The 71573-nt window shown below is 44.8% G+C and overlaps 2 protein-coding genes across 3 annotated transcripts; both read left to right on the top strand.

Moving 5' to 3' along the window:
* The first annotated feature begins 213 nt into the window (after nucleotides 1-213).
* CTLA4 (cytotoxic T-lymphocyte associated protein 4) lies at nucleotides 214-7504 on the top strand. Its single transcript, XM_028707934.2, has 4 exons — nucleotides 214-361; nucleotides 2767-3117; nucleotides 4745-4854; nucleotides 7321-7504. Exons 1-4 carry the CDS (start codon nucleotides 280-282, stop codon nucleotides 7375-7377), a joined length of 600 nt encoding a protein of 199 aa, XP_028563767.2. The 5' UTR covers nucleotides 214-279; the 3' UTR covers nucleotides 7378-7504.
* A 30116-nt stretch (nucleotides 7505-37620) lies between these two features.
* ICOS (inducible T cell costimulator) lies at nucleotides 37621-48558 on the top strand. 2 transcript variants are annotated; one of them, XM_077931264.1, is made up of 6 exons: nucleotides 37621-37845; nucleotides 39745-39792; nucleotides 42166-42486; nucleotides 43894-44036; nucleotides 46614-46705; nucleotides 47928-48558. In XM_077931264.1, the coding sequence occupies exons 1-5, from the start codon at nucleotides 37788-37790 to the stop codon at nucleotides 46686-46688; spliced, it is 645 nt and encodes a 214-aa protein (XP_077787390.1). In that variant the 5' UTR covers nucleotides 37621-37787; the 3' UTR covers nucleotides 46689-46705; nucleotides 47928-48558. The 2 variants fall into 2 exon arrangements, with proteins under 2 accessions (XP_077787390.1, XP_077787355.1); XM_077931229.1 differs by having other exon boundaries at nucleotides 37628-37845; nucleotides 43891-44036.
* The last annotated feature ends 23015 nt before the right edge of the window (nucleotides 48559-71573 follow it).

Below are 71573 nucleotides of genomic sequence, written 5' to 3' on the forward strand. Positions count from 1 at the left end.
TTGACTAATTCTTCTGGGTGATGAACATTTGCTTTGCTCACTGCTCTTTGAGGTTAACTGCACACGTATTTCCACGGTTTCCTGTCTTGAAACAACCAAAACATTGATTACCTTTTCAGGTATATCCTCTCTCCCTCCCTCCCTCTCTCTTTCTCTCTCTCACACACTGCGTGGGTTCCGTTCACACCGAAATCCTCTATCGTGAACAAAGGATCATTCTAAATATCAATCCGGTTTGTTTCCAGCTTGCCCTCAACTAAGAAAGCATCGAACGTCTACATGAATCCAACATCTGGCTGTGTGATGATTTTGTTTTTTATCGCCATTGTCTTTCCCAGCTTAGCTGCTGGCTTCAGCAAAGGTGAGTTAATAATAATATAGGACGAGGCTGAGAAATCCCTCCTATATAAAATTATCCAGAAGAGACGTGGAAAATACATTAGAAAGTAGGGTTGTTGTTGTTGTTACTACAGTATTTGTTACTACTGCATTGGGAAATTTTTAACGTCTAATGTTTTACCATTTTTTATGGCTGTAAGCCGCCCAGAGTCCCTGGGGAAACCAGATGGGCAGGGTATTATTATTGATGATGATGATGATGACGATGATAATAATAATAATAATAATAATAATAATAATAATAATAATAATAATTTTATGAATACCACCATGACCACCATGTATATATGTATATATGTATATATGGGCTTCCTACAGGCAGAGCCATAGTTATGGGAGGGTTGGGGAGGCTAGCCAGGTGTTTTGCCCCAGGTGAAGCCTCCAGAGGTGTACCATTGAGGCTGCCCAGCAAATGCTCATGGATGGGTGTGTCAAACTGGGTCTTTGACTAGTTTTGCCCCTGCCTACAACCATCTGGTTGGTCACCATGAGAGTAAGATGCTAGAAGGAACATTGGTCTGATATAGCAAGGCTCTTTTTATGTTTTTATTGTACTTTTGCTATTATATTAGTCCTTACCTTGAGGCATTTGCAATCTAGAAAAGAGATACAGGATGGAATTCTTATTCTTATTCTTATTCATTATCTTCCTTAAGGTCACTTGGAGATTGACACCTGTTCGTCTGCTACATTTGAGGGGGGGGGGAGGAGAATGCAGGTCATTACCGGGATTTGATAATGTTATGATTTCTGTTTCGCTTTTAAAAACTTAGCCTTAGATTTGGAAAAAAACCTCTCATTTACGTGCACTTTTAGTGATGGGATTTTGATGTTGTTGTTTTCGTGCATTCTCGTTTTCACAAACATTTAACTGAGAGCTGTTTGAGGAGGAACGCTAGTTTTGAAAAGCTGCATGCAAAATTAATTAAGTAAATAAATAAGTGAGAGACCAGCGGGGACTGCATTTCTCTGTTGCTATAATTCTCAAGACGTTTCTGGGCGACTGCTAAAGAAGTAGATGTCTAAAATAAAATTAAAATAAACTTTTGTGCAAAGTTCATTTATTTATTTTCCCAATAATAACTCACCCTCAAACCCAAAGTTTCGTAGGGTAGGATGCAGCTAAACTCATTCTTTTTTCTTTTTCTTTAAAAATCCAAATATTGAAAAACCTCCAAATACTAAAACGTAACATATAGAATATCATGATTGTTTTTACTAATTTTAATATTGTGGGAACTGCAAATATTTTAAAAACCCTCTAACATTCCAGATATTTTTTAAAAAACCTCCAAACATTAAAATCTCACATGCAGAATTACATAATTGTCTTAACTGATTTTAATATTGTGGGACCTTATGGTGAACGGCAGGTAAGAAATGTTGTTGTTGTCTAATACTAACACTACTACTATTAATACCATAAAAACTACTAAGTATAATACAACAGCAAACCATACGCAGAAGAGACCAGCTCTCCTACCCAAGTTAAGTTAATAATGAAGCTAAATAGCAAGGGAGGAGAACTGTATTTCCAAAGGGAGGAAATTCTACACCTGTGGTGCCAAAACAGAGAAGGCCATGCTCTCAGATGCTGCATTACAAACTATAGTCATTGATGGAACTATGACTAGGTCTTCTCCTGCAGAACCTAAGGCACGTGTCAGCTGAATTCTGCTCACATGTTGAATATATGCCTGGTTTTATTTGAAGAACTTCAAGTAATATTTTTCAAGATATGGCTTGAGGGAACCCTACGGATGCTAAGAAAATCTGGGCCTAGTCAGTGCCTGGATTTGTGACTGCCTGGGAATGGCATGTATGCTGTCTTGAGTTCCCTCAAGATATAAATGTCATAAATTAAATTGTTGTTGTTGTTTAGTCGTTTAGTCGTTTAGTCGTGTTCGACTCTTTGTGACCCCATGGACCAGAGCACGCCAGACACTTCTGTCTTCCACTGCCTCTCACAGTTTGGTCAAACTCATGCTGGTAGCTTCGAGAACACTATCCAACCATCTCGTCCTCTGTCGTCCTCTTCTCCTTGTGCCCTCCATCTTTCCCAACATCAGGGTCTTTTCCAGGGAGTCTTCTCATGAGGTGGCCAAAGTCTTGGAGCCTCAGCTTCAGGATCTGTCCTTCCAGTGAGCACTCAGGGCTGATTTCCTTAAGAACGGATAGGTTTGATCTTCTTGCAGTCCATGGGACTCTCAAGAGTCTCCTCCAGCACCATAAATCAAAAGCCGTAAATTAAATATCTGATATTAAATAAGTATCTGAGATACCTGCCACTCCCTTTTCTATGGATACAGCATATTTCTCTTGAGTATGTTTATTTATCACAGCGCTCTGTTTGATATTTCATTACAGTCATAGAAGTAACTCAACCGTCGTTCCTGGTGGTAAAAAGGCCAGAGGCTGCCCACTTTGCGTGTGAATACAGGAATGCTGGAGATGCAGAGGGACTTGTGATAACTTTACTTAAACACCTTGGCAATGAGTCTCTCAGGATGTGTGCTTCATGGCTTACTGCTGGGTATGAGCCGTTCATCGTGAAGGATGGCATCAAGTGCCAAGTCCACCCTGGTCACAATGGTGTAAACATTACACTTTGGGGTCTGCAGCCGACTGATGCTGGCCTGTATATCTGCAAGATGGAACGGATTTTCCCGCCACCCTACATCCAAGTCATGGGAAGGGGAACCCAGCTCTATGTGGTTGGTGAGTTCAGAAAGCTCACGATTTGATGTCAGGGTGCCTTCAAGTGTTTTTCAGAATGAATGTGTGTCCTTGAGGTCTATCAGTTCAATCCTGTAACTCTCATATCAGCCTTCTCACAGTATGTACATGTTTGTGCAGAAGTCCGTCGCACTGAGATTTGCTTCCTAGTAAATGAGTTGGAGCTGTGGGTTAAACCACAGAGCCTAGGACTTGCTGATCAGAAGGTCGGCGGTTCGAATCCCTGCGACGGGGTGAGCAGGTCCCTGCTCCTGCCAACCTAGCAGTTCGAAAGCACGTCAAAGTGCAAGTAGATAAATAGGTACCGCTCTGGCGGGAAGGTAAACGGCGTTTCCGTGCGCTGCTCTGGTTCACCAGAAGTGGCTTAGTCATGCTGGCCACATGACCCGGAAGCTGTACGCCAGCTCCCTTGGCCAATAAAGCGAGATGAGCGCCACAACCCCAGAGTTGGCCACGACTGGACCTAATGGTCAGGGGTCCCTTTACCTTAAGTGAGTTATGAATTCTTCATAGCATATTGTCCTCCATATCTGTTGTCAGTAGGGATGGGGAGAAATCAGATTCAGTTTGCATTTAACCTACCTAATCCATATTTTCCAAAACAAGACGAGAACTGAAGCACAGCCATCCTTTGAAACTCAAACTTCTCTGAATTTTGCAGTGAGCTTTCTGGCCTGTGCCTTGGTTTCCGAATGTTTTGGAAGTCGAACGGACTTCTGGAAGGGATTCCGTTCGACTTCCAAGGTACAACTGTACTTGGAAAACAGTCAAAACAAAGAAAATTCCTTCCAGTAGCACCTTAAAGACCAACTAAGTTAGTTCTTGGTATGAGCTTTCGTGTGCATGCATACTTCTTCAGATACACTGAAACAGAAGTTGCCAGATCCTTCTATATAGTGAGAAGGTGGGGAGGGGTATTACTCAGAAGGGTGGTGGGAATGGGTGATTGGCAGATAGCTGTGATGAGCCTGTTGACGACTCTTAACGACTGCAATAGGTCTTACAGGAAAAAGCAAGGGGTGAGAAGGTGAAAAATGGCTTTGTCATGTATAATGAGATAAGAATCCAATGTCTTTGTTCAGACCAGGTCTCTCCATGGTTTTAAGTTTGGTAATGAGTTGCAATTCAGCAGCTTCTCTTTCCAGTCTATTTCTGAAATTCCTTTGTAGTAAAACAGCTACTTTGAGATCTTGTATAGAATGTCCTGGGAGATTGAAGTGTTCTCCTACTGGTTTCTCTGTCTTGTGATTCTTGATGTCAGATTTATGTCCGTTTATTCTTTGGCGTAAGGTTTGGCCTGTTTGTCCAACATAGAGAGCTGAAGGACACTGTTGGCATTTGATGGCATACACAATGTTAGACGATGAGCAATTAAATAGTCCCGAGATGCTATGTGTGATGTTGTTGGGGTCAGTAATGGTGTTGTCCGGGTGTATGTGGCAGCAAAGTTGGCATCTGGGTTTATTGCAGGCTCTGGAAAATTATTGCAGGAAAACAGTCTCTCTCTCTCTCTCTCTCTCTCTCTCTCTCTCTCTCTGTGTGTGTGTGTGTGTTAACATTTGCTCTATCTTCCTGAAGATGATAATTTGAAAAATTAAATGTATTTCAGACTCAGATCCATGCCCAGACTCGCATCTCTATCTTTGGATCGCAACAGCAGTAGCTTCTGGATTGTTTGTATACAGCATTTTAATCACAACCTGTGTTATGAGAAAGGCTGTAAGTACATGAGCTATAACACAGTACATGGGCTTTTAGGAATAAATCCAAGGGGATTTGTAATATCATGACCATCATACAGTGGTGCCTCGCAAGACGAAAAGAATCCGTTCCGCGATTCTTTTCTTCTAGCGGTTTTTTCGTCTTGCGAAGCAACCCCATTAGCGGCTAAGCGGATTAGCGCTATTAGCGATTTAGCGCTATTAGCGGCTTAGCGGGTTTAGCGGCTAAGATGTTAAAAGGCTATTAACAGCTTAGCCGCTTTGAAAAAGGGGGAAAATGCGGGGGGGGGGGGAAATGGCGAGACTCGCAAGACGTTTTCGTCTTGCAAAGCAAGCCCATAGGGAACTTTGTCTTGCGAAGCGCCTCCACGACGGAAAACCCTTTCGTCTAGCGGGCTTTCCGTCTTGCGAGGCATTCGTCTTGCGGGGCACCACTGTATTTTTGGCAGTTTGGTTCCCTTGCATTCTGGTCTCCAGACAGGCCTGAAAAGTCAACCTGGAAAATGTAGCCATGCATTCACATCAATTGGTGTGTGCATGTGCTAGAAATTGCATCCAGAGTCTTGAGATGCTATTCCAAGAAGGACTTGAATGCAATGCCTGGTCTGTATTGCTATGTAGCTGAGCAGAATCTAGAACAGGCATGGCCAAACTTGGCCCTCCAGATGTTTTGGGACTACAACTCCCATCATCCCTAGCTAACAGGACCAGTGGTCAGGGATGATGGGAATTGTAGTCCCAAAACAGCTGGAGGGCCAAGTTTGGCCATGCCTGATCTAGAATTATTAGACCAAGGGTGGGGTGTCCTCACCAACATGTTTTAATTTGGTCCACCAACATGCTTTTGTTGTTGTTGTAAGCAAGAGTACATGTGCAAGAGGACGCGGGTGGCACTGTGGGTTAAACCACAGAGCCTAGGACTTGCCGATCAGAAGGTTGGCGGTTCGAATCCCCATGACGGGGTGAGCTCCCGTTGCTCGGTCCCTGCTCCTGCCAACCTAGCAGTTCGAAAGCATGAAGTGCAAGTAGATAAATAGGTACCGCTCCGGCGGGAAGGTAAACAGCGTTTCCGTGCGCTGCGCTGGTCCGCCAGAAGTGGCTTAGTCATGCTGGCCCCATGACCCGGAAGCTGTATGCCGGCTCCCTCGGCCAATAAAGCGAGATGAGCACCGCAACACCAGAGTCGGCCACGACTGGACCTAATGGTCAGGGGTCCCTTTACCTTTACTTTTACATGTGCAAGAACTCTTGACACAAGAGGCATAACAGATCCATATTAAGTCACCCAAGCCCAGAATTATTATTATTTTTTGCAAGAATTACAGCACCCAGCATGCAATCCACCAGAAACGGGGCAGGGGCCTTATGTGTGGACCAGAAACTGTGTCCTACTCAGCTCTGTTAAATTATTACTCTTGCCGTGAAAGGTGAAGGAACACCAAGAGACTGAAAAGTCTGTAGTACTTCTGTAGAAGATGAAACGAAATTCCTTGCAGGGTTATTTAGTTCTTCAAGATCAACTGCTGTTCTGGGCTTGAGGTCAAAAATGATGTTCATCAATGTGAAATGAACGGCAGCAGTTTCTTTCTGATTCAGAACTAGCAACCACTGCCCTTGCCTTCCTCACCACAATACCAGAACACTGTAATAATCTCAATACGATGAGTAGAGTCAGCATGCGCTGAACAGGGTGGTTTAACTCTTCACGGAGGTGTGTTGCCTATCGGAATTAGAGTATATTCATGTTCCTTAGGGTCTTCCAAGCACTCCCCATCCTGTGTCCTACCTGAGTCGAATCTGCCTGGCACATTTTTGGTGGATATTGTGGATGTTGTTTTTTGATTGGACTTTAATCTGGAGATTATGTTTGTCTGGAATTATTTTTTTATTATAGAGTTCTTAGCCACTTTCAATCCTTCTCCAGCTCCAGCCTATTTGAAAGCCCCACCTATTCCCTTTAGAGAATATTCTGCAACCCCCCACTCTGCCCGAATTTCACCCCTGGAAAAGCATTTAGAGAATGTGGAGAGGCCATTTCCCCTCAGCCATAGTGCAGAAATACAGAGAAGAATGTTGTTGGTAGTGTAAAATTGTGAAACGCATAAAGGAATATGTTGGGTCCAGGCATCAGCATTGTGTATAGTAGACTGGGAACACTTTTTCTAAATTTCTCAGGCAGAGGTTACAAAAACAGCAAACAGGCCATCAGTTCAAATACCTTCACACTTGATCTTTGTTGTCTTCCTGGATTTGAGATTATGGAAGAATGAAAAAGCTTACAGATTGTGAAATATTCTGTCAAAAGCAATTATCAGAGACCTCATTTGTTAAGATCAACAGAAATTAGAGAGGTCGAGAATATACACCTGGAGGTAGGTTATATCAATCTCAAGATGTGGGAGCATATATGGTAGGATGGAACACAGTTTTCTTGCAGTGCCAGATTATTTTTCTTATTTTACAGATACGGAAAAGCAGCTATTTTACTCCTGGAGTCTACGAGAAAATTGTACCAATGTAACCGGGAAAAAGAAAGGAAAACTGACACGGAAAAGGACAAAACGGTGCTGATTTCTACCAAGTAACGACAGAGAAAATGAATGTCTAATAAACAGGAATGCAATTTGTTACTTCCAGATTGGATCACAACAACACATCAACAAAATAATACTAAATTGACACTGCAAAGGCTGTTTGGTCCTTGAGTTCCTTAGGATGTAGCCACATCACTCCACAGCATGAACTCCCAAGTACTCATCTTCTTTGCAAAAATCTCCCTACAAATTCTTCAATAACAAAAATAGCATTATGCTTAGGGTCGGGTTATATACAGTCCGCAGAATCAGCTGTTACAGCTTTTCCTAGACTGTACCACTTCAGGCTGAAAGTAGGGGTGTTGTTTACATGTTTGAATGCTTCCCCTCAGACAAACTGAACAATATAACACAACACGATGGCCAATAACAATGGCACTAAACACTATTTATAGACTAATACAAATGATCAGAAATTACAACCAAAGTCTCTAAATCTTCTCCACCAGTCGCGGTAGAATAATTCGAAAGTTCGATATATACCGTACATAATCAGTCACCAAATATCGCCGGAACAGAGTTTCCGGATAACCAATCTGTTTTGTTCAATGCTTCATCAGCCAATCTTGATCAATTCTTCATCAGCCAGACTTGTAAAAATTAATACGAGAAGTTGTGTTATATTGTTCAGCTTGTCTATATTGCAACACAGGGGTTTGTTTACGGATCCCCTCAAACAAAAGCATGTAGCCTTGCTTACCTTTTTCATGTGCTACCCGGTTGTGGCTGTGTTTTTTGTTGCTGTTGTTTCGTTTTTACTTTCTCTAACTTGCACTGTTTAACAAAACCAAACCCTGATTCCTTCTAGAAGCAATCCTGGCTGATGAGGCAGAGAGACAATGCCTATCTTCGCCCAGCCAATTATATATAGCTATACAATGATGTCCGAAAGTCACATCAGAATAAGTACAGGGGAAAAGTGCCCATACGCCAAAGAGGCTTCCTGTTTATACCATGTAGCCTATCAGATGTGAGCATGGGAGGACATCATGAATCCACGTTGGAGGAAAGGCAATGCACCCATCCTCCTTGCTCCAAAACGGGCAAGTCTTCTGCTTTGCTATAGAGTCTTCCCCAAATGGGAGGGCATTTAGGAGAAGCAAGTGTTTTAATTATTTGCTGTATGTCAAACCTAGTTCCGCACTCCAGTACTGGAGTCAGGAAGTATATACAGTGGTACCTTGGTTCTCAAACTTAATCCGTTCCGGAAGTCCGTTCCAAAACCAAAGCGTTCCAAAACCAAGGCATGCTTTCCCATAGAAAGTAATGCAAAACGGATTAATCCGTTCCAGACTGTTAAAAACAACCCCCTAAAACAGCAATTTAACGTGAATTTTACTCTCTAACGAGACCATTGATCCATAAAATGAAAGCAATAAACAATGTAGTGCAGTCACACAATCAATCAATCAGTAGCTGAACAGGGTTCACAAAAAAAGAGCCACAGATACAAAAATGCAAAATAAATAGCAAAAACAGACAGACCTCAGCGTAACACTCAAAATGGAAGTGTGGCACTCAAATCGGAGCACGTTCGGCTTCTGAAAAAGGTTCGCAAACTGGAACACTTACTTCCGGGTTTGCAGTGTTTGGGTTCCAAGCTGTGTTAGAACCAAGGCGTTTGAGAACCAAGGTACCACTGTATCTTTTATTTCATATCCCAAAGAACCCTCTCAATTCCATTCTGCTCACCAACAATCTCATTGTCTCCTTCCAACCAAGTATCTACCAACCACTCCAGTCTTTTTTTTATTCTTTTTTTTTTTAAATAGTTTTCTAAATTTTAACAATTTACAAACAATGATCAAACTACCAACAGAGAAAGAGAATTCCAAAGAATCTCCTGGAGTTCCCTCCTCCCCTTTGTGGGTCCTTATATTAACCTTTTCCTCCTGCAACTTGTCTATTAATCCAAATCTTTTAAATCTCCATTATACCCAAAAATCAGCATTAAACTACAAGTGTTATGCCAATCCTACTAATAATTTTACAATGGTTATTAAGGTAAATTATACATTTTCCCCATTCCTTATCAAAATTTTCGTCTTCTTGGTTTCTGATTCTTCCGGTCATTTTGGCAAATTAAGTCCATCAACTTAATCTGCCATTCTTCTTTGGGACTTCTTTCTATTTCTGGGCTAATAATATCCAAGAGGCAGCAGTCACATACATAAATAGTGTTTTCTGATCTGTTGGAATTTCGGCACCTAGAATTCCAAAGAGAAAAGCTTTGGGTTGTTGTTTTATTAAAAGAAAATGCTATTTTAAACAGTTCCTGTCTTTCATGCTTCACCCCTTGTCATGCCCTTAGCTCCCTTTGTTATTCTCTTTTTTAAATAATGCTTTGTAAATAAAAGAATAATTATCAAATGAATATCATCTGGTCTCTTCTGCGTATGTATTCTAACTAGTGATTTTTATTACTTAAATGGCATTGTGGAGGTGTAACTAATTAACACTTGAATAGGGATGGGGGAGAGGAAATTTGATTCTGTTCACATTTAAAGGCAGACTCACCTAATACACACATTCCGAAATAATGTCTGAACCCAAGAAACAAAGGGGCATCATAATAGGGAAAATTGCATACAGACATATATATTGAGAGAAATTAGCACTAAAATGCTGGCGAATTTTCATGAGGACTTGTTTTATTTATATTTTTTTAAAAGTGGAAGTTGATTGTCAGGGACTGGGCCTCCCCAGCCTGACCCTTCCAGAGTAGAAGACGACAGTTCAGAATTACAACAGGGGTTTGAGGGAGATCATAGCTCTGAGGAAGATGAGGGGGGAAGTTGGGAAATAATGGGAGTAGAGGAGGAGGAAGAGGAGGCAGAGCTGGAGCAGCTGGCTGACACGTTGTCACTAGAAAGCATTGCAGAACTACCACCTCCCAGAACCCGGCGATCCTTAAAAGTAGGAGAGCAAAGAGCTCAGAGACAAATGGCCATAAAGTGGTACCTCGGGTTACATATCCTTCAGGTTACATACGCTTCAGGTTACAGACTCCGCTAACCGAGATATATTACCTTGGGTTAAGAACTTTGCTTCAGGATGAGAACAGAAATTGTGCTCCAGTGGCGCAGCAGCAGAAGGAGGCCCCATTAGCTAAAGTGGTGCTTCAGGTTAAGAATAGTTTCAGGTTAAGAACGGACCTCCGGAACGAATTAAGTACTTAACCCGAGGTTCCACTGTAATCCCAACAGCACAACTGTAGAGGGCTTGTGCTGTTGATGAATGAGGAAGTGGGAGAGAAGGGTGTGTGTGTGGAGATTTACTCAGGACAATGACATTATTCCAAGAGACTGCATTCCCAAGCCTCTCTGTGTAAATATTGAATAAAAAGCAGATGGCAAGGATTTTCCTTGTCTTATCCATTCCTGGTAACCTGCTATGGGGGTTAGTTCCTCTGCCGCTTGACACTGATGTGGAAATAAAGAGAAATAGGAAACCGAGAAACTGAGAGATCATCACCATCACCATCATTATTGATGTGCTGGTCCCGTAGGTTACCCGAGAGGCGAGGTCCAAATCTGGTCCATGGTCAAAGATGCAACGTGGAGGCAGTCCATAGTAGCTGAAGCTGGGTGCAGGGCAGGGAGTCGGGTGAAGTCAGGAACAGGCTTGCAAGCAGGGAGTCAGGTGAGGTCAGGAGCTCAGGCAGGAAAGCAGGACAGGGTTCAGGCAAGAACTAGCAACCAACAATGTTGCTCTTGGGACTGGGGCTGGCCGGCTTTTATCTGCCCTGAGGCGTAGGGCAGCCCCGATCCTCTGGTGAGTCGCCTCTCTTGGCCTGGAGGCGAGCACTCCTCCTGCGGGAACTTAGTTCCCTCCGCCTCTCTGCCCTGAGCCTCTGCAGCTCAGGAGAGGCTGGAGGGTTACCGGACCCAGAGGCAACCTCCTCTCCCCCTGATGGGGCTGGGAGTGGAGCACCTGCAGGTGATGGGTCCTCCATCACCTCAGGAGCCATAGCAGACTCAGCTGATGCCTGCACCTGAGGATCCAGCACAGGTGAGGACCCTCCAGGCTCAAGCCCCAGCCCCGGCTCAGCTGGTTCTGGAGGCAGGGAATCCTGTGAAGGCTGGGATCCCTCAGGTTCAGCGTCCGAGTCCGAAACCCAGGCCATCACAATTGGACCGTTCTGTTTCCATGCCATGAATTTGAACCTGGGGATGACCCTGAACGTCCAGAGAAGCCACTGTCTTCTCCTGGTATTCAATCAGCAGTAGGACACCGTTCCTTGTTCCCTTGTTCCTCTCTCCCTTCCTTGGCATTGTGCCAGAGTTATGTCAGGCAGTAGTTAACGCTGATGGGTTTCTGAGCCAATGGCGACAGGAAAGAAAGGTCACACTGCAGGAGTCCTATTAGGCTGTTGCTGGGAGGATGCTCAAGCTCAGCAGGAAACTTCAGCTGTACAAATGATCGTATTAGAGTGCTACGCTTGTTCTAGCCACAGGCACTTGCCGGGGATTTTACAAATGTTAAACTGCAAAAAGCAGAAGGCAGCCCAGCTTGTTGTCTCCTACAGAATTTACCCAACAAAGCTAATTTCTCAACCAGCATGCATGCTTCTGTTTGCTAGCTGAGAGTAAAGAAGTTGGGCAGGGATGGGAGATACGAAGCTTCCAGGTTCTTCAGCAAAGGGATTGCCCCCAAATCAATCAACATAGGGACATAGGCTAGGCTTGCCATATTTCAAACAGAGACAGAGCTTAAAGAAAGCCAACAGCTCACCATTGTCCTCTAAAGGGACAATGATGAGCTGTTTGCATTTTTTAAGCAAACAGTGGTCTTACCTATGCTAGGGTTGCCATATTTCCAAAAGTGAAAACCCGCACAGAAAGGTTGTTGAGCTTTTTTGGCAAAGTTGTTGAGCCATTTTTAAGGGAAATCACCGAAAACGACTCTGCCAACACGGGTTGCCATGGGTTGTCCTGGACATATTAGTGTCCTGGATATGTCTGGGGAATTCTAGACTTATTCTAGAGCCAATGTGGTGTAGTGGTTAAGAGCAGTGGACTCGTAATCTGGTGAACTGGGTTCACGTTTCCGCTCCTCTACATGCAGCTGCTGGGTGACCTTGGGCTAGTCACACTTCTCTGAAGTCTCTCAGCCCCACTCACCTCACAGAGTGTTTGTTGTGGGGGAGGAAGGGAAAGGAGGTTGTTAGCCGCTTCGAGACTCCTTAGGGTAGTGATAAAGCGGGATATCAAATCCAAACTCTTCCTCTTCCTCTTCTTATGGCAACCCTAACACAAGAAGACTCCAAACGAACCCGCCCAAGCCCTGAGATCTTCAAGGGAGGTCCTTCTCTTAGTTTTGCCACCCTCACAAGGACCTTCTCAGTGACTGCTCCCAGACTTTGGAGCTCCATTCCTAGAGAGGCTAGACTGTCCTGGTAGTAGTGGCATAGGAAGGGTGTGTGTGGTGGGTGCGGTCCACCTCGGGTGTCATCACCGAGGGGGGTGACAAAATGGTAAAAATATGTGTTTTTGAAAAAATAACTCCCACACTCACTGCACACCCCTTCTTACTGTCACTTCAGGAGCGCTCTCACCTTGAGTGATTTCCAGAAACCAGAAGCATTGCTGCCTCCAACTTTGTAGCCTTTATGGCTAGCAGCCTTCGACAGCCCTCTCCTCCACAAATCTGCCTGATCCAGAGGTGTAGCTAGTTGAAGCGGGGGCCACTGGGTGTAACACTGCAGGGCCTGTAGCGTGCCTGAGCCACGCGTCTCTCCTGAGGGGGAGGCGGTGGGTGGACTGCCTGCAAGCTTCACACTGCTTTTTTTGAGAAGCGAAGGGCTTGTGTCTGCCCATCACCTCAGCCGCCCTATAGCTGAGGGGGAGGCTGCGGAGAAGCTCTACGCAGCACGCCCTGCCTTGGCTCACCCTGGCTTGCTCTGCCCCTGGCTGCAGGTCGCGCGCCACCCCGGGCACCCTAGCCGCTAGCTACGCCACTGCCTGGTAGCAGATGGGCAGCCAATGCAGATGTTTTGGTCACATGTTGTTGTCCACCTGCCTGCATCTGCAATCTGAGAGCCAGTGTGGTGTAGTGGTTAAGAGCGGTAGACTTGTAATCTGGGGAACCGGGTTCGCGTCTCCGCTCCTCCACATGCAGCTGCTGGGTGACCTTGGGCTAGTCACACTTCTCTCTAAAGTCTCTCAGCCTCACTCACCTCACAGAGTGTTTGTTGTGGGAGAGGAAGGGAAAGGAGAATGTTAGCCCCTTTGAGACTCCTTTGGGTAGTGATAAAGTGGGATATCAAATCCAAGCTCTTCTTCTTCTAGCCAAAGCATTCTGGTTTGGGTGGAACTTTTGTTTTACAGTTTCCAAGGCACAACCTGCTATTGTCCTCTACACTTACAGACTAGTTCTTTCAGGTTTTCTGTGGGTAAGCTCCCCAGTTAAATGGAGACCTACTAGATCAGCTGAAAGGCCCATGCCGTCCAGAATCTGGCTTCCCACACCGGTAGATGTCTCCAGGAAGTCCTCAAGACACACATGGGCGCAGTAGCTCTCTGAGGCAGCTTTTGACAGGCTTTCATCCCACAGATTTTGCCAATTCCCCCTTTAAGCTGTCTAAAGCAATCGGCCATCGCCACAATTTGTGCTCACAAATTTCATATATTCTTTACTGACTGTGTGGAAAAGTATCTTGCCTGCCCACATCCACCGGTCAATTTCATGGGATTATCCTGAATTATAGTTGCCACACTACACATAATTTTGTAAGTTCCTATCAATTGCTTATTAAGAGATTTCAAAGATACCCTTCATCAATTAGATATTAGGGCAATGTGTATAAAATGCCACCCTCAGTTGTCTTTTTCTGAACTTAAAGACCACTAGGGTGTATCATTTCGGTTTCCCTTTTCTGTGCTTTGTGTAGCTCTGCAATATCCTCATTGAGATAGGGAAACCAGAACACTACGCAGTTTTCCAAAGTGATCGCACCATAAGGCACATGTAGACACTGAGATCCAGCACCGAGGGCCTTCTGGAGGTTCCCTCATTGCGAGAAGTGAGGCTACAGGGAACCAGACAGAGGGCCTTCTCGGTAGTGGTGCCCGCCCTGTGGAACGCCCTCCCATCAGATGTCAAAGAGATAAACAACTACCTGACATTCAGAAGTCATCTTAAGGCAGCCCTGTTCAGGGAAGTTTTTAATATTTAACGCTGTACTGTTTTTAACACTTGATTGGGAGCCGCCCAGAGTGGTTGGGGAAACAGCCAGATGGGCGGGGTATAAATAATAAATTATTATTATTATTATTATTATTATTATTATTATTATTATTAGGAACCTTTGGAACGGCTGAAGTTGTTGAACTACCACCCTCATCATCCCTGGTCATTGACCATGCTTGCAGGGGCTGATGGGAGATGGAGTCCAGCAAGATTCCCCACAGACATTCCCTTTTATATTGTACTTTATTTGGGTGTTCCTGACGCCCCCTTCCATTCCCTTTACTCGACCTGAATGATGAGACATGACCAAGCCACTTCCGGCCTGCCCAGGAGGTGGGGTTGCGAGCTTCACGCCCACCCCCCACGTGAGTGGGGGCTGGTTTCAGCCCCCGTGAGAGCAGGGGAATCCCGGCCGTGTCTGCCCCCCCAGCCAGCCAATCGGCTGGCTGGTGGGGCGTGGCCTGCCCTATTTAGGGCCGGCGCAGAGGGGGCTCGCCCTCTTTTCACCAGGTAGCCCCCACGTTTTCCCACCCTCCCTCCCTTTAGGTAGGCTTTAGGTAGGTCTCTGACTTTGCTATGGACTTCGGTCTGTCGCCGCATGGGGCATGGTAGGAATTTTTCCCAATTGGCAATTTACAGCCATTTGGTTTTTCGCCTACCTCGTAGCAACTCATCACAACTCTTCGGCATTGGCAAGAAGGGGTTAAGAGGATGGGGGGGGGGGAGGAACGCCATCACCTCCCCCCAGTTAGCGAAGGGTGGTCCGTTAAAGGACTCCGGGGTGTGTGGCCCTGTCCGAAGCCTATGGAGGTGAGGGCCAAAGGCACGCCCCCGAGCGGTGACCCGGGGGAGCTCCTAGTCAACGTGCCTCGGCAGGAGACTCTCCCGATATGGTGTTAACCCTTCCCCGTGTCTCCAGCAAATGGGCTGGAGCCGGATAGTCGTTAGGACCAATGCCTAAGCCAATGCCTCTCATTCCTGAAATTCAATAAAGTTGTGGCCTAATTCGCCCATTTAACCTTAAACTATGGTGTCTCGTGTCTTTATTTATCCTGGTGGGGGGCGGGAACTCGCCACGCAAACAGACAAGAGTCTGAGCAGTCTGTATTTTCTTATCTCTCACGACTTCCTCCTAAGACTTGCTGTACTATCAAATGAATGTTTTGAAAGTATGCTGCTGAGGTCCCAGCGCAACATCTGAAGCGAAGACACTGTTGTTGCTGCAGGGATCTCATTCTGACCTCAGGAAAGCTCCCTTCCATTAACCTCGAGAGACGGCCCTTTTCAAATGACCTCGTTCCTCTCCCAGAGAGATAAAAAACAATATATCGCAAATGACAACTGGAGGTTTTTAAAAAAACAACACACACACAACTCTTAAAATCCATCTGGGTAGAAAAAGAAGAAGATATAACTGAAACATGCCAGCAATATTTGCACGTTATCTGGGGATTTCATTTCACAAAAGCCATAATTGAATTATTGCATTCAGAGCGTGATACTTAGCAGCACAGGAAAGGAAAGCAAAACTACAATATCAGAATCTTTCTGGTAAATTGCAATGGTGGAAACACTGAGTCGCTGACTTCTTGCTGACTCCTTGCTTACGAATGATGAGAAACGTGTTTGTATCACTTCCCAGCAGAACGGGCTGGTTTCATAAACGGGTTTTGGTGGCCTGTTATGCTCTGTGGATGCTGAATCATTGAAAAACATTTTCAATTAACTTCATCCAATGGCCTTAACTCTTAAAACGGGCATCTAGATGTATGTACGATTGCTTTTCTTTAAGGAGTTTCCTCTCCTCTATAGTTTGCTCTGCGAACCTTGGTTTATTCAGTTTCAAAGTGGTGCGTGCCGTTGTGTCCCGAGAGAGCCCATTTGAACACAACGTGACAGCAAACATTTGAGCACTCTCTTAAGTACAGCATCAACGAGACAGGTCATTACAGTGGTACCTTGGGTTACATACGCTTTAGGTTACATACGCTTCAGGTTACACACTCCGCTAACCCAGAAATAGTGCTTCAGGTTAAGAACTTTGCTTCAGGATAAGAACAGAAATCAGGCTCCGGTGGCGCGGCGGCAGCAGGAGGCCCCATTAGCTAAAGTGGTGCTTCAGGTTAAGAACAGTTTCAGGTTAAGTACGGACCTCCGGAATGAATTAAGTACTTAACCCAAGGTACCACTGTACTAAGAAATTAGATTGGAAAATTTCATCTCTGACCTCGATTGAACGCGCAAAACTTATGTCCATTTCCATTTCTGACATGATCTTTTTGATATCCTGGTTCTTCAGTACAGTGGTACCTCTGGTTACGTACTTAATTCATTCCGGAGGTCTGTTCTTAACCTGAAACTGTTCTTAACCTGAAGCACCACTTTAGCTAATGGGGCCTCCTGCTGCCGCCGCGCCGTCGGAGCACAATTTCTGTTCTCATCCTGAAGCAAGTTCTTAACCTGAAGCACTATTTCTGGATTAGCGGAGGCTGTAACCTGAAGCACATGTAACCCGAGGTACCACTGTATAGCCTCAAGGCTTCACTTTAAGAAGCATTTCCAGAGACTGATCTAGACCATAGCTGTCAACTTTTCCCTTTTCTTGCGAGGAATCCTATTCGGAATAAGGGAACTTCCCTTAAAAAAACGTTGACAGCTATGATCTAGATTCACCAAAGCCAGGGTCTCTGCACGTTTTTCCAGAAGCACTAAAAAACATAACTTTTTTTATTCATGTCATGTCCACACCATACATGCAAAGCACTGGCACAGTCACGGCTTTCCCCAAAGAATTCTGGGAACTGTAGTTTGAATTCCACAAAGATACAGTTTCCAGGAGTGCTCAGGTGACATGGAACCCTCAAGCAGTAGTGCTACCTCAAAATGCACGCATCGGCAGGCATTTCCGTGTCAAAGGCTGCTTACATGCCATGCATTTTAAGCACATTCAAAGCACATGGCTTTCCACAGATAACCCTAGGAGCTTATGGAATATGGAGAAATGGAGAAACTTACTGGAAAGATAAGGAACCAACTTTTTATAAAAGAATGGAAATGGTTTATTGAATATTTACAAATAAACTGTAAACAGATAAGAACATTGGCAGGATTGTTGTAACAACCTGAGGTTTTATAAGAGTATATATATGTAAAGCAGATGAATAAATGAGCAAATTAAGTTAATTTGGATATGCAGAAAATACTAAAAATAAATGTAACGAACCGCAGAAAGAGGGAGAAGGAAGTCGAGTTTCAAAATGTTAAAATGACTGTAAAATTATTGAAATGTATAAAGTTGAAAATCATAAATAAAATAACAAAAAGAAACAAGAAACCGGAAAACCAGATTCGAGTGAACGGCTGTGATGAACTTAGGGAATATTGTGCCATTTCTGCATTGCTATGGTGCAAGCAGAACTCTGAGCATCTGAAAACTGTGTTCAGCTTGATCCAACCTTGAGGATGAAACGTATGAGGCCAGAATAAGTCGACTTTTTTTTTTAGGGACAAAGGAGCCGCTGACATGAAGATGTGCTCCATTCTCTGCTCACTACCCCCCTCAGCTGTTGAATAAAATCTCAGCGTTGAATTAATAGGTTATGGCTGTTAGCCTGAGGCACAGTAAGGTCACATGTCAGGAAGGGAGGAAGAGAAGGAAGGAAAAGAGAATCATAGAATTGCAGCATTGGAAGGGATCCCGATGGCCACTGCCGGATTTACTTAAAAGCTAAGCAAGCTATAGCTTAGAGCCCCACTCTCTTGCCCCCCCCCCAAAAAAAAAATGAAAGGGAAAAAACACTGGATGTACATTTCCAAAATATAAGATAAAACACAAATAAAAGGAAACCTTCATACAGCAACAGTGTTTTGTGTTGTGTAGGCTCCTATGATGTAAGTAATGGGCCCCGCCTGCTAGCCTGCTCCCTAAAATATCACTGGTTTGCTCATTTCTATATATAGGGTGCCCTTCTTGGCATAGTTCATAGATTCTCTGAGTTATTCAAGCCCCTTCGCCACGGCAAGGCAGTGATCCACGAAGAGGTGAATTATGAATTTTGAATTATGGTGCTGGAGGAGACTCTTGAGAGTCCCATGGTCTGCAAGAAGATCAAACCTATCCATTCTGAAGGAAATCAGCCCTGAGTGCTCACTGGAAGGACAGATCCTGAAGCTGAGGCTCCAATACTTTGGCCACCTCATGAGAAGAGAAGACTCCCTGGAAAAGACCCTGGTGTTGGGAAAGATGGAGGGCACAAGGAGAAGGGGACGACAGAGGACGAGATGGTTGGACAGTGTTCTCGAAGCTACAAACATGAGTCTGACCAAACTGCGGGAGGCAGTGGAAGACAGGAGTGCCTGGCGTGCTCTGGTCCATGGGGTCACGAAGAGTCGGACACGACTAAACGACTAAACAACAACAAAGTTCAGAACAAAGTGGGCCCATGAGACAAATGCATAAAATCACACCCATGTTCCGACACCTCTCAGGTGCCATTCTAAGAGAACAAGAGAAGCATTCAAGGTGAGGTCTGGCACCTCTTTTTCTAGAAAAATAGCCCTGATTATACCTGGTGTGGTCAAAGTGGACAGAGATGAATTTCCCTCCTCTCAAAATATTCGCAAGCAGGGTCAATCAGTGAAACTGGATGTGTGGGGTTTGGAGCACACAAGACCACGTACTTCCCCACACAACACATGGTTGAGCCAACCAATTTGCTGTCTCCAGATGCGGTGATGGGCCACCAACTGAGGCAGTTTAAAAAGGGGATTAGGGAAATTTAGAGGAAAAGGCTTTAGAGAGCTTTCCTACCCTTCCTCTTGTTCCACTGCTCCGCCTGCCCCAGGAAAACTGCTCTTTAGTGCTCAATCAGAGCAAACAGCAATTTGTGTTTTTCCCAGTTTAATGTTTGTTCCGATTGAGCATTAGAGAGTTTTGCCTGGGAAAAGAGTGGGGAAGTGGAAAACAACTCAGACCCATGCTTTCTATACACAGGACAAGTGGCAGTGCAGATGAGCCCTAAGTGAGCCACAGGACAGGGGGCAGAATTTGGACTTTGCGGCGCTGTGTGCTTTCTCTTGGGATCTGACACTGGGCAGGCAGAATTTTGTGGCCTGCTGGAGTGTTCACACTGTGCCTCTATTCCTGCATTGCAGGGAGTTGGACTAGATGAACTCTCAGAGGTCCCTGCCAACTCCACAATTCTTTAGTAAAGGTAAAGGGTAAAGGGACCCCTGACCATTAGGTCCAGTCGTGGCTGACTCTGGGGTTGTGGCGCTCATCTCGCTTTATTGGCCGAGGGAGCCGGCGTACAGCTTCCGGGTCATGTGGCCAGCATGACTAAGATGCTTCTGGCGAACCAGAGCAGTGCACAGAAACGCCGTTTACCTTCCCGCCGGAGCGGTACCTGTTTATCTTCTTGTACTTTGATGTCCTTTCGAACTGCTAGGTTGGCAGGAGCAGGGACCAAGCAACGGGAGCTCACCCCATCGCAGGGATTCGAACCACCGACCTTCTGATCGGCAAGTCCTAGGATCTGTGGTTTAACCCACAGCGCCACCTGCGTCCCACAATTCTTTGGTTCTATCTATATTTTTAAGTAAACTCATATATTACAAAATGGTGTAAGTAGTGGCGGAGCTTCATGCTCTGGCACTGGGGGGTGGAGAGCAGGCGGGGGCAGGGCTGGCGTCTGTCCCGGGGGCTTGGTGTGCCACCCACAGGGGCGTGGCACATGTCCTGGGGGCGTGGCACCCAGCGCGGGCAGGGGGCAGCTGCGATGGCACCCCACCAGGATCATGCTGCCGGGGGCGGTGCGCTCCCCCTGCACTCCTCTTCCTCCACCAGTGGATGAAAGCCTCCAGCAAAGCTTTGTTGTTAGATCTAGACAAGTACTGCTGCACCTCACCTTTTGGATAAGTGGGGTGAGCACAGCAATGTAATAATAATAATAATAATAATAATAATAATAATAATAATAATAATAATAATTTATTATTTGTACCCCGCCCATCTGGGTGGGTTTCCCCAGCCACTCTGGGCGGCTTCCACAAAGACCAAAAATACACTAAAATGTCACACAGGTAATAAAAATCACAACAGAACCATCTGAAATGTACTCGGAGTCGAGAGTGGATTTTATGCTCTTTATTCAGCTCATAGTGGTGAGGAGGAATGGACGTTCCCCCAGAATGTCTGCTTTATATACATTATTTACACAATGTGCCGCACATGATTGGCTAATTCTGGGATTCACCTGGAGCTGGATTGGGTGGCTCCTGTGGACCAATCAGACTGCTGCATTCTGGGTCCTATTGTTCTAGGGCCAATCAGACTGCTGCATTCTGAATCCTATTGTTCTAGGGCCAATCAGACTGCTGCATTCTGAATCCTATTGTTCTAGGGCCAATCAGACTGCTGTATTTTGGATCCTATTGTTCTAGGACCAATCAGACTGCTGCATTTTGGATCCTATTCAACTCAGTACATAACACATCCTTACAGCAAACCCTGGAAAGTAGGTCAGTGTTGCTGTCTTATCCGTTTTGCATATGAAGCCGTGGCTGGCCGAGGGACTTTGTGGCTGCGGCAGAATTTGCACCGGAGGCTCTTTGGCTCGCCGCTCACATTTTAAAGCCCCTATTCAACCACCCTGGGCATAGATAAGTGTCCTGTTTAGTCAAAGAATCTATCCTCGCCTACCCTCAATGCAATTTAATGGAAAATATAAGCACCCACTTTCCGCCATGTCTTGGGGGCGAGCTAAAATTCGTAGACAGCCGTGCTCAGAGCACTTAGACGGCAGGATTTAGTGAATGGCTTCTTCTGAGGCGTATAATAGAGCTATGACTAAGGCTCAACGACTCGACCACGATGAGCACAGAGCCAAGAAAGAGCTCATTAGGAGATGGCTCACAAATGGAGCCTGAGCATGAGTGCCACAGGCTGAATCCTGCTCACTGATCCTCACGACAGAACCCCTTCTCAAGGCTTTCTCTTTCCACTTGTGCCTGAGTTTAACAGCAAGCATTACGCCATAATCCAGAGATGCCCAGCGGCTCTCAAAAGAATTGCCTCCCCTCCCCTCCCTTTTGATTTTGACTTCTTTGTATAATTCTCCAGGAACGTTGAAACCAACTCGGGAATATAGGCTTCGTGGGTGACGCATCTTCCTCTGACCCCTCAGTTGATTATTTCACAAACAGCCTCCCAGGAAAGGGAGGCTGTGAAGCTCTGAGCACTTGCAAACTGTTTGCAGAGAAATTGCCTGATCATTGACGCCGTGTTTTGTTTCTCCCAGCTTCTCTTACAGTCTGGCCCATTCCTAGACAGCTGGAAGGTGTTAACGGAGAAATCTGAGGGCTCCCTTGGACAAAAAACAAGGACACCAGCCAGGAATACCATGAGCAAAACAGCAACCAGTAGGTTTGGTCTTTATTGAAGACTGTTGCGACAGGACTCCCACCTGCCACCAGGTGGAACAAGATGGAATCCCTGAACAAAAGGAGACCCCAACTTTTATTAGCTACTAATCCCCCAAGCTACACCCCTGGAACTACATCACAACTACATCATGACTACATCATTGAAACACCACAAAAAGGAGGGGTTGAGGGAGGGGTTGTGGTGGTAACCTGAGTGTCTTGTCACCTGGCTGGTCCCTCCTTTCCCCCTCCCCATGAGTATTTTCTAGAGGACGAAGGGGAGCTGGCAGTTTCCTGCCCCCAGAGGGAAGAGCTGATCACTGTCCTTTGTTTCAGTCCGTGTTGAATCCACTCCCATATGCAAGTTCTTTGTGTCCTTGATGGTCTTCTGTCTGGGACCATCACGGCTGGCATGCCAACTGGGTAGGGCTCCTGAGTACGTGTTGGTACGCTCAAGGGATTATGGCCGCGCTGTATCAAACCTTCCCCCTTTGATAGTCCTTTCTTCATGGAGCAAAATAAAAGTGGAACGGTGTAGATCCGATGTACAGATGTTTTTCTATGAATTTATAACAGAAACATCACGTATGTTGTGTGTGAGTGTGCGTATGTGTCAAGTTTGTACAAACTAAATGATTTGGGGGGGGGGGGTTTCCTGCAACAAAGGCAAATACTGCAACCCTGCCCCTGGAAGGCAATGTGGGTCGGCCAAGCCAATAGGATCGCTGCTATGGCTTTATTGTTTTTCTATAAACCGCTTAGAGCATGGGTAGGCAAACTAAGGCCCAGGGGCTGGATCTGGCCCAATCCCCTTCTAAATCCAGCCTGTGGATGGTCTGGGAATCAGCGTGTTTATACATTTCATTTGTTTTACAATCAATTTAACATTTCAAAATTTGGCTTCCATTCCCCCTCTTTCGGCGGTTCCCTAAATTTATTTATTTTTATTCTCTTCTGCATATCCAAATTCATTTAACTTGCTCATTTACTGGTAATTATCTACTGTAACTGCTACAGTAGATAAAGGTAAAGGTAAAGGGACCCCTGACCATTAGGTCCAGTCGTGGCCGACTCTGGGGTTGCGGCGCTCATCTCGCTTTATTGACCGAGGGAGCCGGCGTACAGCTTCCGGGTCATGTGGCCAGCATGACTAAGCCGCTTCTGGAGAACCAGAGCAGTGCACGGAAATGCCGTTTACCTTCCCGCCAGAGCGGTACCTATTTATCTACTTGCACTTTGACGTGCTTTCGAACTGCTAGGTTGGCAGGAGCAGGGACCGAGCAACGGGAGCTCACCCCGTCGTGGGGATTCGAACCGCCAACTTCTGATCGGCAAGTCCTAGGCTCTGTGGTCACTACCCGCGTCCCTCACTTGAGACTCCTTAGGGTAGTGATAAAGTGGGATATCAAATCCAAACTCCTCCTCCTCCTCCTCCTCCTCCTCTTCTTCTTCTTCTTCTTCTTCTTCTTCTTCTTCTTCTTCTTCTTCTTCTTCTTCTTCTTCTTCTTCTTCTTCTTCTTCTTCTTTTTCTTCTTCTTCTTCTTCTTCTTCTTCTTCTTCTTCTTCTTCTTCTTCTTCTTCTTCTTCTTCTTCTTCTTCTTCTTCTTCTTCTCCCGAAGATGTCCCGCAAGGCAGCAGGTATGGATTTTTCCTCAGGGTTTACTCCTGAAGCTTCCTTATGAAAAGGCAACAGAGATTTAGGATCAGTGTTTTCCATCTCCAATTTGGGCTACTTTCCCAGGTTGACAAGTCCTATCGGTAGGATACTACGGTCAGTTTACATCAAAAAGCCTCTGTGAGATCAAATGAAAGAAGCAGAGTTGAATTCACCTGCCTCTCTCCTAATAAAGGTTTTCTGATTCAGTCCCATACCTGGGCCTGAACCAAGACTGAAATGGATCTAGATCATCAGTTTCTTCCAGAAACACCGCTATGACCTTTCCTACTACCTTACCCCAAAATAGGGATGAGGGTGGTACTGTGGTCTAAACCACTGAGCCTCTTGGTCTTGCCGATTTGAAGGTCGGCAGTTCGAATCCACGAGATGGGGTGAGCTCCCGTTGCTCTGTCCCAGCTCCTGTCAACGTAGCAGCTCGAAAGCACACCAGCGCAAGTAGATAAATAGGTACCAATGCGGCGGGAAGGTAAACGGTGTTTCCGTGCACTCTGGTTTCCATAATGGTGTCCCGTTGCGCCAGAAGTGGTTTAGTCATGCTGGCCTCATGATCTGGAAATCTGTCTGTGGACAAACGTCAGCTCCTTTGGCCTGAAAGTGAGATGAGCGTCGCAGCCCCATAGTCGCTTTTGGCTCGACTTACAGTAACTGTCCAGGGGTACATTACCTTGACCTTTTTTTTACCCCAAAATGGATTTTTAGCAACTGGTCAATAGTTGCTGTGCTCCATTGGTTCTAACTTTTTAAGATGTGGACACACTCTTTTGAGATGGCAGGCCCCACTCATTCTTACAGTCTCTCACACACAAGATGGCTGGCTTTCAGCAGCCAGGACAGGCAAAGCCACAAGTTATCCTTCCCACTTCATTAGGCTGCGTTAAGTGACAATGATCCCATTATTATGGTTTCTCATTTGTATTCGACCGGCAACCACCCCACCCCATTCATTAAGTCCTACCCACAAAAAGGATGCCAAAGTATCTTTAGCATTAGTTCATCCCACCTTTTACGAGCTGTTGATTAAAAATATGCTTTAACAGTTTCTCTCTGTGCAGCTTTTGTTATAAGCTTCCCTCCACCCACTTGACAGCTATCCTTTTTCCATTAAAAGGGGAAAATGTAGATCAGCAGCACCCCTTCGTGGCAGATACTGGTAACTGCATGTGGAGGGAATGAAGTCAACGTGAAAATAATTTTGTTTTCAATTTGGCATTTTCCCCACCCTCCCATAACTACGTGTCTCTTGGTGTGCTTTTAGAATTGCAATCATCAGCCTTAATTTATTCTAAGAAGATGAATTAACCTGCCAATATGCAACAGTATATTCACATGCCTTATCTTGATGCTCTGGAATAATTCTTTTCAAATTCCCTTTGCAAAAATGATTTATTTTTTTTTAAACTGCATTGAGAAGAACAGTAAAAGGAAACCAGTGAGAAGATTTTTCTCTTGCCACTGCTGGGCAACTCTGGGGATTGTCGTCATGGGACTTATGTCATTCATTCTTGGGATTTATCGTGAACTTTACATATTTAGGTTAAAATGCATACAAAATGCATATTTTAGGATTAAATGCATTAAAATCGTGTTCTGATGCAAAGTAAAGTAAAGGTAACGGGACCCCTGACCATTAGGTCCAGTCGTGACCGACTCTGGGGTTGTGACACTCATCTCGCTTTATTGGCCGAGGGAGCCGGCATACAGCTTCCGGGTCATGTGGCCAGCATGACTAAGCTGCTTCTGGCGAACCAGAGCAGCGCACGGAAATGCCGTTTACCTTCCCGCCAGAGCAGTACCTCTTTATCTACTTGCACTTTAACGTGCTTTCAAACGGCTAGGTTGGCAGGAGCATGGACCGAGCAATGGGAGCTCACCCCGTCATGGGGATTCGAACCACCAACCTTCTGATCAGCAAGTCCTAGGCTCTGTGGTTTAACCCACAGCACCACCCGCGTCCCCCTGATGCAGATTAGTTTTGTTTAAAATCACAGGATGTGGAGCAAATGGGATGGACTTGTGCGTAAGTCAGACCCATCCACCCTTAATAGTAAAGCATTTTCCGATGATTAAGTGGTTAACATTGTCAGACAGATCTTAATTGCCTTGTTGATCTTTTCTTTCTTTCGGTGAATTATCTGGCGATCTTAATTGTAAAGCTGTATAGGATACGCCACAAGGGTAAATTTGATCCACAGGGATCCATCCAAGATCCACCAGGATGAGTGCGTCAGGATCCGGTGGACCTCTGGCGCATCTGGCTAATTCCTGGTGCAGCTGAGCTATACCAATATAAGTCCCATATCCCGGCTCGGCCAGAGATATGTTGGAGAAAGTTCCTCACTCCTGAGACCTGCGGATCTTACACCAGCAGAAACTGGGCAATTCAGGAGAGAAGTAGGGGAGCAGCGGGGGAAGGAATCAGGCTGAGTGAGGGGTCCTTATACTGGACTCCATTCAGCTTGGTCATGTGATGTGGCAACCCTGAGAAATGTGAACCAGAAAAAGGGGTGGTCAAAGTCAAACTCTATTTTAAAGCCTTGTTTTCCCTCTGCCAGACTCAGACCAGCTCAGCCGGCTGTCACCCTGCTCCTAGATGAAGTTTGGAATAGGCTTAAATTGCACCAACTTAACTTCAGTTGGGTGGGATGTGGGTGGCGCTGTGGGTTAAACCACAGAGCCTAGGACTTGCCAATCAGAAGGTCGGTGGTTCGAATCCCTACGTCAGGGAGAGCTCCCGTTGCTTGGTCCCTGCTCCTGCCAACCTAGTAGTTTGAAAGCATGTCAAAGTGCAAGTAGATAAATACGTACCGCTCTGGTGGGAAGGTAAACGGCGTTTCCGTGCGCTGCTCTGGTTCGCCAGAAGCAGCTTAGTCATGCTGGCCACATGACCCGGAAGCTGTACGCCGGCTCCCTCGGCCTATAGAGCGAGATGAGTGTGCAACCCCAGAGTCTGTCATGGCTGGACCTAATGGTCAGAGGTCCCTTTACCTTTTACTAACTTCAGTTGGTGTAAGTTCCACCAGCTTGTTACATTGTGCAATGCAACATGATAACTAACGGAGGAATTGGTACACCCTACACATTTCCACGTAAAGTCCTCTTCACACTGCTTTGGAATCCGATCTCAAAACCTCTGGAGGACGATTCAAATCCTACTGTTTACATTTCCAGATTGCAAGGTAGTTTCCTTTGCCCTCTATCCAGAAATATCAAGTGGTATATTCAGGCACACGTGCGCAACCCAAACCTAGCACAGAGCATCACAGAGCCTATAGGAGAACATACATGGCCAGAGCTATGTTGTGCTGTGGACCAGGAAGCAAAAAATTATCAGGTTCTAGGCCCCTAGAGGGCACCACAAAACAAGTTCCCGGAGAAAACCACAAACATGTTTTCAAGATATCTGAGCAGAGAAGAGGCACCTTTTACCTTTTCCCCCACTTGCCTTATTTGCATATAGACTGCTGTGGCTAACAGTGATGAAACAGAATATATTCCCCAAACCATGACAGCATCATCGGCTTCCGACATGAAACCTTGACTTTGACATGCTGTGAATAACATCATTGCACCGTGCAAATTGCTGCCAAGATGTGCAGAGCTACGGCTGATACGGCAGGTCTAAGAAACCATCTGGGCCATATCTAAGGTGCAAAGATTCTGCAGCTTAGAACACGAACCTCAGCGACTCAAAAAGGAAGAAAAGATAATACACAACAACCCCCACTGAATTATTATCTAGCTAGGATTTCAGCCTGAGTGGAGAAGAATCCCAGTTCCAGCATCAGAGGCTCATTTAGGGCAGTGCAACCAATTCCCCCACAAAGGGCACAGGGGCCAAGTGGGTGCTGTCCAGCTAGCTTCCAAAACCTAGTAAACGCTGGGCTTTGGGAAGGAGGCATGAGGGCTCTGGCAGGGTCCTAGAGCCCTCTTTCCAATAATAATAATAATAATAATAATAATAATAATAATAATAATAATAATAATAATTTATACCCTGTCCATCTGGCTGGGTTTCCCCAGCCACTCTGGGCGGCTTCCAACAAAACACTAAAATACAATAACCTATTAAACATTAAAAGCTTCCCTAAACAGGGCTGCCTTCAGATGTCTTCTAAAAGTTTGGTAGTTATTTTTCTCTTTGACATCTGGTGGGAGGGTGTTCCACAGGTTGGGTGCCACTAACGAGAAGGCCCTCTGCCTGGTTCCTTGTAACTTGGCTTCTCACAGCGAGGGAAACGCCAGAAGCATTTGGTGCTGCTATTAGCAGGATTGGGACGCGGGTGGCGCTGTGGCTTAAACCACAGAGCCTAGGACATGCCGATCAGAAGGTCGGTGGTTTGAATCCCCATGACGGGGTGAGCTCCCATTGCTCGGTCCCTTGCTCCTGCCAACCTAGCAGTTCGAAAGCATGTCAAAGTGCAAGTAGATAAATAGGTACCGCTCCGGCGGGAAGGTAAACGGCGTTTCCATGCGCTGCACTGGTTCACCAGAAGCGGCTTCGTCATGCTGGCCACACGACCCGGAAGCTGTACGCTGGCTCCCTCAGCCAATAAAGCAAGATGAGCGCCGCAACCCCAGAGTCGGCCACAACTGGACCTAATGGTCAGGGGTCCCTTTACCTTTATAGCAGGACTGATTGGGAAATGACATTTCTCAGCACTTCTGGCGGCTGGGGCTTACTATTATATGGAGTGGGTGGGTGGATAAGTCTTGCCATTTCTAACCCAGCAGAAGCACCAGGTTAGCAGGCAGCAACCTTTCAATAGTAAAAGGCAGCAAGCGTTGCGAGAACACTGGTGCCTGTTTGCTAATTCACCATCACAAAGTTTTGGCCACCATTCATTCTTACAGCTCCATCTCAGACAAAACCCGAAATCTCCAAATGCAAATAGCAGTGGGCTATAACAGAAATCTCTGAGGAGGCTTTTGCCCCAGCTGGGAATGCTCTGAAGAAGCTAGTGACCAATCCACACATTTCCACCTCAAGGAATTTCTGCTGTGTCCAATCCTTAAATCTGTTTCTTTTCGTAGACGCTCCCAGTGCCATTTCACATGTTAGACTGCTTCTCCACAGAAAGTGTTTATGTGCAGGCAACAGTGTGCAGAATGCCTGCCACTGTGATGGCAGCTGGGGATGGGAGGTGAATCCTGTTCAGTTCACATTTAAAGGCAAGCCTATCTAATTCAGTTTTACAAAACAACCTGAAAAACGAAACACAGGTAGGGCCTTTTTTCAGCCGGAACTCACAGGAACAGGTGTGGGGACCTACTTCTGAGCACCAGCATTTAGCACGTGAAGTTACTGAACCCAGGAAAGGGTCCTGTGTTTAGCAGCCTTTAATCTTAGTAAGAGCTGTTCAACAGTGGAACGGTTTCCCTTGGGAAGTTGTGAACTCTCCTTTCCTTGGAGGTTTTTAAACTGTCATGGATACTTTAGCTGAGATTCCTGGACTTGATGACTCTTCCAACTCTACAATTCTATGATTCTGTGATTCTATTATTCTAACCAACAAGCGTTGATGAAGTTGGGCAAACTCCTTTGTTGGGCGAACTCATGGGGATGAACCATGAGTACTTCAAAGCATCAAAAGAGCTGGGTATCAGAATGCAAATGAATAAAGGAGGCTTGGGTTTTAGGACTCAACATCTAAAAAACGAAGATCAAAGGGGAAGAAATGGAGGCAGTGAGAGATTTTACTTTCTTGGGCTCCATGATCACTGCAGATGGTGACAGCAGCCACAAAATTAAAAGATGCCTGCTTCTTGGGAGAAAAGCAATGACAAACCTAGACAGCATCTTAAAAAGCAGAGACATCATCTTGCCAACAAAGGTCCGTATAGTTAAAGCTATGGTTTTCCCAGTAGTGATGTATGGAAGTGAGAGCTGGACCATCAAGAAGGCTGATCGCCGAAGAATTGATGCTTTTGAATTATGGTGCTGGAGGAGACTCTTGAGAGTCCCGTGGACTGCAAGAAGATCAAACCGATCCATTCTGAAGGAAATCAGCCCTGAGTGCTCACTGGGAGGACAGATCCTGAAGCTGAGGCTCCAATACTTTGGCCACCTCATGAGAAGAGAAAACTCCCTGGAAAAGACCCTGGTGTTGGGAAAGATGGAGGGCACAAGGAGAAGGGATGACAGAGGACAAGATGGTTGGACAGTGTTCTCGAAGCTACAAACATGAGTCTGACCAAACTGCAAGAGGCAGTGGAAGACAGGAGTGCCTGGTGAGCTCTGGTCCATGGGGTCACAAAGAGCCGGACACGACTAAATGACTAAACAACAACAACAACGGCTTTTAGGAACAGGAGAAGGATGAGAGACAGGACCAGGAAGTGGAGAAGGAACCTTGCTTGTATGCGCCTGGAAGACTAAGATAGGCAACTGTAGGTATAGGCTGGTACATTTTGGGGTGCTGCTGCTGTGCGCCCCTCCATGGAGGACTAAAGGTTGTACATAAGTGAAAAAACAAACCACATATTGTTTATGACACTAGCCTCCATTCTGCCTAACTTCTCCAAGGGACCACAAACCCTGGGTGAGAGCCTAGAACTGCCCTGGAATTTTGCGAGTGAGGGTGGCACCCAACCTTTTTAGCACTACACTTTCTACCGTTTATCTCAAGGAAAGAAATGAATAGTCATTGCAGAGACCCAGTTTCAAATACTGGTAGTATGATTAACTGGATGATCACACTGCTTTCTGTGAGTATGAGTAAGATCAGGAGAACTAGAGAAGAGCGAGACAAACAATTTGGTCGGAAAATATCTAGCTTTATCTTCTCTGATAGTTCTGAGGGGGTTTTTTTTGACAGGGAAACTAATTCCCTAGTATTATCCTTGTTTCTGACTTCCTGTGTATTCTGTTTGGTTTTCAGAACATTCTTGTTCTGGGGTATGCAATTCAAATCCCTCCAACTTCACAAAGCTTTACCATTAAGAAGTTCCTAAAGCATATGTTATAATTTTAAGCTAGGATTTAACTATTAACCGTTTTTGTATTGGTCTCTCTTGCCTCTCTTCCAGTAAACAGGTGCCCCCCCACTTACACAGGGGTTACATTACAGGCCCCCACATGCTTCAGTGAAATTGCATAAAGTGGGGAGCACGCTCTAAACACCCTTTGGATACTGGGCAGTATATCAGTTGAATAAACAATAGAAATAACTAATAGGTTAGCCAAGGGGTCAGCAAACTTTTTCAGCAGGGGGCTGGTCCACTGTTCCTCGGACCTTGTGGGGGGCCGGACTATATTATGGGGGGAGGGGATGAACGAATTCCTATGCCCCACAAATAACCCAGAGATGCTTTTTAAATAAAAGCACACCTTCTACTCTGCTGCTCCAGAGAAGCGGACACGGAGCAATGGATCCAAACTACAAGAAAGAAGATTCCACCTAAACATTAGAAAGAACTTCCTGACAGTAAGAGCTGTTTGACAGTGGAATTTGCTGCCAAGGAGTGTGGTGGAGTCTCCTTCTTTGTAGGTCTTTAAGCAGAGGCTTGACAACCATATGTCAGGAGTGCTCTGATGGTGTTTCCTGCTTGGCAGGGGGTTGGACTTGATGGCCCTTGTGGTCTATTCCAACTCTATGATTCTATGATACTCATGTAAAAACACCAGGCAGGCCCCACAAATAACCCAGAGATGCATTTTAAATAAAAGCACACATTCTACTCATGTAAAAACACGCTGATTCCCAGACCGTCTGCGGGCCGGACTTAGAAGGTGATTTGGCCGGATCTGGCCCCTGGGCCTTAGTTTGCCTACCCATGGGTTAGCCTGTGCATTTCCCAGTGAGCTTCATGGCTGAGTGGGGAGATGGTGAAGATAGGCTTTCCTGGTCTAAATACAACACTCAGGTCACTAATAATTACATTTACAGTGGTACCTCGGGTTACAGATGCTTCAGGTTACAGACTCAGCTAACCCAGAAATAGTACCTCGGGTTAAGAACTTTGCTTCAGGATGAGAACAGAAATCGTGCTCCGGCGGTGCGGCGGCAGCTGGAGGCTCCATTAGGTAAAGTGGTGTTTCAGGTTAAGAACATTTTCAGGTTAAGAACGGAACTCCGGAACGAATTAAGTACTTAACCCAAGGTACCACTGTATATCACTCCTTTTGTTCAAGGAATGTGAGCTGGCACAATGCTTTTAAACTTTCCAAGTGTCCCTATTTTCCAGAAGCCATCCCAGTTTTGGATTTGATCCCGGAATGTCCCGCTTTTCCTTAGGACATCCCTATTTTTATCAGAGAAATGTTGGACGGTATGAAGTTATGCAACCCCCCAAGCCAAAGAGATAAATAACTATACAGCCTTTAGAATACATTTGAAGGCAGCCCTATAGAGGGAAGTTGTTCAATGTTTAATGTTTTATTATGCCTTTATATAGGAAGCTTACCAGGGTGGCTAGGGCAACTCAGACAGATGGACGTGATATAAATATTATTATGATAGAAAAGGATGTCCTTATTTTTACTGGAGAAATGTTGGGATATATGTACTTTCTCTCTCCCACTTTATCCTCAAAATGACGTATGGTGCAGTTTAGACTGAGAGATAATGTCTAGCTCAGTGTCACTGCAGAGCAGAGAAGGCCTCTGAACCCTGGTCTCCAAGTCTAAAAAAATGTAACTACAGTGGTACCTCGGGTTACATACGCTTCAGGTTACATACGCTTCAGGTTACAGACTCCACTAACCCACAAATAGTGCTTCAGGTTAAGAACTTTGCTTCAGGATGAGAACAGAAATCGTGCTCCGGCGGCGCGGCGGCAGCAGGAGGCCCCATGAGCTAAAGTGGTGCCTCAGGGAGAGCCAGTGTGGTGTAGTGGTTAAGAGCGGTAGTCTCGTAATCTGGGGAACCGGGTTCGCGTCTCTGCTCCTCCACATGCAGCTGCTGGGTGACCTTGGGCCAGTCACACTTCTCTGAAGTCTCTCAGCCCCACTCACCTCACAGAGTGTTTGTTGTGGGGGAGGAAGGGAAAGGAGAATGTTAGCCGCTTTGAGACTCCTTAAAGGGAGTGAAAGGCGGGATATCAAATCCAAACTACTACTCCTCCTCCTCCTCCTCCTCCTCTTCTTCTTCTTCTTCTTCTTCTTCTGGTTAAGAACAGTTTCAGGTTAAGAACGGACCTCCGGAATGAATTAAGTACTTAACCTGAGGTACCACTGTATTACACCAGACTGGCATCACAGCTCCCTCTCCCCGCCCCTCCCTCTTTCTTTCTTTCTTTCTTTCTTTCTTTCTTTCTTTCTTTCTCTTACTGTGCTTGCCCCTCAAGCACAAGGCCTCAGGACACATGTCACCTTGAGACCTCATCGCTTCCAGCCCACAAACAAGTACTTTTAGAACAGGCGCTGTGAAGCAGGCAGAAAACACTATTTTTAGCTTCACGGGAAAGGAGTAATTTCCGACATTACCCGAGCGAAGGAGCACAGAGCCAAATCGTTTCCTCAAAGGAAAGCACCTGATCGCTCCTTCAGAGGAGCATTTTATCTGGCACGGTGCCAGGGGGAAACCTTGATTGCTTCCATTAGCCTCGTGATGGAGAGATCATTACCAAGCAAGCTCCACAGGGCCTGAAGAAAAATGGAAGTTGTTGCCAAAAAAAGAGAGAGGGGAATGTCAGCACGAGGAAAGGAAACAAGCTACCTTAATGAAGAACTCCAATTTCAGGTTGAAATCGCTGACTGATTGCAACTTGTGTTTTGTGTTTGTATGTAAAAAGTGGCTTGGGAGAAAAGCAATGACAAACCTAAAAAGCAGAGACATCACCTTGCCAACAAAGGTCCATAGCACGCCAGGCACTCCAGTCTTCCGCTGCCTCCCACAGTTTGGTCAAACTCATGCTGGTAGCTTCGAGAACACTGTCCAACCATCTCGTCCTCTGTCGTCCCCTTCTCCTTGTGCCCTCCATCTTTCCCAACATCAGGGTCTTTTCCAGGGAGTCTTCTCTTCTCATGAGGTGGCCAAAGTATTGGAGCCTCAGCTTCAGGATCTGTCCTTCCAGTGAGCACTCAGGGCTGATTTCCTTAAGAATGGATAGGTTTGATCTTTTTGCAGTCCATGGGACTCTCAAGAGTCTTCTCCAGCACCATAATTCAAGAGCATCAATTCTTCGGCAATCAGCCTTCTTTATGGTCCAGCTCTCCCTTCCATACATCACTACTGGGAAAACCATAGCTTGAACTATACGGACCTTGAGACCTTTGAGTAGCCCTCGCTACTCCTTCCCAAAGCCCTGCGTCTCATTTACTTGGCTTTGGGAAGGCGGCCCAACAGTTGCTGGTGGGGTGGGGGCTCACATTTTGGCCTCAAACAGGGCGCCATATTACCAAGGTCCAACCCTCCATGTCTCCATCTGTGATTGAGGTCACAAGAGCTCATGCAAGGGATCAAAAAGCTGTTTGGAAGAAAGGCTGCTTTGTAACAGTAGCAATGCTCTCCTCCGGAGGCTGAAGCAGAAAAATGTTAGGCAAGATGGAAATAAAAGAATGCACACATTTCTTTATAGTCCTAATTGCAGAAGATCATGGATGAGTATGGAAATGACCGCATGGAATCTTATGGGGACAACTGTCGACAAATGGCAAGTTGTTTTCCTGGTAGAACTGTAGTCAGAGAGGCCTGTCTGAAACCAACAGAGAAAATAGTCATCTCCTTTCAGAAATGAGGCTGTCAGTGTGCATGTTATTGGATTGTTCAAGCTCATCTCCAGGGAAATTACTTGAGAGCGCGATGAAGAGGTCAGTGATCAGAGCGCTCGGGGGGAGATGGTAACAGACAACCTGTGGTTAGAAAATCCTGCATTCGAACAGATCGTTCCAATCTGAATTATAGCTTCGAGTTTTCAAAAAAAATAGACATTAAGGCTAGAAAAGAAAGAACTCACATGTAATTCACAGTCATCAGCCTTCTTCAAGCATTCATATCCAGCATAGAGGACATAAGGAGAGCTTTCCTGGATCAGGCGAAAGCCCCATCTAAGTCCTACAACTACTTCTTACAGAGGAGACCCAGATGTGAGCAGGACCTCTGAATGCAACAGTGCTCACCTCACTTGTCATTCCCAGTGATACAGTTCCTCAGAATTCCACCAGGGGGCTGGAGCCTCTCTCTGATTGGCTACCAAGACAGCTAGTCATAGGGGGGTGGAACCAGGGGGAGAATAAAAGGAGCTGTTTCTGAGAGAGTGTTCAGATAGGGTTTAGTTTGAGAGGGAGATATGGTGATGGTTTAAGAGAGAGAGCGTTGGTTCTGGGTTGAAATGTCCACTTGGAAGAAAATATCTATAACTAGGGAAAGGAGACTCTGAGCTTTGATTGAAGGACTGAGAAAGTATTTATTCAGACAGGAGTTAACTGGGAGGTGGAGTTTGAGCAGCAGAATTCGAAGCTGTGGGGATACAGTCTACTTGGGTCTCATTCTCCTTCATATGTCATTTTGCTTTTCTTTTGTTCTTACCTCCACTACAAGCTTGTTTGATGTATGGCAATATTGGCTGAAAAGTGTAATAATATAGCATCATCATCATTATTTTTTAAAGGAGTTCCATTCAACCCAGTTGAGCCCACCTCAGCGAAAAGTAATTGCTGTGTGTGAGAGATTTTCATGGGGATTTCAGCTGCAGAGGTAAAGATTAAAATTTCTCCACCCATCTTATTGCAGTCCTGATGGAAATTGCCACAAACACAAGGGACTGAAAGAGTTTGAGGACGGGAAATGTATGAAGAAATTGTAGACTTGTGAAGTAACAGAGTAGCAGGTGTGAGTGTGCATATTCAAGCAAAAGAAGAGATGACGGACAAGGGAGATTAGTAGGATCTACACATTTGTAGACCGAATGAAGGAGCATTGAAATGAACACACTGAAAAGCAAGCAAGCAAGAGGAAAACGGGTGGGGAGGACAGGAAGGAAGAAAGAAAGAAGGGAGAAGTAGATAAAGAAGAGCAGTAGAATGAAGAGGAGTCTTCTCTAGGCTAAACATACCCAACTCCCTCAACCATTCCTCGTAAGGCTTTGTTTCCAGACCCTTGATCATATTGGTTGTCCTCCTTTGCACATGTTCCAGCTTGTCAATGTCCTTCTTAAACTGTGGGGCTCAGAACTGGACATAATACTTCAGGTGGCATCTGACCAAAGCAGAAAAGAGTGATAATATGACTTCCCTTGATCAAATCAGCATACTTTTTTTCTGATGCTGCTGCTGCAACACAGTGTTGACTTGTGTTAAGCTTGTGATCTACTAAGACCCCTGGATTCTTTTCACATGTGCTGCTGTCAAGCCACGTGTCTCCCATCCTATTTTAACTGACCTCACAAGGTTGTTGTGGAGCTTGTAAACCACCTTGAGCTCCAGGGACAAAAATTTAGGGTAGAAATGCAATAAATAAATAAATGATAAATAATATCTGTGCACCAACATTTCCCCCTGTTGAAATTCATTTTATTAGTTTTGGCCCAGTTCTCCAAACTGTTAAGATAATCATGAATCCTGATTCTGTCTTCTGAGGTGTTACCCCTCCCACTTCAGTGTCATATGCCAATTGGATGACCATCTCCTCCATTATTTTATCAAAGGTAAAGGTAAAGGGACCCCTGACCATTAGGTCCAGTCACGGACGACTCTGGGGTTGCGCGCTTACCTCGCTCTATAGGCTGAGGGAGTCAGCGTTTGTCCGCAGACAGCTTCCAGGTCATGTGGCCACCATGACTAAGCCGCTTCTGGCGAACCAGAGCAGCGCACGGAAACGCCGTTTACTTTCCCGCTAGAGCAGTACCTATTTATCTACTTGCACTTTGATGTGCTTTTGAACTACTAGGTGGGCAGGAGCAGGGACTGAACAACGGGAGCTCACCCCATCGCGGGGATTCGAACCGCCGACCTTCTGATCAGCAAGCCTTAGGCTTTTATCTCCCCATTCTTTTATCAAAGTAATTGGTAAATATGTTGAAGAACACCAGGCCCAGAGCAGAACCCAGTGGTCCCTTTTTCGAGAATGATCAGGAATGAGTGGTGAGCACTCTGGGTTCAGTCAGTCAACTGGCTATGAATCCACCTAATAATAACATCATCTAGTCAATATTTTACCAGCTTCTCCTCAAGAAGATCATGGGAGACATTGTCGAAAGCCTTCCTGAAACAGAAATACACTACATCTACAGCGTTCACCTGATCCATCAAGCTTGTAGCTCTATCAAAAGAAAGAAATGAGATTCATTTTGCATGACTTCTTTTTGAGAAACCCAAGCTAGCTCTTAGTAAAACCAGCATCCTTTTCTAAGTGCTTACAGACCCACTGTTTAATTATCTGTTCTAGGATCTCTCCTAGAACGCCCTGTGGAACGCCCTTCCAGCAGATGTCAAAGCGATAAACAACTACCTGACATTCAGAAGACATCTTAAGGCAGCCCTGTTCAGGGAAGTTTTTAACGTGTGATATTTTACTGTATTTTTGGTTTTTATGGAAGCCGCCCAGAGTGGCTGGGGAGGCCCAGCCAGATGGGCGGGGTATAAATAATAAATTATTATTATTATTATCCTGGTATTGATGTCAAGATGACTGGTCAGTAGTTGCCTGGGTCCTCTTCATTTCCCTTTGGGGAAAAAAAGGTTCCTTCTCTGGCCATTCTAAGACTTTATTTTCCATACACAGGGTCAGGGTCAGGTTATCCAGAGGACTACTGCAGTAAAGCAAAGATTTGCATCGTAAATGCTATCATGATATATATTCATTTTTAGATCAGCATAAGCTGATAACTGTGAGCTCAGTGTTCTTACCAAGAAATGAACTGGGGAAACCACCATAGATCTCGGTTGGATAATGAAGACCTTCTGTGGTGACGTGTCGAAGGTGTGGGATCTATTGAAAAGGTGGTGAGATATTTTGGCAAATGCAAGATGACTTCTAGACGGTGAAGTTGCCTTCCTCTAACCACTGAAGATTTCAAAGGGAATGGAGCCCTAATTGTTCTAAAGGTTCAATCTCTTCCCCTCAAAACAGAACAAAAGAGAAGCGTCAGTGTCTCTCTTCAAGAAGCATGAAGCTATATATTGTGTCTATCTGCCTTTTTTGCTTCTACTTTGAGCCTCTTCATGGTAAGTGATCTCCACAGTCTCCCGGCAGCCATTTACTGATCAGTTTACTAGTGGAAGGTTGTGTGGGGAAGAGGTAGCAGAGGAACACTGGTCAGAAAGCCTTGGTGGATAAAAGGCACCTTAACTTTCACAGTGAACATTCCTGCAGTCTTTTAAATGTCTCTGTGGGAAGTGGGGGGGTTATTGTTTTGTCATTTTGGTTTAATTATTTACTTGCATTTTATTTTGTATTTTATTCTGTGAACTGCCTTGAGATCTTTTGATGAAGGGCGGTATATACATTTAAATTAAAAATAAATAAAAACAACAACTTTTTACATGGAAATACGTTAGTTTTGAACTGAACCACTGCTTAAATTCAAAGGATGGGTGGATTTCTGCCAACATCAGTTGGTGCTTCCTGTGGTTTTTGAGGCAAAAAAGTAATGTATCCCCCCCCTTTTTTCATATACAATGAAAACTAACCTTTATCTGTTTATGTACCACATATTGATAAACCTATCATTCAACAATGCTTTAAAAACCAACCATAGTTTTAAAAAAGCAGCGGTAGTCAAATATTTCATTATCTAATTAGTGATTCTGGAAATTTGGCTGTCTAGAACTCAAGTCGAGCAGATTTTTTTGTCTTACTAAATAAGTCCTTTTTTTGAAGATGTAGCTAGACACCTCTCAGACAAATACAGCTTTTTTGGGTTTCCAATTGTGGCATAGCTCCCCATCCCTTATGACCTTTCCAATATGTCGGTTCTTTTGTTAAGTAAGCGTGATATGTGCACATGGTTAGCGTGGTTCTATATGATTTTTGCAATAAGTTCTCCTGTGAAAAGTTGCTTTTCAGTAGGTATCCCTTGCTTGTTCAATACATTTCAAATTAATAAAAACACAGGGACCCCTTCCCACTTACATATCTGTTGTTGCTTACCTTTCATGCTTGGAACCTAGATATTTGAAAGACCTCCTCCTTCTAGTTTAGGAGCGTGTCCAAATGTTATATTCCTCAGAGTTCCCTCTCAGGTCCACTGCCTCTGAGGTGGGGCATGTTAGACTGCAGAAAGGGTCTTCTCAGGTCACCATGAAATGTCTCTTCAAGGGAGACCCACCTGGTACCAAACTGGGTGCCTTTTCAGGTCAGGCTTTCCAGCATGTCATTTGAGCTGGTTTTAAGTCACCTCACTCTTCTTCTCTCTTTGCTGTCTTAAATCCCACTCTCGAATTTTATGTCTTCTTATTAATATTGTGAGCTCTGCTGGGAGCTGGTTTCAACTGAAGGGTGGCATGATTGCATTTTAAACAAAGAAATAAACAAATACATTAGGAGTTCATGTGCCCAACTAAGCAACTTTGGTCACTGAATTTTGGGACATCAGACAGGGCTCTTTCCCACTGCTCAACCCACCACTCACTCTTAAATATCAATATGTTATTAATCTTTTAGAGACAAAAACAACAAGAGAACAGAAATAGAGTTGCCATATTTTGAAGAGCAAAACTTTTCACATTTGCCAACTTTTACTTTTAACTATGGATATCACTATGACGACTCTACCCATGAAAAAGAGGACATGTCCTGGAAAAAGAGGACATATGGCAATCCTCTAAGTTGTCCATAAATATAGCCCTTATATAGAGCAAGGCACCTGAGGACAGCAGAAGGGAGAGTCAGTGGAGGACAGAGGGCTTGTGTGAATAGTACATCCTCTGGGATTCTGTTTCGCTCTTGGCTGCCAAATAGCTCAGTCGGTTGAACATGAGACTCACAATCTCAGTGCTGTGGGTTCGAGACCCACGTTGGACATTGAGATTCCTGCTACTTATTAATACTACTTATTAACACACAATGTTTGCAGAATGAGAAATGTTTTCCATGTGTGAAAAAAAAACCTGTTTTATTTTTAGGTGGCGATTCCTGTTCATCATTTGCATCCAGCAGAGCTTCGCTGAAAGGTACATACTTTTTTGGGGGGATGCTTGGATGGAATCAATCTAGCATGCCAAACTTTATTTCTCCCTCTGTTTTTACTGTTGCGGATCTAGAGATATGATACAAAAATTTAGAGGAAAGAAATGATGTCTACAATCTTAGGCTGTTTAAATATCATGCAAGTAATTAGGATTAAAGCAGCCTGTGTATGGGATTGGAGCAAAGGATTAGGATCCAGTATGCATGTACAGTGGTACCTCGGGTTACATACACTTCAGGTTACATACGCTTCAGGTTACAGACTCCGCTAACCCAGAAATAGTGCTTCAGGTTAAGAACTTTGCTTCAGGATAAGAACAGAAATCGTGCTCCGGCGGCACGGCAGCAGTAGGAGGCCCCATTAGCTAAAGTGGTGCTTCAGGTTAAGAACAGTTTCAGGTTAAGAACGGACCTCTGGAACGAATTAAGTACTTAACCTGAGGTACCACTGTATACTTAAGCACCACTGAAATCAACAAAGATTAAGCATGCCCGATTCTGAGCTGGATTGCACTTCACATGATTTAAGAAGATTCATAACCATGGACAAGGATCTGACCAAGTCAGTTTTAAACTTTGAGATATCATCCAGAAGATCTGTTCAGAATAAACTATTTTGGCTGGTATTTCATCACATTTATAAACTGCAGGTTTGCAGCTTACAGACTGGGTCATCAAATGATCGATTTCAGTCCCTGGCAAGGGCACAGAAGAGCAGAAAACTGAGAGTGAAAGACTTAGAAGAACTTTAAAACTTTCTAAGGCAAACTAATGGGTTAAACCACAGAGCTTAGGACTTGCTTAGGACTTAGGAGCTTAGGACTTGCTGATCAGAAGGTCGGCGGTTCGAATCCCCGCGACGGGGTGAGCTTCCGTTGCTCGGTCCCTTGCTCCTGCCAACCTAGCAGTTCGAAAGCACGTCAAAGTGCTAGTAGATAAATAGGTACGTCAAAGTGCAAGTAGATAAATAGGTACCGCTCTGGCAGGAAGGTAAACGGCGTTTCCGTGCGCTGCTGTGGTTTGCCAGAAGCGGCTTAGTCATGCTGGCCACATGACCCGGAAGCTGTACGCCAGCTCCCTCGGCCAATAAAGCGAGATGAGCGCCGCAACCCCAGACTGGACCTAATGGTCAGGGGTCCCTTTACCTTTACCTTTACCTTTACCTTTTTAAGGCAAAGTTACTGAACTTTTTTTAGGGAGTAAGAAAGGAGGAAAGCCCCATTTTTGGGGAGATCAAGGCTAAGCTCTTGGGAGGGAGAAAGGGGAAGAGGCACTCACAGATTGCTGAGGAAACTCCATCTACTGAGTAAACTCCATCTTCCATTCTGCAGAACAATGAAGGGCGGGTCGAAGGGGTGGGGGCAAATTCTATTTTACCAACGCTAAGGAAAGGGACCCAGCGATCTACCAAAACCTCCCGGGGATGTATGAGTAGATCGCGATCGACCTGTTGGACATCCCTGAACTATACAAATACGAACATCATCATCATCATGATGATTAATAATAATTCCATTTACATGCTGCCCTTTATCAAAAGATCGCAGTTTGATGTACAACATTAAAAATATATTTAATGGAGCAAAATAATAAAACAACAATGAAATCAAAGGATGGTAATAGATAGCATAATAATAAAAATAGCCATTAAAATTCAAATGACTTTTTGCTTACACAAACCAGTTAGTTGAGCAGTTTGGGAAGATTTCACTGGAAATTCTTGGCCGTAGAGCAGAGATAGTCAAGATCAGGGGTCAGCAACCTTTTTCAACAGGTGGCCAGTCTACTGTCCCTCAGACCTTGTGGGGGGGCCGGACTATATTTTTTTGGGGGGGAAATGAACGAATTCCTATGCCCCACAAATAACCCAGAGATGCATTTTAAATAAAAGGACACATTCTACTCATGTAAAAACACGCTAATTCCCAGACCGTCCGTAGGCCAGATTGAGAAGGCAATTGGGCCGCATCCGGCCCATGGGCCTTAGGTTGCCTACCCGTGGCCAAGATGGTTGCCTCCAGATGTGGTGGACTACAACTCTCATCATCCCTGGGGCTTATGGGAGTTGTAGTCCATCTTATTGGGTGTCCTGGCCTTAGGTGGGCATAGATGTTCCTATTGCTTATGGTAGCTCATGATGCACATGTTATAAGACCAGAGAAAACTTCAGGGATTGGGTGTCCAGAAATAGCACAACTGCCCTCTTTATTGTTCCTCTTTTCCTCAAATGTTCTTTTTTAAAAAATAAATAGAAATAAAATAGAAGAAGAGATGAAGGAAACATCTGCTTGTACTTCCAATGGGATTTTTCTTCTATATGCTTGTTGTGAACAATTTCCTTCTCTCTCCATTTCCAGGGAATCTTACTGCCTCCAATGATGAATTTCCGAGAGAAAACTTCACATTTGACTGCCCTTTGCCACACAGTGCTGACATCTTCCATATAAAACTGTTCAGAGGGCAGCACAAAGAAAAAGTCTGTGATCTCTACATAGAAAAAGGGAAACCACGTATTAAAGGGAGTGACATTTGTAATCCAGTGCATTCCGGTGATAAAGTGTCATTTGTTCTCAGAGATTTGAAAAGCAAACATAGTGATACCTACATCAGCTGCCTAGAAATCTACGCACCTGTCCCTCATTGCTGCGAAACAATTGAAAAACATCTATATATCCAAGGTCAGTAGACTGCTTTGTCTTTGTTGTCTAAGTGTAAAAATGAGAGTCTTGCTAGTCATTCATCTGTGATAACAGATACACCTTATGTTGTTGTTTAGTCGTTTAGTTGTGTCCGACTCTTTGTGACCCCATGAACCAGAGCACACCAGGCACTCCTGTCTTCCATTGCCTCCCGCAGTTTGGTCAAACTCATGCTGGTAGCTTCGAGAACACAGTCCAACCATCTCGTCCTCTGTCGTCCCCTTCTCCTTGTGCCCTCCATCTTTCCCAACATCAGGGTCTTTTCCAGGGAGTCTTCTCTTCTCATGAGGTGGCCCAAGTATTGGAGCCTCAGCTTCAGGATCTGTCCTTCCAGTGAGCACTCAGGGCTGATTTCCTTCAGAATGGATCGGTTTGATCTTCTTGCAGTCCATGGGACTCTCAAGAGTCTCCTCCCGCACCATAATTCAAAAGCATCAATTCTTCGGCAATCAGCCTTCTTTATGGTCCAGCTCTCACTTCCATACATCACTACTGGGAAAACCATAGCTTTAACTATACGGACCTTTGTTGGCAAGGTGATGTCTCTGCTTTTTAAGATGCCTAAAGTCTAGAAAGTTAAATCACCCTTCCAGTATAAAGTGATATATTAGGTGGAGAATTTGTCTCTTGGTTTATTAATGTGTTGTTTTTTGGGGGCAGTGTGGCATTATGATGGTAAACCTACAATTCGAATTTACCAGTCAGATCTACTGTGTTGGGAGGAAAACTACCACATTTTCCCCAAGGTTCATGAGACTAGGATGGTGGCCAGTTCTACAACTTTCTCTGTGCCTCCCCCTTCCCTCCACCTGTGACTGTGGCCTTACCCTCATGAGGGATAGGTGTGGCTGGTAGAGGTGGAGTAATAATTCGATTCAATTTGCATTTAAAGGCGATTGATTGAATTCACACTTCCCAAAACCATTCTCCAACCAAATTCCAAGCCATCTCTTGAAATTTGCACTTCAGCGAACGTTGCGATGCAGTTCTTCTGTCAAACAATGTTTAGCAAGATGCATATATCAGGGGAAAGTTTGCATGAAAATGACTATATTAGTAATACGAAATTAGGGGAAATTGCTTGAAAAAAAAAAAGTGTACATTAGTCGAAACCGCCCGGGAGAAATTTAGTATGCATTTAGTAAGGCTGTTGGATTTTCATGGGGATTGTTTCATTTTTAAAATAAAGAACTGAGTTTAAGATTGGAGAAATCATAAAATGAAATGGCAGATCCTTCCATCCCTAGTCAGTAGGGCTAAGGAAGAGTGCCAAAGAAAGAAGGAAAGAAGGGAAGAAGGAAGGAAGGAAGGAATGTACAGACAATAGTGGTTGATCTTAGGCCCGAAGATCTAATAAAAACTATTTATTTATATTTTTTTCAGAAGATGCGGAAGATTCAAAAGTTTCAGAAGATTCAAAGGTTTCCTGCTTGTTCTCAGAATCTGCATCATGGATACTCATTGGGCTCATTGTTTTTTCCGTTGTTGCCTGCATCTTCTGTTTCACAGCCTGCTGCCTGAGAAATGTGGTAAGTGATCTGCACAGCCTTCTTCAAAGGCTCCTAACCTGTCCCTGCGAGATGGAGCGATATTTGGGCTTTCGTTAGCGAGATGCAGAGTCAGTAACACCCTAGCACACCTACGGAGTCAGCACGTCGAACGGAAACTGCTTTGATGAACAAATTTGAGCCATTTATTTACGACCGGAATTCAGTCACCGGTGACAGCAGTTTACTTTCAATTTCTCTAAGACAGAGCTGCTTATCGATTTAAAGACCTGGAGCTTGAGGAAAGTGAGAGGGGGGGGGGACTTTGTGAACATCAGCAAAAACGACCCGAGGAAGCAATCCCCCTTATTGCTTCCTTCCAAAGGAGAAACAAATAACTGTGGGCCCTGGCCAGCTCTGAAGTCATTTGAGCAGTCTTGGTGAAAAGACACTGAATTTAGTTTATTTCTTCTTCCACTCAATCTGGAATAGTGCCTCCAAGTCCATTTTGGATTCTTCCTGTTTGAAAGTAGGCCTCAGGTCCAGGTTACATCTTGTTTTTCCTTCATAAGGAGAAATAATAATAATAATAATAATAATAATAATAATAATAATAATAATAATAATTTTTATTTATATTCCGCCCTCCCCAGCCGAAGCCGGGCTCAGGGCGGCTAACAACAATAAAATAGTACAACATTCTAAAATCATTCATTATAAAATGAATTCAAATCAAATTGATGGCAACCATTGGGCTAGAGTTCTGTGAAGATTGCCAAAGGAGGGAATCAGGCTGTGCCCTGACCAAAGGCCTGGTGGAACAGTTCTGTCTTGCAGGCCCTGCGGAAAGATGTCAAGTCCCGCAGAGCCCTGGTCTCTTGTGACAGAGCTTTCCACCAGATTGGAGCCACAGCCGAAAAAGCCCTGACTCTGGTTGGGGCCAGCCTAACCTCTCTGTGGCCTGGGACCTTCAAAATGTTTTTGTTTGAAGACCGTAAGGTCCTCCGTGGGACATACCAGGAGAGGCGGTCCCGTAGGTACGAGGGTCCTAGGTCATATAGGGCTTTAAAGGTTAAAACCAGCACCTTAAACCTGATCCTGTGCTCTACTGGGAGCCAGTGCAGCTGGAAAAGCACTGGGTGAATGTGATCTCGCAGCAAGGACCCCGTAAGGAGTCTCGCCGTGGCATTCTGCACCCGCTGGAGTTTCTGGGTCAGTCTCAAGGGCAGCCCCACGTAGAGACTAACATGTAGATGTTAGTGCAGGTGCCCCCTTTTTTTGAGGGTGGGGATTGTGTACGTAAACAAGGAAGCTTCCATTGATACCAGCTTCCTGATTTGCGTACACAAGGCCAAAAAGACAGATGGATGGAATGCGACATTCACACGTAACATTGTTCATCCATCCCAACACCAGTCTGAATGTATGTGTGAATTGGTCCTTGGAGATGAACCGTAGCTTTAGCAAACTGTAGAAAACCTAAGATGGGAAAGTTAAGTGTGTTGAAACCATAGGCAAAGGTAAAGGTACCCCTGCCCGTACGGGCCAGTCTTGACAGACTCTAGGGTTGTGCGCCCATCTCACTCAAGAGGCCAGGGGCCAGCGCTGTCCGGAGACACTTCCGGGTCACGTGGCCACCGTGACAACGCTGCTCTGGCAAGCCAGAGCCACACACGGAACGCCGTTTACCTTCCCGCTAGTAAGCGGTCCCTATTTATCTACTTGCACCCGGGAGTGCTTTCGAACTGCTAGGTTGGCAGGCGCTGGGACCGAACAACGGGAGCGCACCCCGCCGCAGGGATTCGAACCGCCGACCTTTCGATCGGCAAGCCCTAGGCGCTGAGGCTTTTACCCACAGCGCCACCCGCGTCCCCTGTTGAAACCATAGCCATATCTATATACAGGCCTGGTCCACTTCAAGCAGCGAATCAGGACACGCCAGCCTGGTCTATATGGATATACAGTGGTACCTTGGTTCTCAAACGTAATCCGTTCCAGAAGTCCGTTCCAAACAAAGCGTGCTTTCCCATAGAAAGTAATGCAAAACGGATTAATCCGTTCCAGACTTTTAAAAACAACTCCTGAAAAAGCAATTTAACATGGATTTTACTATCTAACGAGACCATTGAGCCATAAAATGAAAGCAATAATCAATGTACTGTACTATGAAATAATGATGATAAAATTTAAAATTATTATTATTTCTTACCTGCATGGATGATAGTAATTGTTTATCCGTTTCTGCAGTCACACAATCAATCAGTAAGCTGAACTAGGTTCCACATGGTCATAAAAACAAATTAACTGAAAAAGCCTCAAAACACACACACAAAACCCCCCGCAAAATAAATAGCAAAAACAAAAGCACCAAACTTAATCCATTCCAGAAGTCCATTTGACTTTTGAAATGTTTGAAAACCAAGGCGCAGCTTCTGATTGGTCCAGGTGCCCTGGAAGCAATAGCCGACAGCCACATCAGGCATTTGGCTTTCGAGAAACGTTCAAAAACCGGAACACTTACTTCCGGGTTTTCGGCGTTTGAGAACCAAGGCGTTTGAGAACCAAGGTAGCACTGTAGATAGAAATCAGCAATCTAAAATCTTTAATTTCTATTTCCAGGTTTGCCGCCATGTCACGAGCTCTCATGACTACAACAATGAATACATGTCCATGGCAGCAGTGAAGCCCATCTAATAACCCACCACTCAGAGGTAATACACAATTCTATCAGTGGCGTACGGACCATGGACTAGTGGGACTAGCCTAGTTCCCCCCTAGTTCCCAGCAGGACCTTTCTGTGTACCAGGCTCTGTGTATATGTGTGCATCTCTCTCTCTCTCTCTCTCTCTCTCTCTCTCTCTCTCTCTCTCTCTCTCTCCTTCTCCTTCTCCTTCTCTTTCTCCCTCTCCCTCTGTAAAGGCTGCAAAACTGCACGACCCTGCAAAGCAATACACACACATGAGCTGGAAGTGGCTGCTTGAAGCAGAACTGCAGACCCTTTCATATATATATATATATATATATATATATATATATATATATATATATAATGTGTGTGTGTGTGTGTGTGTGTGTGTACCGTATTTTTTCTCTATAAGACTCACTCCCCCCCCCCTAAAAAGTAAGGGGAAATGTGTGTGCGTCTACAAAGTCACGTCTACAAAGATGCATTAGTGAAAATAACAAAAGAATGTGTTGTACTGCAGAAAACCGCTTTGCAAAAATGTGTACAATAGGCAAAATTGCATCAACGGATGTGCATCTTAGCAGAGATTTGCACTAAAATGCCAGTGAATTTTCATGAGGACTTGTTTAGAAATGAAGAAATCACAAGCTGACACGGAGATGGGAAGGACTGAAATTAAGACTGTAAAAATGAGAAACTGAGAGAAACCCAAACGCTAGCTGCTACTTCTAACATTTTATTAAACCATGGTCTCATGAATTGATTGAGGAGCAGATGTTGTTTTTGGTCCATCAGGTGAAATAATAACTTTAGATCCTTATGTATCCATCTTTAGGATGGATGGTGGCTAAGAGATTGAGGTTGAATCCTGCTTCACTGGTCTTCCTTTTTCATAGAAAAAGTTGGAAGGGATTGTGATTCCGCAGGGCCTGTAAGACAGAGTTGGTCCGCCTGGCCTTTGGCTTGGAGCCAATTTGATTCCCTCCCTCCCTCTCTTTCTTTTTTCTTTTGCTTTCTCCTCTTGCGATGAGGCTACATTTTAATATCTTAAGGTTTCATTTTAATGTTTTAATTTTGTTTTTAAGTTGTAATCATTCAACTTGTTTTTATTATTGCTTGTTAGCCGCCCTGAGCCCGGCCTTGGCTGGGGAGGGCGGGGTATAAATAAATATTATTATTATTATTATTATTATTATTATTATTATTATTATTATTATTATGTCACAGGGCCTTTTGATTTCTTCCAGGTGGTTCAGAGCTTCAGTTTAAGGTGTGGCTTCTGGAGCGCAGCAGAGAGGACACTGAACAAGAAACCTCTGTCCACCTTGCAGTGCTCAGTTTGGGCCTTGTGGTCACATGCTGACATCCGCTCAAGAAGAAAACTTCTCACGCTGCAGCCTCATTTCCCTGTTGCATCTTGCCCAAACCATTCTTCATGTATGAAGCCCCCAGAACATGCCCAAGCTGCATTGATCAAATTTAATGGGTCTGTGTTTACTTTTTGAAGGGATTTTCTTTCTTCAGCTATTCAGAAAGCAAGGCTTTCAGGGCCGGATTCAACTAACCAGAGGACTGTGTGCGCACTATATATTTAAAGCACATTTCTAAGAATCCTGGGAACTGTAGTTTAGCCCTCACAAATAATCCCCTTTACAAATGAGAGGGACGAATTCAACTAACCTGGCATGCTACCAGAAGCCAACACAAGGGCTTTCGCTTGCACCACAGGTCTTCCACTTCTCCTCCCTGCTCTGGGCACCCCCAGCCCCTCCCTGAACTATGCTCCGGAGAATTGGGAGACCTCCCAGAACAGCATGGCACGGGGGGAGGAGAGGGGGATCATTCTGTCAGAAGAGCTTTCACTGATGGAACAGTCGGAAGAGCATCAAATTCCTCCCAAAACTTTGGCAGGTTTCCTGTTCTCCGTCTAGGGACGCGGGTGGTGCTGTGGGTTAAACCACAGAGCCTAGGGCTTGCCGATCAGAAGGTCAGCGATTTGAATCCCCATGACAGGGTGAGCTCCCGTTGCTCGGTCCCTGCTCCTGCCAACCTAGCAGTTCGAAAGCACACCAGTGCAAGTAGATAAATAGGTACCGCTGTGGCGGGAAGGTAAACGGCGTTTCCGTGTGCTGCTCTGGTTTGTCAGAAGCGGCTTAGTCACGCTGGCCACATGACCCGGAAGCTATACGCCGGCTCCCTCAGCCAGTAAAGTGAGATGAGTGCCACAACCTCAGAGTCATCCGTGACTGGACGTAATGGTCAGGGGTGCCTTTACTTTCCTGTTCTCCACTTCCCCAAACCCTAAGAGCTGAGATATATATATATCAGTGGACTCCAGTAAAATAACCAGTAGTATTATGCCATTATGCTGTGAGGTTGGACTATAGCCTCCTATGGAAGAATGACTGGAAGACACTTGAGACTTGTTGAGAACACTCCCAGCCCAAGCATTTATGAGCAAAGTCTCTGCTGATCACCCTTTTGCGTTGCATGGAGGTTGAGGGCTGTTGTTTCTCTCCCCATGGGTATTGTGGGACAATTGTGGGTCCTTTCTGGTGAGAGCCAGGAGCTTCAGGAGTGAGGAGTGTGTCATGTCGGGAAGAATGGCAGATGAAGCTGATGGACTACATGGAACTGGCGGAAATGACTGGCAGAATCCGAGACCAGGGAGAAGAGTCGGTGGAAGAAGATTGGAAAAAATTCAAAGTATATTTACAGAAATATTGTAAAATTAATGAATGTCAGAAGGATGCTGGAATGAACTTACATGGTCTTAGCAGAAAGGTTATAAAGAATTAAGTAAAAATGGATTGTTAATGGGTTAAAGTGTAAAATTTAAGGTCAAATTGCGTTAAGATAAATTATAGAACAAAATTTGAGAAAGAGGGAAAGGACTTGCTGAAATAGCTAATTGAATTAGAATACAAAAAAGGGAGGTGTGAGGAAGTCGAGGAAACAAGTAAATGAAAGATAAAGATATGAAAATACCGGATGTGTTTTTTAAAAATGTTTTTGTTTTTAAATGTTTTTCTTTTTTTCTTTTTTATTGCTTTGTTGTACTGTTTTTTATTGTATTTTCTTTTATCTTTGAAGTATTGTAACTTTTTATTGTTTGTTTTTCTTTTTTTGCAATTGTTAAACTTTAATAAATATCATTTTTTTTTTAAAAAAGAGGAGTGTGTCATGTTGCCCCATGTCATGCGAACTCAAGTTGAGGAGACAGCACCAGATGTCTGAGTGCTTCTGCTACCTATAAATACACACTCCGGACAGAACCAGCCATGACCTGAGAGAGTTGTTGGGGCATCTCCGCCTTTCCTGGGGCTGCTTAAGAAAGAACAGTCTGCTCTGAGGGAAGGCAGAGGTGAGGGAGCCGGGCAAGGGACCACACAAACCATCGACTTCCAGTTGGCTTCAGAGGACTCTGCCACTCTACGTTTTACGTAACATATTTGTTTGGGTGTTTGTAAATTGTAGACTGCCCTTGGATGACTTGGCAGAAAGGCAATATCTTAACTGAATGAATGAATGTTTGATAGGTGGGGTTGATGGCATCTGAGGTATTTTGGATGTGTTAGTTGTTGCCATGGTCCCCATGTGTTAGTTGCTTCCATTTACCGTATTTTTTGCTCTATAAGACTCACTTTTTCCCTCCTAAAAAGTAAGGGGAAATGTGTGTGCGTCTTATGGAGCGAATGCAGGCTGCACAGCTATCCCAGAAGCCAGAACAGCAAGAGGGATCGCTGCTTTCACTGCGCAGCGATCCCTCTTGCTGTTCTGGCTTCTGAGATTCAGAATATTTTTTTTCTTGTTTTCCTCCTCCAAAAACTAGGTGCGTCTTGTGGTCTGGGGCGTCTTATAGAGCAAAAAATACGGTATATTGATGTTTAAGAGGGCATCTTATTCTTGTCTGTGCTGCTCTAAAATATGGACATTTTTACTCTCTTTTTGTTGCATGTGACATTTATTTGCGGTATTTTTAGGATGTTGTAAACTGCTCCGAGGTTTCTGCGAAATATGAGGTGGCATGTAAATCACCTGAGCGAATGAATAAAAAACTCTGTTGCCCCTGTGTCTCCCTCACAAACCGCTGGCACGTGTTCCCCCCAAAGTTGCCCATGATGGAATGGATCCCCCCAAAACCCCACCCCACCTGCCCTAGACAGAAACTTTTGGCCGAATTTCTAGCCAGAACACCTAACAGAAGGGAAAAGCCCATGAAAATGTGTTTCCTTGTTGAAAACAGGCAAATTTGTGACTCTGAGAGACCTCTTGACACGGACAGCGCAGAAGATTGAAAAGAAATTTGCTGCATAACATACGATCAGGTGTTCTGGGGAAATTATTATAGGTCAACTCACCATGCAATGAATTTATTATCCATTTGTTCAATTTATGTTGCTGACACTATACTAGCATTATGCTATGCTCTATATTTTGCTGTAACACAGGCCTGAAATTTGTCTTCCTAGTTTAGCCATAGCCAAAGGCTTCCATTTAATAAATGGCATTGACTACTGAACGTGAACAGCTTGGGTTCAAATATTACGGCAGTCATCAAGAGGCCTGGGCTGGACAATATTTTTTAAAGCTAATTGATATGTCTAGATGCAAATATACAAATAAATACTCTAATTTAAATAGATCCCACCATAGTGGACCAGGTGACTTGTCTGTGCTTGCTTTTTCTCTCCTGCCCGGATGCTGCTACTGTTGGGCACCTTCCAAGGTCCTGCTGATCTCCATTCTTCTCAACGTCTGTCTTTAACCTGAACTTGGGCTGGACATCCCTTCAAACAGAGGACTGTTTGAGGTCCTCGAGGACCATTCTCTGTTAAAGTAGGGAACTTTTCCATACTGGTTTCCCTGATGCTAGTAGAAACATCCTAACTCGTATATCACACTTGTTGTCAACAAGAGCATGACCCCATATTGGTCTTTCCCCCAGCACTGAATATTCCTCCACTGCTCCAGCGACTTCTGAGGCTCATGCGCTGGTTTGCAAAGACCTCTTGCACATCACCATGTAACATCCCTAGCACAGGAAAGAGACACAAACACTGGCCTAGAAACAGCATCTTCTCTTAGCGACAGGCCTGAGTTGTCATCCTCAGATCCCATCAGCTGCTGTCTGACCACAACAGAATTAGGCTCTTGTGATCTCTGGGAATTTCAGGCCATGTTTATGCTTCGAAGGGCCGTTTCTGGTTGCAGATTTATGTAGCGCAACACTTTGCCGGCTCGGAGGCAAGGTCCACGCGTGAGAATCCCTCGCTTCTGCCTGCGATAAGACAGCTTTGATACATATCGGATCACTTAAGTACAGAAGCTCTGCCGATAAGGGAGAGCTGAGATGCGTGTGCAGAATTGCTTTGAGGAAGGAAGGAGTTGTCTTGGGCTGATAAGAGAATTCAGAGGGTTTTAGAAAACCGAGTTACAAGAATGAGGCCCGTGTAAGGACAACACGGGCTGATAAGGCTATCAGGGTCTCCTAACCCTGGTGCTTGCTTCTGCCTCTGTGGTTGGAGGCTGTTGCTTCTGAAGACCAGCTGCTGGAAACTGAAGGAGAAGAGGGTGCCCTTAGGTTCTGATTCTGCTGGTGGGCTTCACATACGTAGCCATTGTGAGAACACGATGCTGGAGTAGATGGGACCACTGGTCTGATCCATCAGGCTGCTCTTATATTCTTAATTTATCTTCCCTGAGGAAACACATGTTGGAAAGGAGGAGAAATGGGAGCCAATGGCCCATTCAGTCCTTAGGTTCTGATTTTGCTGGTGGGCTTCACATATGTAGGCACTTAGTTCGCCATTGTGAGAACACTGTAGCCTTATGAGGCTTTGCCCTCGGGTGGGAAAAATATTGCGCCCGGGAAAGGGAAGTGGGAGTCAACAGACACTCAAGGAATAGTTTCAGAGAAAAAGCTTTATTTCTACCATCCATGAACTGGTAGAAGGAGCAAGTGTGATAGTTCACAAAAAGCATGCACGAGTTCACAGTCATGTGCACAAGCATATATATACCCCTTCCAGTTCCCTCCCCCTTTCTCCTCCTTCTTCCAGAGTCCTGCCCATGAGTTCCTCTGAGCATGAACAGAAAGCTGTCTTGGGACTATTGGACTCTTAGCACCCTTCCCAGGAAAGGGGAGTGAGAGCCAAGGGGTCGAGGAGCCCTGGTGGTTCAGCATGTCCAAAGATGTTGCAACCGAATGAGATAAGATTCGTTTCTCAGGCCTGCTTTGAACAGAGCCTATTCATTAGCTTTTTGAAGCCTTCTTGTACTGATAAAAAGTAACGGTTTTGCCTTGCAACAGCAGAGCAAATGAGCAGATGCTTAGCAGCTGAGAAAATGATTTTGAAAAGCTTTGAGCCTGCTTTGGGGGGTGGGGGTGTGACTTCGGGCCTGGGTGGGGTCACCTGTCCTCACCTCCTACATTCCCCCCTCTTAATCTTTGGACAGCCTTCTTCAAGGCTCGTCCCAAAATGGGCCACTATCCTTTCCACTGAGGCCACTGATGCTTGCCCCATGTTTGGGAGCTGGGAGCTGCTTCCTGCAATTGTTGCTAGGTCAGCTGAACGCCTCCTTCGATGGGGTGCAGTGGCTACCTGCTCAGGAATCCACATGGTAAGAATTAGGTAGGCTGGGAAGCACACTCCATACCATCCCTGTGGGTGGATATGAGAAGCTTGTCTTCCATAAGCCTGCCTGACACACGTCTGTGAGCAGAGACACTACCTTCCCCTTCTGAAGGCCACACCAAGCCAGAAAGAGTTCCTGGCGTGGACTCAGGTGTAACGGTTTGGGCTGGGAACGTACAATTGCAGATTGTCACTGGCGCTCTTTGATTTATTGACACAAAGCCAGCCAGTAATACGGTGAACCTAGCCTTATCTGTGCCATTCGTGCACAGGGTTATTACCAAGTTCAAAGGGGGCTTTAGTTAAGTTCTGGAGGCTCTGGGTGGAGCTCTGCCAGGTGGAAGCGGGCTGGGGTGTAAGTGGGGTGCAATTTCCCTGATTAAACGTCCCACACAAATACCCTTCTCTGCAGGGGTGTTGTAAGGCTATCCAGGGGCCCTCAACCTTCTATAAAAACTGTATATGCAAAGGGAAAGAAAAGAATGCTGGATTCTTGAGCTGTGCGAACCTACGGGACCGCCTCTCCCGGTATGCCCCACGGAGGACTTTAAGGTCCATAAATAGCAACACCCCAGAGGTCCCAGGCCCTAAGGAAGTTAGATTAGCCTCAACCAGAGCCAGGGCCTTTTCGACACTGGCTCCAGCCTGGTGGAATGCTCTGCCTCATGAGACCAGGGCCCTGCAGGATCTGATTTCTTTCCACAGGGCCTGTAAGACAGAGTTGGCCTTTGGCTTGGAGCCAATTTGATTCCCTCCCACTCTTTCTTTTTTCTTTCTCCTCCTGTGAAGAGATTGCACCCTAATGTTTTAATGTTGTATCTTAATCTTTTAAATTGTATTTTAATCAACTTGTTTTTATTATTGGTTGTTAGCCGCCCTGAGCCCGGTCTTGGCTGGGGAGGGCGGGGTATAAATAAAAGATTATTGTTGTTGTTGTTGTTGTTATTATTCAGTCCAACATCCTGTTCTCACAGTGGCCAAACACATAAAAACAATTCATTATCCTCCCCAATACCAAATGTTGGAGAGGCTGTGAGGCTCTTGGCTCCTACAGGCATATGTGGTGGGGCTGTATCACTATTAAAGCTTTGTGGGAGTCAGCATGTGCAAATACGTCTGTGCTTGTCAGCATCTTAATTTGGACCCATTGCTCTCTCTCTTGTCCCCGGAGACCGATAATGATCTGAATATCATACATAAAGAATCAGTGGCCTTCTTACTATCAGCCACTCAAACAAAGATTTCTGCTATATCAAAGACAGGAACTGGTTTCAGTGTATGGTGTTCGATAAACAGAGAGCCTCACTCCCTGTAAATGCATGGTTTGTGGGCAACTTGGTTGCATGCAACTTGGTTGCATAAGTTATGTAGAGAAAACCACCTCCTCAGCAAAACTTCCAGTGACACATGATTGATCTTCCGAGATATAATAAACCCACAAGAGAAGTCTGTTTGTTTATGTTTGTTGATTGGGGGTATTGTTTGGAAAGAATGCTTTTGGCTAATTTGTAGAACTTAACTTTTCTTTTCGGAGCCTGGGATCGGTGGTTCTTTTTTCCTTGCATCTCTGCACTTTTGTACTCCTCAGTTGTTAAAATCAATAATATATATATAAATATATATTTATACATTCTTTTCGCCAGTCCCCTCATCCAGAAGGGGTCACAGGTTCCCCACCTCTCGTGTACAGAATTGCAGTCTGAGAGAACATTATATTAATTTGCCATTTCCCTCGTGAGCCGAAATTTAGAGGTCTGCATTTCTGTTCTATGACTATCAGCTCAATTCACTTGGGGCGGGGGGGGGGGGGAGAGAGAGAAAAGATTAGTCAGTTTTCACAGTAAAATGAATTAGATGGATCAGCACTTCTATATATTCACACATACATAGATATAATGAATGCATAAAATCAAGGTGCAGAAGAGTGAGGAATTTTCATCTAAATTACCATCTCCATGCTATTTAGTGCCTTAGCAAAGCAGTAAGTTCTCAGATGGCCGGGGATATCAACTTTTAACATGAAATAAATCAGTTCTAATGATCAAAGCGAAAGATTTAACTGCGGCACACATTAAATACTATCACTTTTTTTTTAGTATTAAAAAACCCCACACATTGACATCTTTGAAATACCGAGGAAGATTCATCATGTAAATCCAACTTCAGTTTTATGGAGTTTTATTTTTCGAAAATGCAAAGTGCTCAGCAGTTCCAATCTCAGGCACTCAATCAGTATCTGCCTCTTGGAAACTAATCCCCATGAGTTCATTTTATGATCATTCAGCAGAAACAGATTCTGCAGCCTCCCCCCCCCCCCATTTCACCCCTCAATATTTACTGCCAATGTCATTTACTTGCCTATCTCAGCCCCATATGTTCAGCCATAGGATATAGCGTTTCCAATAGTTGTTTAGACAGCATCTTAAAAAGCAGAGACATCACCTTGCCAACAAAGGTCCGTATAGTTAAAGCCATGGTTTTCCCAGTAGTGATGTATGGAAGTGAGAGCTGGACCATAAAGAAGGCTGATCGCCGAAGAATGGATGCTTTTGAATTCTGATGCTGGAGGAGACTCTTGAGAGTCCCATGGACTGCAAGAAGATCAAACCTCTCCATTCTGAAGGAAATCAGCCCTGAGTGCTCACTGGAAGGACAGATCGTGAAGCTGAGGCTCCAATACTTTGGCCACTTCATGAGAAGAGAAGACTCCCTGGAAAAGACCCTGATGTTGGGAAAGATCACAAGGAGACGGGGACGACAGAGGACGAGATGTTTGGATAGTGTTCTCGAAGCTTCCAGCATGAGTTTGACCAAACTGCAGGAGGCAGTGGAAGACAGAAGTGCCTGGCGTGCTCTGGTCCATGGGGTCACGAAGAGTCGGACACGACTAAACGACTAAACAACAACAACAACAACATTTGTCTCCAATATTTCTGACTGACATCACATAGCCACCAAAGATGACAGAAGATTTGAAGTTACGTCTCTCTGAAGAACTCTGATCTCCTTCAGCTGACTTAAGAAAAGCTTAAGACACAGGGCAAATGAATATATACGACTGGGGAGGCAGATGATGTGTTTTTCTCTTCTTGATGATATTTCCCTTTAACAGCAGATTGCATTTGACCTCCTACAGGACTAATGCATACTAGACACTCAGCATGTGGCGATCACTTTAGGTTTCATGCTTCTTGCTGCTGGCAAATGTGTTATCTTGTTTCGTTCGCCATAAGCCATAAGCAAAACAGGATGTTTCCAAGGCCATACCTCAGCACCTGCTGGTTTCTGCTGAGGTGCAAAATTACAGGTTCAAGTGACAGAACCAAAGCCAAAAGGAGACAATGAAGGCCTTGGTTTGGTGCTCAAAAACTGGGAATGAGCTTACTTATCCAATATGAGCCAGGAGTTGTTGTTGTTTAGTCGTTTAGTCATGTCCGACTCTTCGTGACCCCATGGACCAGAGTACGCCAGGCACTTCTGTCTTCCACTGCCTCCCACAGTTTGGTCAAACTCATACTGGTAGCTTCGAGAACACTGTCCAACCATCTCGTCCTCGGTTTGATCTTCTTGCAGTCCATGGGACTCTCAAGAGTCTCCTCCAGCACCATAATTCAAAAGCATCCATTCTTCGGCGATCGTCCTTCTTTATGGTCCAGCTCTCACTTCCATACATCACTACTGGGAAAACATTGTCATTAGAAAGCAATCCAGACCCACCATCTCCCAGAACCTGGCAAGCCTTAAAAGTAGGAGAGCAAAGAGCTCAAGGACAGAGGGCACGTGGCAGCACCCATAGAAGTGGTGAATGAGGAAGTGGGAGAGATGGGGGTGGAGATTCACACAGGACAATGTGATTATCCAAGAGGCTGGGTTCTATTACCTCTGTCTGTAAAGATTGAAATAGAAAAGGATGGTAAGAAACTTTTCCTTGTCTTTATTCTAGGACTTGCCGATCAGAAGGTTGGCGTTTCGAATCCCCGCGACAGGGTGAGCTCCCATTGCTCGGTCCCTGCTCCTGCCAACCTAGCAGTTCGAAAGCACATCAAAGTGCAAGTAGATAAATAGGTACAGCCCGGCGGGAAGGCAAGCGGCGTTTCCATGTGCTGCTCTGGTTTGCCAGAAGCGGCTTAGTCATGCTGGCCACATAACTCGGAAGTTGTACGCCAGCTCCCTCCGCCAATAAAGCGAGATGAGTGCCACAACCCCAGAGTCGGCCACGACTGGACCTAATGGTCAGGGGTCCCTTTACCCTTTACTTTATACTTTCCTGGGCAAGCAGCCGTGAGCCACTGACAGCTTCTTGACATGTATTGTAATACAATACACCGCCAGTTTCTGAGCGCCATTTTGGGGCTGGGGGAGAAATTCAGCGTCATACTATTTGGATGGTTCTGTCAATGGAAGCATTTCCGATTGCCAGAAAGAATGATCCTCCCCTTCCCCCCCCCCCCAACAAAGTACTGTTCTGGGGTTTCTCAGAATGCTCCTGAAGAAATTTGAGGCAGTACATGCAGAGGGGGAAGCCCACCTTGTGCTGCTTTCTGCAGGTGTGCCCTCTCACTTGAATCTGGCCTCTCTCCCTTTTGGGAAGAGGGTGTCACTATTGGGGGCTGCTGCCCCTCCTCCTCAAACAGCCTTTCTGCCAGTAGTAGGGTTGCCATATTTCAAGAAGTAAAAACCAGGACACCCTGAAAGACCCCAGAATTGTTGATCATCTTCTTCTTCTTCTTCTTCTTCTTCTTCTTCTTCTTCTTCTTCTTCTTCTTCTTCTACAAAAAAACTGCAATTTTTTCGTTTGACATGCCTAAGCGCCGCCAGCGGTTGGTCTAGAGGGCAGCAATACGGCAATACAAGTACAGGGCCTTTTCTGCAGTGGCTCCCTGTTTGTGGAACGCTCTCATCAGGGAGGCCTGCTTGATGCCTTCATGATACATCTTTAGGCGCCGGGCGAAAATGTTCCTCTTCACCCAGGCCTTTGACTGGTTGACATCCGGTGCCCTTTTAGATGTGTTGTGGGAGGGGAGATTATTGGGTTGTTTTTGCTCTTATTTTTATTATGTATTTTGTGGTGTATTTTTTTTTACATTGTAATTTTATGTTGTGAACCACCCTGAGATCTATGGATGAAGGGTGATATACAAATTTAATTGATTGATTGATTGATAATAACTATTCCCTCAATACCTCTGGGTTCTGGCCCAGACACTGGGAATTAGGTACCATATTTTTCGCTCTGTAAGATGCACCAGACCACAAGACGCACCTAGTTTTTGGAGGAGGAAAACAAGAAAAAAAATATTCTGAATCTCAGAAGCCAGAACAGCAAGAGGGATCGCTGCACAGTGAAAGCAGCAATCCCTCTTGCTGTTCTGGCTTCTGGGATAGCTGCGCAGCCTACATTCGCTCCATAAGACGCACACACATTTCCCCTTACTTTTTAGGAAGGAAAAAGTGAGTCTTATAGAGCAAAAAATACGGCAGGTGCTGGTGGCTGCAACTGCCTGACCCAGTGCTTCTCTTCACAACGCTGGAGAATAATGATGATGATGATGATGATAATAATAATAATAATAATAATAATAATAATAATAATAATAATATCAAGAGAGTTTGGTGTGAGCTGTGGTGGGCCTTTCAGAGACCCTCACATTTGCCTCACTGTGGCGGGTGCTGATGCTGGGCCTGTCTGAGGAAGCAAATGCCATAACCGACATTCTCTCTCCCAAAGACATGGACAGCTTTTAGGGTTAAAACCTGTCGCATCAGCACATCCAACCTTCGCAAATGCAATTAGGTCAGGTTAGAAGAGTTTTTATGAAGATTGAAAGACTGGATATGTATCGAAAGTATTAAACTCAATATTAACAAGATAAAATTAATAGTTTTGAAATGAGTGATTAACTGCCTCGCTTCCTGGAACGGGAAACCCTAGAGACAAAATCTATATTCTTTTCATTTATTTATTTAAATAGAAAAGTGTCTCGTTGAAGCAGGTGATTAGGCAAGCAAGGATTCGAAGACGGCTTTGGACTTAAAATCTATGTCGGGTGGAGAGGTGACCCACAGCTCCTCTCAGCTATGTCCATGGCAGAAATGGTGTTCATCCTTGTGGTTCTTGCTTGTCCAGTTAGGCACATGTTTAAGTGACCTATAGCACACCATGTTGAAAGCAAGGATACTCTGAGGGCAGTCTACCTTACAGGTTAGTCTAGGGTAATGTGAAGTGAATTGAACACATATAAATGTGGATTTTTGGTATAGCTATTACAGTCATGCAGGGACGCGGGTGGCGCTGTGGGTAAAAGCCTCAGCGCCTAGGGCTTGCCGATCGAAAGGTCGGCGGTTTGAATCCCCGCGGCGGGGTGCGCTCCCATTGCTCGGTCCCAGCGCCTGCCAACCTAGCAGTTGGAAAGCACCCCCGGGTGCAAGTAGATAAATAGGGACCGCTTACTGGCGGGAAGGTAAACGGCGTTTCCGTGTGCGGCTCTGGCTCGCCAGAGCAGCGATGTCACGCTGGCCACGTGACCCGGAAGTGTCTCTGGACAGCGCTGGCCCCCGGCCTCTTAAGTGAGATGGGCGCACAACCCTAGAGTCTGTCAAGACTGGCCCATACGGGCAGGGGTACCTTTACCTTTTTTATTACAGTCATACCTTGGGTTGAAGTAACTTTCGGGTTGCGCTCTGCGGCGACCTGGAAGTAACGGAGCACGTTACTTCCGGGTTTCGCTGCTCGCACATGCGCAGATGCTCAAAATGACGTCACGTGCATGCGCAAAAGCAGCAAAATGTGACCCGCGCACGCGCAGATGTGCAGTCGCATCTTACGTTTACTTCAGGATGCGAACAGGGCTCTGGAATGGATCCCATTCATATCCAGAGGTATCACTGTATAGCTGCGATTTCAGACCCTCCAAGTGTCCCTATTTTCCTACGGAAGACATCCCAGTTTCTGATCTGAAATTGGAATGTCCTGCTTTTCCCTTAGGACATCCCTATTTTCATTGGAGAAATGTTGGAGGGTATGGAGTTATCCAACCATCTGAAGGCAGCCCTGTACAGTGGTACCTCAGGTTACAGACACTTCAGGTTACAGACCCCGCTAACCCAGAAATAGAACCTCGGGTTAAGAACTTTGCTTCAGGATGAGAACAGAAATCGTGCTCCAGCGGTGCGGCAGCAGGAGGCCCCATTAACTAAAAAGTGATGTTTCAGTTTAGGAACAGTTTCAGGTTAAGAACGGACCTCCAGAACAAATTAAGTTTTTAACCCGAGGTACCACTGTATAGGGAAGTCTTTTTTTTAAAAAAAAAAGTTTAATGCTTTACTATGTTTTTATATATGTTGGAAGCTGCGTAGAGTGGCTGGGGGAACCCAGTCAGATGGACGGGAGTATAAATAATAAAATTGTTGTTGTTGTTGAATAGGATATCCCTATTTTCATTGGAGAAATGTTGGAAAATGTACGATTTCCTGACCACGTGGCATCACGCCCCTAATCGTAAAAATGAAACAAAACAGTGAAATCTAGAGCCACATTACACCCACTGAAATAACCGACGACTTCTGGAATATGCAACGGATCACCTTTCCCCAAGCGATTGTGGCAGTTGCCCCTCCAAAATAGAGCAGGCATTTGTGGATGTTATTCTAGCAAGCAAACACCTCCGTTTCCCAATTATTCGAATGCCGGATGACCTGAACTGGCAATGCCACTGAGAATTGGACCCCAAGCGGTCGGAGCCGATAGTTTTGCTTCTCCGATCCAGCCTCGATGACAACAAACGCAACCAGACTGAATTTTGTTTGTTTCCTTTCCGTTGGCCCATGCTTGTAAATCAAACCACCCCGAAAAGGGTTGTTTTTGCTCGACAGGAAATGTGGTAACAAGATTGTCAGAGGCGGGCTGGAAATCGTAATGTTACATTTTCATGAGTGTGCCGATTGCCTTCGGTGACAAAGAACCGCAGCACGTCTGCTGGGAGGAAAACGGAACGCGGCTCGCTGTCTCTCACTTGTTTGCGGGCCTTTGAATTGGAGTCGCTTGTCACCTCAGACCTCGTTTCTGTTGCCCTTGAAGCTGTTTTCTGCTTTTCTAGGGCAGAGTCAGAAGCGGGTAATGGAAAAGGAGCCCTTTCTAATAACAAGAAAACTGGGGGAATCTACCCGTGGCCTGAGTAAGAATGAAAAAGAACTGTAAAGAAAATAAAGCACGATTGAAAACAAACAGGCACTGATAGGCAGAGAGGATGTTTGTGGGGTCATTCACCTGCCTGATGCCAATAGGCAGAGAGTTCCAAAATTTGAGCCAAGTGAAATAATAATAATAATAATAATAATAATAATAATAATAATAATAATAATTTATTTATAACCCACCCATCTGGCTGGGCTTCCCCAGCCACTCTGGAAGGCTTCCAACAGAATTAGAAGCACAATAAAACATCAAACATTTTTTTTTAAAAAAAACCCTAAAGAGGGCTGCCTTCAGGTGTCTTCTAAAAGTCAGATAGTTGTTTATTTCCTGGACATCTGATGGGACGGCGTTCCACAGGGCGGGTGCCACTACTGAGAAGGCCCTCTGCCTGGTTCCCTGTAACCTCACTTCTCAAAGTGAGGGAACCGCCAGAAGGCCCTCGGAGCTGGACCTCAGTGTCAGGGCTGAATGATGGGGGTGGAGATACTCCTTTAGATAGATTAGTACCCACAGATGCACATATTATCAGCTTTCAAAACAGGTATCTTTAAAGGAAATCTGTGCCTGACTCAGCTGTGTACAGTCAGTCCTCATCTGCAGATATTTCTGTCCACAAAACCACATTATTAGAGTCAATCAGATTGTGTGACATTATGCAGCATTCTTAGATTAAGGTGTAATATAAATATTTTGATCACTTCGAGGATCCCTTTTGAAGCCTCTAATATATTGGCTGATCACTGGAAAAAGTCCCTTTGGACTCGCAGCTGTCCATGGAGGTGCAGGTCAATTCTGTGTCGGGGGCAGCTGTCTACCAGCTCCATCTGGTACACAGGCTGAGACTCATCCTGCCCACAGACTGTCTTGCCAGAGTGGTGCATGCTCTAGTTATCTCCTGCTTGGAAGAGTTTGCATTTGGATTTGATATCCCGCTTTATCACTACCCTAAGTAGTCTCAAAGCAGCTAACAATCTCCTTTTCCCTTCCTCCCTCACAACAAACACTCTGTGAGGTGAGTGGGGCTGAGAGACTTCAGAGAAGTGTGACTGGCCCAAGGTTACCCAGCAGCTGCATGTGGAGGAACAGGGAATCAAACCCGGTTCACCAGATTATGAGTCCACTCCTCTTAACCACTACACCACACTGGCTCTTGGACTACTGCAATGCCCTCTATGTGGGGATACCTTTGAAGGTGAGTCGGGAACTACAACTAATCCAGAATGAGGCAGCTAGACTGGTGACTGGGAGAAACCGCTGGGACCATATAACACCGGTCCTAAAGGATCTTCACTAGCTCCCAGTATGTTTCCGAGCACAATTCAAAGTGTTGGTGCTGACCTTTAAAGTCCTAAACAGCTTCAGTCCTGTATACCTGAAGGAGCATCTCCACCCCCATCATTCTGCCCGGACACTGAGATCCAGCGCTGAGGGCCTTCTGGCAGTTTCCTCACTGTGAGAAGCGAAGTTACAGGGAACCTTGCAGAGGGCCTTCTCGGTAGTGGCACCCACCCTGTGGAACGCCCTCCCATCAGATGTTGAGATAAAGAACAACACAACTTTTAGAAGACATCTGATGGCAACCTTGCCTCTCTGGTTAATGGAATTCTCCCAGTCAGGGTTGCTGGACACACAAAAGTTTCCAAGTAAGTTCAATCCTCTTCCGACCTTCCGACCTTTGTGATGATAACATCAAGATCTGGGGAGTGTGTGTCACTGGAGCGAGTGAGAATTTGGTGTACACACTCTTGCCCCTGCCTCAGTTTTATTTATTGCATGTTCAGGCAACTGCCTGGACATGACACACACACACACTCTCTCTCTCATAATTTCAATGCTGGCAAAATGCAGCCACCCAGTTTTTCATAGCATCTATGCTTCACAGATCACAAACTTGTATTTTCTCGTCTCTTTAGTTTCTGCCTTGTCAGTTCTTAAGTTGGGAGCCGTTTTGGCTATGGACATAACTTTCAAGAACCCCAAGAAAGGTTCAATAGAATTTAGCATCTGACCACAACGACAGAATTAATGGATATGATTTCCTTAAGGCAAGGTAGACAAAGAAATGAGCAATTTGAGAACCAATACCCCTTCTTAAGAACATTAAACGAGAACATCAGTTAGAATTATTAAAAGTCTTTTCACTACTGCCACAATTAATTAATAAATTATACTATAGAAATTTGAATAATGTGCAGTATAATACTTTTTTAAAAAAGGAGAATACAGTGGTATCACGGGTTACAGATGCTTCAGGTTACAGACTCCGCTAACCCAGAAATAGTACCTCGGGTTAAGAACTTTGCTTCAGGATGAGGACAGAAATCGCGCAGCGGCGGCGCGGCAGCAGCAGGAGGCCCCATTAGCTAAAGTGGTGCTTCACGTTAAGAACAGTTTCAGGTTAAGAACAGACCTCCAGAATGAATTAAGTTCTTAACCCAAGGTACCACTGTATTACATTTGCATTCTATTATATTGAAGACGTACTTTGAATTCCAATGTAGCATCACTGAGAAGTCAGTTGATACATTAGTGGTTATTGAACTGTATCATATGTGTAATCCATAATAATCTATATCCATTCAGGATAGCTCAGTCCATAGAGGATGAGACGCTTAATTTCATGGTTGTGGGTTCAAGCCCCACGTTGGGCAAAAAATTGTGCATTGAAGCAGGTCAGACTAGATGACCCTAGTGATCCCTTCCAGCTCTACAGTTCTAGGATTCTATGGAACTAAATTTGTCTCTTTGTATATACATAAATGAAAATGAAATTTTCAAATTTGTGGATTTGAAACTTAGGCTAGTCTCTTCTGCATACTTTCCCTTCCTGCTGAAGGAATGAGCACACAGAAGTGCATAAAATTTATATTTCTTTATATATTTATACAAAATGTATACGCGTAGTTGTTTGGAAGGCACAAGATCTACCCACCCTGGAAGAATGGCAGATGAAGGTGATGGACTATATGGAACTGGCGGAAATGACTGGCAGAATCCGAGACCAGGGAGAAGAGTCGGTGGAAGAAGATTGGAAAAAGTTTAAAGTCTACCTACAGAAATACTGTAAAATTAATGAATGTTAGAACGATGTTGGATAAGAAGTTAAGTGGTTTTTAGCTATAATGCTATAAGGAATATGAAAAAATGGATTATTAATAGGTTAAAATTTAAGGTTAAAATATTTTAAGATTAAAGATTAGGATAAACAAAGAGGGAAAGGATTTGCTGAATTAACAAATTGAATTGGAATACAAAAAAGGGAGGTGTGAGGAGGTCCGGGAAACAAGCAAATGAAAGATAAGTAATGGAAAGATGGAATTGTTTTTAACTATTTTTATTTTGTATTTTTCTTTTTTCTTTTTTCATTTTGTAATACTTTAAAAATCTTAATAAATATCTTTTTAAAAAAATGTATATGCGTAGTTGCAAATATATAAATAACTGCCATGATTACAACAGAACTGCAAAAGAGTCCGTCCACCCCCATAGTGAGAAAGAGCAGTACCAGGTGACTTGTGTATAGTTGCTACCGTAATTCTCTTCTGCCCAGATGCTGCTACTGTTGGGCAGCTTCTAAGGTCTTCTTGATCTCCATTTTTCTAAACTTCTGTCTTTAACCTCAACTTGGACTGGACATCCCTTGAAACAGAGGACTGTCCCCAAAGAGCCCATCAAGTTGAGGACCGTCCTCTGTTAAAATGGTTCCCTTGCCCATACTCATCTCCCTGATTCCAGGGCGACATCCTAACTGCTGTATCACACTGGTTGTCAAGAATGTGACATCACAGTAACGTGATAACATTACTATGGCAAGTACCACTATTAGATCCTTTCCCCCAGCACTGAACATTCCTCTGCTGCGCCAGCGACTTCCGAGGCTCATGCGCTGGCTTGCAAAGACCTCTTGCACATCGGCGGGTAACATCCTATTTATTTTTTTTAATAAAATTTTTATTAGGGTTTTTACAATATTACAAAATAGAAAAAGAAAAAAGAAAAAATAGAAAATAAAAATAGTTAAAAGCAATCAATCTTTTCATCACTCATTTTTCATTTACTTGTTTCCCGGACCTCCTCATACCTCCCTTTTTTGTATTCCAGCTCAGCAGTTTCTTTCCCTCTTTATTTTACCCTGATCTTTAATCTTAATAGAATAGAATAGAATAGAATAGATTCTTTATTGTCATTACACAAGTGCAACATTGCACAAGTGCAACGAAATTGGATGCCATCCCTTAAAAACAACAAAAGCAAAACAACAACAACAACCAAACAAACCACATTCCAGCCACACCCACACCAACACCCATCAAACTCCCAGGTCACACTATCGAGTTACAGCATTCAAAAAGGCCACAGCTCTTGGATAGAAACTGTTTTTCAGTCTATTTGTCTGAAAACATTAAATTTTTACTTATAAAAAACAATTTTTTCATATTCTTTTATACCATTACAGCTAGAAACCACTTAATTTCAATCCAACATCATTCTAGCATTCATTAATTTTGCAATATTTCTGTAAATAGTCTTTAAATGTCTTCCAGTCTTCTTCCACCGACTCTTCTCCCTGGTATCGGATTCTGCCAGTCATTTCCACCAATTCCATGTAGTCCATCACCTTCATCTGCCATTCTTCCAGAGTGGGTATGTCTTGTGTCTTCCAATACTTTGCAATAAGTATTCTTGCTGCTGTTGTAGCGTACATAAAGAAAGTTCTATCCTTCTTTAACACCGATTGGCCGACTATGCCCAGGAGAAAGGCCTCTGGTTTCTTCAAGAAGGTATATTTAAATACCTTTTTCAATTCATTATATATCGTCTCCCAGAATGGCGGGTAAAATCCTAAGCACGGGAAGGAGACACAAACACTGGCCTAGAAACAGCATCTCCTCTTAGCAACAGGCCTGAGTTGTCATCCTCAGATCCCATCAACTGCTGTCTGACCACAACAGAATTAGGCTCTTGTGATCTCTGGGAATTTCAGACCATGTTTATGCTTCGAAGGGCCGTTTCTGGTTGCAGATTTACCTAGCGCAACACTTTGCCGGCTCGGAGGCAAGGTCCACGCGTGAGAATCCCTCGCTTCTGCCTGCGATAAGGCAGCTTTGATACATATCGGATCACTTAAGTACGGAAGCTCTGCCGATAAGGGAGAGCTGAGATGCGTGTGCAGAATTGCTTTGAGGAAGGAAGGAGTTGTCTCAGGCTGATAAGAGAATTCAGAGGGTTTTAGAAAAGCGAGTTACAAGAATGAGGCCCGTGTAAGGACAACAAGGGCTGATAAGGCTATCAGGGTCTCCTAACCCTGATGCTTGCTTCTCCCTCTGTGGTTGGAGGCTGTTGCTTCTGAAGACCAGCTGCTGGAAACTGAAGGAGAAGAGGGTGCCCTTGGGTTCTGATTCTGCTGGTGGGCTTCACATATGTAGGCGCTTGGTTTGCCATTGTGAGAACAGGATGCTGGAGTAGATGGGGCCACCAGGCTGCTCTTATATTCTTAATTTAGCTTCCCAGAGGAAACACATGTTGGAAAGGAGGAGAAATGGGAGCCAATGACCCATTCAGTCCAACATCCTGTTCTCACAGCGGCCAAACACATAAAAACAATTCATTATCCTCCCCAATACCAAATGTTGGAGAGGCTATAAGGCTCTTGGCTCCTGCAGGCATATGTGGTGGGACTGTATCACTATTAAAGCTTTGTGGGAGTCAGCATTTGCAAATACGTCTGTGCTTGTCAGCATCTTAATTTGGACCCAATGCTATTTCTCTTGTCCCCGGAGACTGATAATGGTCTGAATGTCATACATGCAGAGTTAGTGGCGTTCTTATTATCAGCCGCTTGTTTCTGCCTCCATGGTTGGAGGGCTGTTGCTTCTGAAGACCAGCTGCTGGAAACTGAAGTCAGAGGTGGATGCCCTCAGATATTTTATACTTCTGTCAAACCACAGAGAGTTGCTGGGGTATTTCTCTGTCCATCAAGTCTCTCCCTTCCTTCTGCTGTTCTGAGGGTACTTCTAGCCTTTGAACAGAACACTTTGTGGTTTGAAGTGTGATCCAAGGCTACATTAGTCAAGGAAAAGTGTTTAAAATTTGTTATAACAACGTGACACCAGATTGCGCCGTGGAGTTCTGTCTTTTGCCAACATGATTTCCCATTACGAGGTTGGCAACGCATTTTCCTGAAACGTTTTATTGATGTGTGTAGATCCAGCCCAAGCAGACTCAGAGCTGCAGACTTACTTAGGCCCATGACCTTTTTCTTGGCATTACTGATCAATCCAAGCTTCTCTGGAAGCTGTTTTGAAGACCATGGGCATCTCTATAGATGACCGTTTCCCTGAAAGGCATTGTGTCTTGTTCATCCTAGGTCTGTCGTGGATCCAGAACAGCTCTATCAAAACCATTCACTATCTGGGGAAAGGGCTATACCTCCTTGTTGGGACATCTGTGAGGGGAGAGACTCCATCAGGCAAGGCCTCCTTCCACCTTCCTTGCTCCACCCTTTGGCCCTGGGTCTCCTCACAAGGGAGCTGTTCCTGGAGGAAGAACTGTGAGGGGAGAGACTCCATCAGGCAAGGCCTCCTTCCACCTGCCTTGCTCCACCCTCCAGCCCTAGAGTCCTGATAAGGGAGCTGTTCCTGGAGGAAGAACTGTGAGGGGAGGGACTCCATCAGGCAAGGCCTCCTTCCGCCCTTTGCTTCTCTATGTGTACTGTATTGTTTTATGTACTGTGGCTTGCCATTGTTTTATTGATTATAGTTTATAGTTGTTTTATTGATTATAGTTGATAGTATTTTATACTATTCTAATTGATTGTTGAATGTTACTTTTTTGATGTAGGCTGCCTATTTTAAAGTTATGCTTTATTATCACATTTTTGTATTGTATTAGATTGTTATAAGATGTACATTTTTTGTTTCTTCAGCTTCAGCCTTGAGTATCTTCAGCTTCAGCCTTGAGTATTGTAAGATAGAAAGGCGGTATACAAATTAAAAATGATGATGATGATGATGATGATGATGATGATCTGCTTCTCTGCATGCAGAAGGTCCCAGTTTCTAACCTGGGCATCCGTAGCTCATTCTGTGAATGTTCTCTGCCTCAAATCTTGGCGATGTCAGTCAGCATAGAGGATCCTAGCTGGACAGATGATTTGACTAAGTCCACCCTTACATACACACAAACGCAAACACAAGGGCTGGGTGATGTAGTGATACACCGTCCAAAATTGGTATAAAGTCCACTTCGTAATAATGGTTTCATAATATTTGTCATGGTGACGTACCACGAATCACAATGTGTGTGTATGTGCTACGTAAAAAATCGCGATATGGGGAAAACTGTGTAGCAGGTCCTCGCTTCTCCTATTATTCCTGCTGCCTCTGTTGCTCTGCGCTATAAAATAACATTTGTAACAATATGTTAAAGGTAAGTAAAAATGTATTTGTTTTAGACCCCTAAGTTGCCGAGACATTACCCCGTTCGCCTTTGCATAGTTACATCCTGATTTCAGACATTGTGATATATCGGTCTATCGTGATGTTTAGCGGGTGATATATCATGATGTTGAAATCAGGCATTGCTCTGCCCTAACACACACCCTTGATTTAGACTCAAATTAAACAGGGCACAGGCACCTCACACGTAACATTACGGGAGGGGGAGCAGGGCCTTCTCGGTGGTGGCACCTGCCCTGTGGAACGCCCTCCCATCAGATGTCAAGGAAATAAACAACTATGTTTTATCGCTTTATTATTATTATTATTATTCTGTTGGGAGTTGCTCAGAGTGGCTGGGGAAACCCAGCCAGATGGGCAGGGTATAAATTATCAATTATTATTATTGTCACTTGCATCATGACCTCCGGGGGAAACTCACATGAGGCAGAGTTGCAGGAGGGGAGAGGGTGCTTAATCCTTCTCCGGATGGTTGCTGGCCCCCCCAAAAAAGTAGTTTGAATGTCAGGAGGCAAATGGTCATTAGAGGAGGGAAAGCTCCCCTTCCCTCCTGAGGGTACACTGGAAAGGGATATTTCCAATGCAGAGTGTCCGGATCCACACCTCTCGGACTGATGTGCAGGGCAAAATTGGACTATCTCCCCCCAGAAAGGGACACGGGTGGCGCTGTGGGTTAAACCACAGAACCTAGAACTTTCCGATCAGAAGGTCGGTGGTTCGAATCCCCGCAATGGGGTGAGCTCCCGTTGCTCGGTCCCTGCTCCTGCCTACCTAGCAGTTCGAAAGCACATCAAAGTGCAAGTAGATAAATAGGTACTGCTCCGGTGGGAAGGTAAATGGCGTTTCCATGCGCTGCTCTGGTTCGCCAGAAGCGGCTTAGTCATGCTGGCCACATGACCCGGAAGCTGTACGCCGGCTCCCTTGGCCAATAAAGCGAGATGAGCGCAGCAACCCCAGAGTCGGTCACGACTGGACCTAATGGTCAGGGGTCCCTTTACCATTACCTTTACCTCCCCCCCCACCCCGGAATTTGGTGGTGCTGTCCTTGCAATACACATATTCAAATACTTCTAAACATGTATTTAAATGATTATTTGTGTGATACATTTGTTTAATACTAATTTGGTGTGAGATTCACTTCCTCATAAATACATTTAGAATTGCAGCCAACAAACTTCTCCTTATAGATTTATTCCGCCACAAGAGGGCAGTAAAGTAGCGTGAGGTTTAACAAAAATAAAACCTCTAAAAAAAAGAAAGAAAAAGCTCTAAAATGTGAGCTGAGAGAAAAATCCATAGAGGAGTCCAATAATAAGTTTTAAATCTTGGCACATAAAACCCCCAAAGTCTAAAACTTGGAGACATGGGATTTAGGTCCATGCTCATTTCCTATATCAAACCAATAGGAACTTCAGTTAATTTTACTAAATGACTCAAATTAGGGGGATTTTCTCTCATTCTTTCATCAGCTTAAAAAACAAACAAACTTACCAACTTAGGGCAGGCTGTGTCTTAGTGGGAAAAGGATCTATGGAGAGAAAGTCTGCCTAACCTTCTCCCCTCTCACTCCTTTCCAGCTCAGAAACACCCTTCCTGAGATGCCTTTTCACCTGTAAATAGAAATATAGAGGGTTCCACATTTTATCCTATATCACCTTGCAGAGCACAACATAAAGGTAAAGGTAAAGGGACCCCTGACCATTAGGTCCAGTCGCGGACGACTCTGGGGTTGCGGCGCTCATCTCGCTTTATTGGCCGAGGGAGCCGGCGTACAGCTTCTGGGTCATGTGGCCAGCATGACTAAGCCGCTTCTAGCAAACCAGAGCAGCGCACAGAAACACCGTTTACCTTCCCACTGGAGCGGTACCTATTTATCTACTTGCACTTTGACGTGCTTTCGAACTGCTAGGTTGGCAGGAGCAGGGACTGAGCAATGGGAGCTCACCCCGTCGCGGGGATTCGAACCTCCGACCTTCTGATCGGCAAGTCCTAGGCGCTGTGGTTTAACCCACAGCGCCACCCGTGTCCCAGAGCACAACATAGAACATAGAAAATAAGCACAGGAAAGCGTGAAGGAGCCTGCCTCTGCAAACCCTTCTCCCATTGACTGCATTCACACATTAAATTTAAAAGACATTTAAAGCACGTTGCTTCCCCCAAAGTATCCTGGGAACTATAGTTCTGCCCCACAATTCCCAGCACCTTTAACAAACTATAGTTCCTAGGATTCTTTTTTGGGGTGGCGGCGGCGAGGGAATAATGTCTTTTAAATGTATGTAGCCGTGGGCTCCTGTAGTGTTGGTGCTTTTTTTGAGGCAGATGGAAGAATCAAAGAATCATTTCATTAAAAGAAAACAACACCCGAAATTATGTACGTATCTATATCCGCGTAGGTAAAGGTAAAGGGACCCCTGACAGTTAGGTCCAGTCGTGACCGACTCTGGGGTTGCGGCGCTCATCTCGCTTTATTGGCTGAGGGAGCCGGCGTTTGTCTGCAGACATCTTCCGGGTTATGTGGCCAGCATGACTAAGCTGCTTCTGGCGAACCAGAGCAGCGCACCAAAATGCCGTTTACCTTCCCGCCGGAGCGGTACCTATTTATCT

Source organism: Podarcis muralis, chromosome 1 (genome assembly GCF_964188315.1).
Source record: "Podarcis muralis chromosome 1, rPodMur119.hap1.1, whole genome shotgun sequence".
NCBI lineage: Eukaryota > Metazoa > Chordata > Lepidosauria > Squamata > Lacertidae > Podarcis > Podarcis muralis.

Excerpts from the sequence above, each read along its gene's own strand:
- CTLA4 (XM_028707934.2), top strand. The coding sequence starts at position 280 with ATGAATCCAACATCTGGCTGTGTGATGATTTTGTTTTTTATCGCCATT. Across the intron at positions 362-2,766 it reads AGCTGCTGGCTTCAGCAAAG|TCATAGAAGTAACTCAACCG; the intron begins GTGAGTTAATAA and ends ATTTCATTACAG. Across the intron at positions 4,855-7,320 it reads CCTGTGTTATGAGAAAGGCT|ATACGGAAAAGCAGCTATTT; the intron begins GTAAGTACATGA and ends CTTATTTTACAG.
- ICOS (XM_077931229.1), top strand. The coding sequence starts at position 37,788 with ATGAAGCTATATATTGTGTCTATCTGCCTTTTTTGCTTCTACTTTGAG. Across the intron at positions 37,846-39,744 it reads CTACTTTGAGCCTCTTCATG|GTGGCGATTCCTGTTCATCA; the intron begins GTAAGTGATCTC and ends TTTTATTTTTAG. Across the intron at positions 44,037-46,613 it reads CCTGCTGCCTGAGAAATGTG|GTTTGCCGCCATGTCACGAG; the intron begins GTAAGTGATCTG and ends TTCTATTTCCAG.